We start from the raw sequence: 69,243 nt of genomic DNA on the forward strand, positions 1-69,243 counted from the left end.
AGCCGAGAAGAGGAGCTGCTTCCCGCTGCTCATGTCTACGGAGGCGGGACTTCCGGCAAAGCCATCCTTGGCGTTTCTTAAGCTCTTGACGGGCCGTTTTCTGTCGGCCTTGGGGACCCGAACACTGGGTCGGGGCCGCTTTCCAGGCGCCTTTTCGGGACCGAGCCGAGGTGGACAGCGAGGAGGGTGGGACCGGCCTCCGGGCTCCGCAATGTCCTGTTAAGAGGTGTCCTCCGTCTCCACGGCCCCAGGGGGCGGCCTTTACACGGTGAGGACTGAGGCTCCGAGTGCAACGGGCGGTGGGCTGGCCCCGGCCTGGTGGGGTGTGGGGATAGGCAGGCCCGCCCGCCCGGTTCCGATGGTGGCGGCGCTGAGCGACCTGGTGCGGGTGAGTGGACGGTGCCCGCAGCCCCCACTCACTCGGACCTATACACACACGTGGCGTGGGACCCCGATAGAGGGGAGGGGTGCCCCGGGATTCTAAGGCTCGACCCATTCACTACTGGGACCCTGAGATCACTCCAAGCCCAAGGGCTCGAGTCCTGGCCAGGGGTCGTGTGGAAAGTTTCTCATTCCTGGAATCCAGAGGGACGAGGTGTGCAAATGCTTGCAGGTGCAGCTCGGCTGGGAGTGTTCAGGAAACTGATGTCTGGAGGACAGGACCGTGGCCTGTAATCTGAGGGTGTTGGGAACCACGGAAGGTTTGGAGCAGAAGAGGCAGGTGATCTGACTCTCGTGTTCACAGGCTTCCGAGTGGAAAACAGAGGGGTGAAGGGAGATAAAAGGAGGCACACAAAGATGCTACCTTAATACATTAGTGAGTGATGGCAACTTGGCCAGAGTGCTGACTGGAGTTGGGAGATGTCATTGGAGTTTGGATCTGCCTTTTAAGCCAACCTGATTTTATGTGGAGGGTTAGAGAGGAGGAGGAGAGGATGCCCCACAGATTTTTTGGCCTCTGCGATTACAAGGTGGAGGTGCATCGACCGAAATGGGGAAGTTGGTGGGTGTAGCAGGTTTCAGCAGGATGGAGCAGGTGGATTTTGACCCTGCTGAGGCTGTGATGTCCCAGAGACTTCTGAGTGCAGGGCTAAGTTATGCTGAGGGATTCTGCTTGGAGACATCCAGTTGGCCTTAGCCAGCCTGTGGACTGAGGTGGAGCTCAGGTTCAGATTTAGGAGGGAGCATCTTCAGGTCATGGTGATGGATGCCCTACAGGGACAGCTGAAGACTGGGTGGCTGGCTTGGGTCCCTGGGCAGGGATGGTGGGTGTACAAAGTCAGATGAAGGGAGGAACAGCCACAAGGGAGGGTATGTGTAGGACAGGAGGGTCCAGAAGGTGACCAAGTTCCCTGGGGCGGAGGCTGAGGTGAATGTAGACGGTGGGTGACAGCAGGAGGGGGGCTGGTGCTTGTTCCACCCTCTCTGGCTCTCCAGCCTTTCTCCTCCTCCCTCTGGGGCCTGTGAATTTCAGTTGGGGTCAAAGTTACAGGATAGCTGAGCCATGTGAGACTCAGTCCTCCAGCACAGGTGGGACAGACATCTGTCATCAGAGCGCAATCCTTTGTAGCCTGAATGGTCAGCTATGTGTAAACCTGGTAAAATGGAGACTTTTGGCGAAGTGTCCTTGACCTGAACGTGCCCTGTGGTCTCCCCAGCAGGGCTCTGTGCAGGGTAGGCAGTCTGCTCTGTGTGTGTGTGGTGGGTGTGCGTGCAAGTGTACAGGTGTGCATATCTGTGCACATGTGGGTGTATGATCACGTTCATGTGCCAGAACATCCAAAGCACAGCCCTTGTGGCTCTAAGCATCTACGAATGGGGCTACCGACACCCCCACCCCACCGCCGATTCTACAGGAAGGCTGGCCTGTAACTGTAACACAGGAAGGGAGCGTTAACTGAGCCCCAGGTCCACTTAGTGCCTGAAGCCAGGTGCCCAGTGGACCTTTGGGTTCCATGTACCCAAACTGGCCAAGGCAATTCAACGAGGAAAATACAATTTCTTCAACCAGTAGTGCTGGAACAATTGCACAGGCATATGCAGTAACCATAAACCTCCACCCACACCTCAAGTCATCTGCAAAAGTTAACTCAAAATTGATCATAGACAATGTGTAAAACTTTTAACCATAAAACTTCTAGAAGAAAGCATAGCGACCTTGGATTTCTTAAACATACCATAAAAAGCATTACAAGAAAAAGATAAATCAGTAGCCTTCATCAAAATTTTACACTTCTTGTTTTCAACAGTCACTCTGAAGAAAATGAAAATGTTAGCCACAGACTGGGAAAGCTATGTGCATGACAAATACTGACAAATGACTTGAATGCAGACTATTTAAAGAACTCTGACAACTTAATAGGACAAACAACCTAATTTTAAAGAATGGGCAAGAGTGACTTGAACACTCACTTCACTAAAGAAGATACAGGGATGGCAAACATGCACACGGCTTCTGTGTAAGATGTTATTTATTTAAGGCTCACAGCACCCCCCAGGTGGTCTAGAGACAGTCAGGTGGTAAAGAACACAAACTCTGGAGCTACACACCACGGCCGGTAATTAGTTGTGCACCCTTGGACGAGTTACAGATGCTCTAGGATTCAGGCTCCCCTATGTGTAAGAGCTGACTGACAATGACTCCCCTATGTTTAATGATGGCAGGTATGCATACCATCACCCACATGGACACCATCGTCAAAGCGTCTCAGCTGCCTGACAGAAAGGGCACAGTCACTCCAGGCTGCCAGTCTCTCCCACTCCATTTCCTCGCACCCAGTGTTTCTTTACCACTTAATATACCCACCTGGCTCTTGCATGAATACAAGGAGGTGACCCTGCCTCACAGGATCGGGGGTCCAGAGGGCACATCTCCCAGCCTGGCAGATGAGCTTCCTGTCATCATTGCTGTGATGTGATGTGAAACATCCTTTACAACAAGAAAAGGCAACCTCTTCTCCTGGATCAGCATGAAGGTTTCAGAGCCCCTCTCACTTCCCCAGATGCACTCTTGGCATCCAAATAAAAAGATTTAGAACACAGACTCTTTCAGCCTTTCCCAGGAGAGCAGAAATGCAAAAAGGAAAGGAAGAAGAAGTGTCTTTACTTGCAGATGACGTGATCCTGTTTGTAAAAAACACCCCAAGGAATCCATTTTAAAAAGAAAATCTATTATAGTAAAGTTTAGCAAGGTGGTAGGAGAAAACCCAAAATATATTACCAACAAACAACCTGAAAATGAAATTCACGAAACCATTCCATTCACAGTAGCCTAAAAAAGAATAGGGTGAGAATACATACATTTAACAAAAGAAGTGCCAATACTTGTACTCTGAAAACTATAAAACGGTGCTAAGAGAAACGTCTAGGGGACATCCCATGTTCATGGGTTAGAAGGCTCAATGTTTTGAAATGACAGTACTCCCACACTGATACACAGATTTCATGCCATTCCTACCAAAACTACAGCTGACGTTCCGGGTAGAAACTAACAAGCTGATCCTAAATTTGTATAGATATACAAGACCTACAACAGCCAAACCAACTTTGGCAAGGAACAAAGTGAGATTTACCTTACCTAATTTCAGAAGTTTTTATAAAGCTAAGGTGATCAAGACAGTGTACTACTGGCATAAGGATAGACAGATCTGTAGATCTAGAGATCAACAGAACAGATCTGAGAGTACCAAAATTCCCTTCATTAATTTTCAACAAAGTTACATTTGGAAGTACACCTTTTCAGCAAATGATTCTGGGAAAATTAGATATCCACATGTAAAAAGATGAATTTAGACCCTTACCTCACACCATACATAAAAGTTACTATGAAAAGCATCATAAACATAAGAGCTAAAACTGAAATTTATATAAGAAAACAGGCAAAGAGTTTATAGGTATGACACCAAAAGGAAGTACATAAAAGGAAAAACTAATAAATTTTACTTCAAGTGTAAAATTTTACATCAAAATGTAAACTTTTACTCTTCAAAAGACACCACTGAGAAAAATAAAAAAAGACGACCTACATACTGAGAGACAATACTTGTGTGTGTGTGTGTGTGTGTGTGTGTGTGTGTGTATATATATATACACATATGGATTATGGATACAGAATCTCTGGAGAACTTTACAACTCAATGGTAAGAAGATAACCCTATTAGAAATCAGCAAAAGAGATGAACAGACATTTCATTATGGAAGATAAACAGATGGTTAATAAGCATGTGGAAAGATGCCTGACATCATTACTTATTAGGAAAATGCAGATTAAAACTCCACTGAGATGACTGTTTAATGGGTGCAGAGTCTTAGCTTAGGATGAGGAAGAAATTCTAGAGACATAGAGGGAAACACCTGCACAACTGTGGGGATTCATGCCATTGAACTGTATGCTTAAAATGGTTAAAATGATAAGCTTTATGTATATTTTGCCATGATTAAAAAAAATCCATTGAGATATCATTTCACACCTACTAGGATGACAACACCAAGTCATCTTGATGTTGGGAAGAAGGTGAAGAAACTGGAACAGTCCTACAGTGCTGATAAGAATATAAAGTGGCACAGACACTTTGGAAAATGGTGTGGGAGTTACTAAAGAGTTAAACACAAACCTACCATATGACCTGGCAATTCTACTCCTAGGAATTGACCTAAGAGAAATGAAAACATGTCTAAGCAAAGATTTGTCGACAAGTGTTCCTAGCAGCCTTATTTATAATTGCCAAGAATTGGAAACAATTAAAAAGTCTATCAACTGGTGATGAATAAAATCTGCTATATCTGCACAAGAGAATATTATTCAGCAATAAAATGGAATAAAATAATACTGATATGTGATATAATATGAATGAACCTCAAAAACGTTATGCAAAGTGATAGAAACCAGACACAAAAGGCTACATGCTGTATGAATCCATGAATACGAAATATCCAGAAAAGGGAACCATAGAGACAGAGAGGAGATTTGGTGGCTGCCAGGTGCTGGGGGGGTGGGAGGAGGTTCTGACTATAAAAGTGCCCAAAGGAACTGTCTGGGGCAATGGGAACGGGGTCAGGTAGTGGCTGCACAACTCTGTAATTAAGTAAAAGCATTAACTTGTACACTTATCCTGGGTGTGGTGTCGTGGGGAGCATTCCCAGCTTCTTCTGGACCAAACACTCTTCCCCAGGAGAAAGCAGGTCAGAAGTTTCAGAAAAGAGGCTTTTGTGCTTTCATTTCCCAGAGGCACGGGGTAGAAATGGAAATTGAGTCTCGGCTGGACAGAGATGCTCCAGACCTTGCTGCTGTGCCCCGAGCCAGGTGTACAGGCCCCCGATGGCTAATCTGGGAGCCCCTCTCCATTCACGCCATCCATTGGCTATGACTCCAACATCCAAGGAGAGTAACTGGAGACAGGTTCACTGTCAAGTAGGACCAGGCAGCGGGGTGGTGTGAAGGGATGAAACCATCACATCATGAGGACCTGATGGAGCACCACAAGGGCATTGCTGGTGTCAGATGCAGGCTTCACACGTCGGCGAATGGGCGTCTTCTCCAGAGGCCCCCGGAAACTGTCCCATCAGGCCCCGAGCTCGGAGCAGTAGTCCAATCCATGCCAAAGTCAATCACGAGAGGACAGCAAGGTGCCACTCCACTGGGTGCAGGGCCCCGCCCTCAGGGAACTGCAGTCAGGGAACAGGCGACTGCTTATGCTGAGCAACTGTGCAGTGATCGTCAAACAACAAGGCTTCTTCCATGAGACCCAGTGGTGCCAGTGCTCCCAGCCCTCCGCACCTCACCCAGCACAGCAGGGCAGTGTCTCCCCCCGATGGAGGCCCGTCTGCACAAGGTCTAGCCTGTGCCTGAAGGCTACTCGTAGGGCCTCTCTTGAATGTTAATTCTTTTATACTGAACGAGGTTAAAGAAGAGGCTGATTATTTTAAATAATATGTTAAAAAGGCGGGGGGGGGGGGAACAAGGAGTAGTTGAAGACGTTACTGTATTTCCTGCCCTCCAAAGGCTTTTCCCCAGAGTGAAGTGGCCGGTGCTGGGCAAGGCACAAGTGTGGCGACACCCCTCCATGCCAGCCATGCACTTGGAGCTTTATCCAGTGTGAAGCACTAGACCCAAACATGCAGAAGCTGCAGCTTTCTGCTCTCCTGCTCACAACACTCACAGCACGGTAACTTGCTGCCGCAAAACAGGATGAGATATGACAGGAGCTTTTCAACATCAGCTGTGCTCATGAGCCTTTCTCTTCAATGGGGCCTGTATAAAACAGGTTCCATGTTTTCCTGAAAGCTATCCTGGAGCTACTGCATTTGCACAACTGCTCTGGGGTGTGAATTTTTTGGTGCTAACGAGAGCAGAGCTCTGAATGGAGAGGCCCACGTTCATCAATGTGGACGTTCTGGTGCAGGGGCAGTGCAAAATCTTGCTCCAGGCTGGGCCTCACTCCCTGCCCTTATAAGGGGTTCTCTGGGGCAAACACTTTGGTACTCAAGGGAGACAGGTCTGGCTGCAGGCTTTCTCATGTCACACTCAAAGATGTGAACACACTCCAGCTTTCTCAGGAGGGAGACAAAGGTGAAGGCCTTCAAAATGCACCAGGGATTTGCTCCCCATTCTGAAGTGTGTTTGATGGTAGAAAAGGGATGCGACCCTGGAACACCTTTCCACATGCTATGCCTTGATCGGGCGTCCCCTCACTGTCACTTCTCCATGGCTTCTGCAGTATGGGGAGTTGGCAGGGCCTCAGCATCTGGTCCCAGACAGGTGCTGGGCAGTGAGGGGAGCCCAGGCCTGGGACCATCGACACTGGGCCCACCTTCCTCAGAGGGAACAAGCCATCCTCGCATTAGAGCAGGTTTTCAGGAACTGTTTAGGGAGATGTATCAGCTCAGGATGTGTTAAGGGGAGGCCAATGGGGGAGGACCTGGCCTAAGAGGGGAGAAGGAGAAAGGCTGAAAGGCAAAGGACCAAGAGGGGTTAGCCAGGAGACAGAAGTCAGGTGAAGGTCGGATAGGGGAGTGTCAGATAGACAGGAAAGAGGCATGGCTACTCACACTGGTGCCAGGGCAACAGAAGGCACAGCTCAGGAACCAAGAAAGAGGCCAGCCCGCTACCACAGGCCCCTCCACACCTTTCTTGCACTCACCAGAACTAGTCTTCCACGGGCCTCTCTGGCCATGGACTGACTGGAGCTGCCCTTCCACCAGCCAGGTCCCCTGTCGATGTTCAAGCTGGGTGACTGCTTTGGGCCGGTGGGAGCACAGCGGGTAATTCTTCAAGGCATTTGTGAGAGGTTAGCAGCCCCAGGTCCCTGTGATTCACCCTCTGACCTGGTGACCAAGGTGGCTGAGGGCCACTTATGCACCTGAGAGAACCGAACCTGGCAAACTGAACACCCAGGGAAGGCCTCACTGGAAGAGCTCCGTGGCTCCAGAATCAGTGACCCTGTGAGCGCCCATGATGCCAGTAAAGGGGTGGACAAGGGACAGATGGCGGAAAACTTTTGCTGGAGGAGGCGTGACAGAGAGATGGAAAAGTCACAGAGCCTGACTGAGTTACCTGACCAGAAAATAACGGAGCTGGGTGTGATGTGCTACTCGGGCAGTGATACTTCTGACCCTGGTTGTCAAAGTCCCAAGACCAAGGGGGTTGGGCTTGTTTACACAGTAGTCTGGGAGGAGAGGTAGCAGGACACAGGCCAGCACTGGGGCCAGCAGCACCTCTCTCAGGAAAACAGCAGCCTGGCCTGGTGAAAGACAGCACCACGCCACAGCAGAAGCCCCGCTGGACCTCACTAAGGAGACCCACTTCTTCAGAAAAAGGTCCCTGGGCCCTGCAACACCAGGCAAAGAGCACATGGATTTGATCTAAGCACTGGGCACTGGACCTGGGACCCCAGTCTCCGTCCTGCCTGCAACCTCCTCTTATGCTTCCAAATGCTGTCCCTGGACACTCTTGCTCACCCTTTCACATCTGAGAGCAGGGCCTGTTCCTGGATGTGCACTCTCCCCACATCCACTGGTGTGTGCACAGTGCTTCTCTTTTTCTGCACCCATCTCCTCCACCCAGCCACCGGTTCCTAGTCTGGACAGCGCACACTCACCTCAGGGCCCATCTGCAACCACAACCTAGGACTTTCCTTCCAAAATCGCATTCGCAGATCTTTCCCTGATCCAGGCCACCAGGGCACTGCAGCCTGGGCATCCAGAGGCCAAATGGGAAGTCCTTGTTTGTTCACGACTCATGTGTCACCGCCACTCAGGGGTCTCCAGACAACTCCGACTTTACACCTGCAAAACCCAACCGCTGGTCTTCTCCTGAACACCCTCCTCCTGTCGACCTCCAATCTCCATCTCATTCTTTATCTGAACACTTGGGATGGTCCTTTATCGTCCACTTACACTCACTTACTTACGAATGTAACAGGAAGTCCTATGACTCCACCTTGAAAAACCCATCTGCAATCTGTTGTTTCTCTCACCTCTCCTGCTTGTTCTGAACAGGACACCCGAAGAATGCAGCCACACTCTCAGGAAGCTGCCTGGTTTCAGCCCCATCACAACTCTTCACCCACGAGCACGTTCAGTGTGACTACCCAGTATCCACTGGGACAGTTTCAAAATCCTCAGATCATGGCCATCCTCCTTCCACTGAAAATTTCCTGTGGTTCTCAGCACCCTCCGCCCGTCACAGCGGTAGGACTCCTTTCCTGATGCTCTTGGTTCCCCGCAGCGGAGACATGAGAACTTTCCTGAATGCTCTCAGGTCAGTCTCACCTGCGAGTCTTTGCACATGCACAGTCCTCCGCCTGCACGCTCCACACTTCATCATAACAGATTCTGAAATGGAGACACTTACCTGTGAACGTAACACTGTCCTTAACACCCGAGGCCTGCGGCTCAATCACGGCCTTGGGGCACTGGGGCTCGGAGTCCAGCCGGGTGGAGGCCAGGAGACCCACCTCACCTGTGCCTAGACCATGGGCTCGCTTATCACGCCTGCAGTCCAGCCACACGCTGGGTCACAGCCTCGGGATGGGTGGCTTTTGAGCCTGAGTCTTCTACCCCGGAAAGCGGACACAACGCCAAGGGCGACAACTCCGCGGCGGCCACCGGCACAGACGGCCTTGACGGAGGCCCCGGCGGACACCCCCTCGCGGGGCCTGCGCCCTGACAGGCAGAGACACTGAGCTCGGGGCGGCGGAGCACTCGCTGCGGGCACGGGCGTACAGGGCACAGAAGCGGGACCTCCCGGACTCTCATGTCTACCCCATTCCAGTTTCTGCAAACCAGAAAGCCTCTTGGACGCCGGCCACAGCCCAGCAACTAGGTTCCTCTACCTTGCGCCGCCATAACGGCGGGACACGGAAGCAACAGTCCGACCCCGAAAGTCCCGCCCCCAACAGGGCGGCCCTCCCAGAAACGCCCCTCTCCTAGACTACCACTGGTCAGAGTCCCACAGACGCCCGGAAATGCCCGTCTCCTGAGCTCTCATTGGTCAACACTGGTGTGGCCACTGGACGGTCTTTTTGATTAATGTAGTTAGTGTCGCGTAAGCTGTGCGGCGTGGCGCGCGCTTCCTGATCACCTAGGCAACGTTCAGGTGGCCCCACGATTGGCGCAGGGAAAAGCGTCATAGTCAACCGCGAGCCTCGAGCCAGTGGAGGGTCAGGGTTTGGGCGTTTCCGCGTGGGCAGCTGAGGGTGGGGCGGGACTTCCGGCGTCGCCATTGACGTCTTCGTTTTGTGGCGGGTCGGGCTGTCCAGTGACGGCAGCTGGAATGAGTGGCAAGGGGGCCGGGGGCGTGCTGGGACCCTCACTGCACCTTTGCACGCAGTTTTACCCCGGTGACGGCCCCGCCTTCCTGAGCGTGGGTTTTCCGTGAGACTCCACGCACTTTTGTCCCACATTCCCTGGGGGCAGCTCCCATTTCATACCCTGGCAAGACTGAGGCCCTGAGTGCAACCCTAAAGCTGTGGTCACCCTTTCCAGTGGCTGTGGAGGGGTTCGGATGAGCCCGCGGAGCTCATCCTGGTAGCCATCTCTCACGGCCCCATCCGCCCACAGGCTCTGACCGGGCTTGCAGGGTCGGCATGGACCCGGCGCAGGTGAGTGGTGAGGATGCCGCTCGGATCCCCGCCCTCATGATCCTGGAGCTCTGGTTAGGGAATGATGGTGGCCCGGACTCTTGGCCTGCACACGAGTCTGTCGCCCTCAGGGTCAGTTTCCCCTAGCATCCTGAACCCAAGCCAGAGGTTGTACGGAGATGGGGAATCACATGCGGTAAGGTCTGGAAAGGTCCTTGGCACAGGGACCAGCGTAAGTACATTGCTTGGAGGTATCAGGTGGAAGTGTTCAGGGAAACCACAGGTGTCCATTACATCTGGTGTAAATAAAAAGCAGGAGAACTGGAGGCAGGCCTGGAGTGGCAGACTGAGGTGCTGGGCCTTTATTCTCAGTGTGGTGCGAGTCATGGGAAGTTTCGAACAGGGGCAGGGGGAATGGTGATGCGACTCAGTTCTTAACAAGGTCCTTCTGGATGCTGGGTGAAGAGACTGGGAGGTGGGTTGAGTTGAGACAGGAAGACCATCCAGGAGGTGACTGCAGTAGTCCAGGGGAGGGCTTTTGGTGGCTGGAGCAGACGTGTGCCTGTGGAGGTAGAAGTGGTTGGCTCCTGGATGTGCTCTTCCAGTAGGGTGGGCTAGATTTCCTCATGTAGGGCAGTGAGATAGCATCGTTGACCCTGGTAGGTTTTTCAGATGTGGAAGTTGCTTGGAGTAGATTTCAGAGAGAATATAAAGAATTGGGTTTTGGCTGCATTGTATTTGAGGTGTCCCAGAGACAGCCAAATTGAGGTGCCAAGTGTGCTTTTGGCCAGGTCCCGGCTGGAGACTTCCAAGGGGTGGAGGCTTGTGTTTACACACTGTGTGCAGCCGTGAGTTGGGTTCAGGATGGTGACCAAGCCTCTGAGTAGACAGTAGATCTGGAATGAACAAATGAAGCATAGAAGTAACTGAGGCGGGATGACAGTGCGGCCCAAAGCAAGCTTGTTTTACCTCTCTACAGCTCACCAAGTGTTTGTGGCCAGCCTCTTTGGGGGCTGGGGGTTTTGTTAGGCTGCTGGAGTGGGAGGGACACAAAAGGTCAATCCAAGCTAAGAGTCCCCAAGCCAAGGGTGGGGGCCAGCAGAGCTGGGATTTGTATATTAGGAAAGACAGCTGTGACTGGTGAAGGGACAGCATATTCAAGGTTAGAGGTGGGAGAGAGTAGGGGTGTTTGAGATCTACTCATGTTTCTGGGGTGTAAGGTTGAAGCAACAGGGGAAGGAAGGGAGGCATTAACTAGATGGGTGATGGTGTCCCTGTAAGCGGAGGGTTTTGGCGGTCAAGGTCAGTATTGGATCCAGCTTGCTCTGGTAGGCAAGCTAGGTGTATAGTGGTATATGGGGACACTACAGAGATGCCTGTGGTGTGGCCAGGAAGAGGGGTGATGGTATTGGGGGCCCGGGGCAGTGCAGATATGAGGATGGAATGATCCCAAGAGTGATGTGTACAAGGTAAGAGAATGTGAACTAATGGTCCCAGAACCCTGGTACCAGACAGGCTTAAGGGAGGAAAGAGAGCCCAAGTTTTCTCCTATTTCCTTATATTTGGGAGATGTACCTGGAAGGCACAAGGGAAATTGGCTAGTGGGGAAGGGGGGGTGTGTACCAACTCAGAGCTCAGACAGCATCCATCTGCCCACCTGCCATTTGTCTCACTGGTTGGGGATTGGTCTGGATATAGTGACCAGTGGGACTACAGGGAGAGAAGGACACCAGTGGTGCCAGGACCCATTATCTCCTCCTAGGTGAGGGCCTGAACAGGAGGGTGGGCTGCAGGTGGGTGAGAGGGAGATGCGCTGAGGGGTCACGGGAAGAGGAGATGCCAGTGGTAGATGTTACAGAACTCTTGAGTCACAGGTCAAGGGCTGGGATGTGCCCATCTGACTATTTTGTGTGTTTTTCAGCACACCTCTTGGCCCCCTGGCTTATCTGTCTCATCGCTGCAGAACCTGGTGACCTTCGAGGATGTGGCTGTGCGCTTCTGCAAAGAGGAGTGGGGGCTCCTTGATGCAGCCCAGAGGCATCTGTACCACAGTGTGATGCTGGAGAACCTGGAGCTTGTGACCTCACTTGGTAAGCCCATAAGGCTCTGCTTTATGCCTTCTCCCCATAGGAAGTTCTGTTCGTCCCAGAGCTGGACCCGGGACACTGCTTCCTTCTGGGATCCTGCTGCAGGCGCTGTGAGTGCTGGGGCTGGGCTGTATCACTCCTCCTGTTTCTCCCTGGGCAGCCTCCGGAGCAGTCCTAATAGCTGTTAGCTCCCACAGGGGCCTTGTGGAAGCAGAGGTTGGGGATCAGGCATTCTGGGCAGCCTAAAGGATCCCACTGAGCTCAACCAATTCCTGGCTGGGTGACCCAGTGTTTTAGTGGGGTTTGGTATGTTTTTGTTGTATAAATATAACCATACTCTAATTTTAGAGCATTTTCATTACCTAAAGAAAAACTTTGTACCCATTAGCAGTCAGTCTCCATCCTCCCTCATTCCTTTCCCGAGTCCTAGGCATCCACTGATGTACTTTCCTACTATATAGATTTGCTTATTCTAGACATTTCTTATAAATGCAGTCATACAATGTATGTTTTCCTCTGACTGGCTTTCACTTAGCATAATGTTTTTGAGCTTCGTCCGTGAGCTTTTAGCACATGTTGTAATATGTTACTCATGATTATGGCTGAATAATATCCCATTGTATAGATTATGGCTATACCAGTTTGTTTACCCATTCTTCAGTTGATGGGCATCTGGCTTGTTTCCACTTTTTGGCCGTTATGCAGATGACAGTTGTTATGAACATTCACATGCAAGTTTTCATATAGATATGTTCTCATTTCTCTTGGGTGGAATTGCTAAGTGGTTTTCCAAACTGGTAGCACCATTTTAAATTCCTACTGCAGTGTGTGAGTGTTCCAGTTTCTCTACTTGTTACTGTCTTTTTTCGTATAGTTGTCCTGGTGGTGAGAAGTGGTATCTCCTTGTGGTTTGAGTTTGCATTCCTCTAATGACGAACGATGTTGTTTTCCTGTGCTCAGTGGCCATTTGTGTATATGTATCTTTTTTTGAGAAATGTCTTTTCAAATCTTTGCCTCTGTGTCCTTGTCTCTGGCGAGACCTCCTTTACTCTCTGGTTTGGCTGGGCCCTGCCCTGCACAGTGGGCCTTTCACTCTAATTCTCGTCCTCTTGGTCTATCAACAAACCCTTGGACCAATTCCTGAGTGTGTCAGTTACACATTTCTAATGAAGTAACTCTTTCCACTAAGTAGAACATTCAGTTAACCAGAAATTTCCTGGCTTTCAGGTTGTTGGCATGGAGTGGAAGATAAGGAGGTACGTTCTAAGCAGAATGCTTCTGTAGAAGTGGTGTCACAGGCCAGGATTCCTAGTGCACATCCTTCCACCCAAAAGGCTGACAACTGTGACATGTGTGACCCATCCTTGAAAGACACTTTGCACCTAGATGGACATCAAGGAACACATCTTAAGTTGACTCCCAACACATGTGTAGCATGTGGAAGAGGGTTTTGGTTTGGAGCAAACCTTCACCAGCATCAGAAGGAGCACAGTGGAGAAAAGCTTTTCAGATGGGTCAAGGACAGGGACTTGTTTGTGAAGAGCTCAGCAAGCTCAGTAGTCTACCTGTCAGAGAAGCCCTCTGCTTGTGGGTTAGGTGGTAAGGATGTCTCTGCCAGCCATGACCCCCTCCAGCACCCAAACACTGATGGCAGTGGGACACCACATACGAGCACAAAAGGCAGGGACGTCTCAGTCTCACCAAATGGTTCCAATCTTGGGCAGCTCCCAGAAGTTAATACCTCCCAGAAGCCCTTCAGCTGCAATGACTGTGGAAAAGGCTTCCAGAAGACTTCCATCCTCCTCAACCACTTGAAAGCTCACTCTGAAGAGAGACCATTTAGATGCCCAACAGTTGGCAACTCCTTGGAGGAGAAATCAAACCTCGTTAATGACCACAAATTTCATACTGGAGAAGCATCTTATGTATGTAAGGAGTGTGGGAAGTCCTTTAGTCACCCATCTAAACTGAGGAAGCACCAGAAATTTCACACTGGAGTAAAATGTTATGAGTGCAGCAACTGTGGGAAAACCTTCAGCCACAAACTCACGTATGTTCACCACCGGAGAATTCACACAGGAGAAAGGCTTTATGAGTGCAGTGACTGTGGGAAAGCTTTCAGTAACTGGTCACACCTCACTCGGCATGAGAAAGTTCACACTGGAGAAAGGCCTTTTGAGTGCAGCAAATGTGGAAGAGCCTTCAGCCAAAGCTCCAATTTCTTTCGGCATCAGAAAGTTCACACCCAAGTAAGGCCTTATGAGTGCAATCTGTGTAATAAGGCCTTCAGCCGCAGCTCTGCTCTCATTCAGCACTGGAGAGTTCACACCGGAGAAAGGCCTTTTGAGTGCGGTGAGTGTGGGAGAGCTTTTAACAATAACTCCAACCTTGCTCAGCATCAGAAAGTTCACACTGGAGAACGGCCATTTGAATGCAGTGAATGTGGAAGAGACTTCAGCCAAAGCTCCCACCTCCTTCGACATCAGAAAATTCACACTGGAGAACGGCCTTTTGGATGCAGTGAATGTGGGAAAGCCTTCAGCAATAGCTCCACCCTCATTCAGCACCAGAAAGTTCATACCAGACAAAGGCCTTATGAGTGCAGTGAATGTAGAAAAGCCTTCAGTCGCAGCTCCAGCCTGATTCAGCACTGGAGAATTCACACTGGAGAAAGGCCATATGAGTGCAGTGAATGTGGGAAAGCCTTTGCTCACAGTTCCAGTCTCATTGAGCACTGGAGAGTTCACACAAGAGAAAGGCCTTATGAGTGCAATGAATGTGGGAAATTCTTTAGCCAAAACTCCATTCTCATTAAACATCAGAAAGTTCACACTGGAGAACGGCCTTATGAGTGCACTGAATGTGGGAAATTCTTTAGCCGAAAGTCCAGCCTTATCTATCACTGGAGAGTTCACACTGGTGAAAGGCCTTATGAGTGCAGTGAATGCGGGAGAGCATTCAGCAGTAACTCTCACCTGGTTCGTCACCAGAGAATTCACACAAACGAAAGGCCCTATGAGTGCAGCCAGTGTGGGAAAGCTTTTAGTGAAAGATCCACACTTGTTCGACACCAGATAGTTCACACCAGAGAAAGGACTTATGAGTGTGGCCTCTGTGGGAAGATCTTCAGTCGTCTCTGCAACCTTGCTCAGCATAAAAGGATCCACACCTGAGTGGAGCCATGTGGAAATGGTCTGTGAGAAAGTCTTCACCCCAGTCAAACTTCATGGAGCAGAGTACCCACAGAGAAACTACCTACGTGTGTCCCTGATGTGCAAGAGGCTTCAGGATCTGCTCTGCCCTTTCTGAGCAGCCCAGGAACCTAGGCAGTGCTGTCCCCCATCTGGAGCATAAAGCTCCTTCCAGCTGCCTGGATCCAAATATTTGCAGCAGTCACCTATATAGACATGGAGAGAAAATACCTCCCCATGCCTCCCTTCTCCTTTCCTGGAGAGAATCAGGATTTTCCAAGGCTCACTGGAATGGCTTCATTCCCATTGCCTCTGAGAGGGTTAGGGAATGAACCACCCCCACGCTGGTGGAAGGCCTTGAGGGATGTCCAGTTTGGTCCTGGGAAGATGCATGTTTCCTCATGGACATAGAAAACTCTGCATGTAATCCCAGTGATGTGTCCAAGGAGCCCATGACTCACCTCCCAACCAACCACCTACCTTGGTCTGCTCTTTACTGTGTGATAATAACTTCATTGGTCAAGTCATTAATCCTGGGGGTTGTGGTGGGTCAGGTTGGTTAAACAACTGGAGGGAGTGGGGGATGGCTGATAGGGGGCACCCAGCAGTATCTGCCTCAGGCAGCATACAGTAGGGATGCAGGGACGTGCTCTGTGTCCTCTCGTGGCTTACTTTGCATTGCTGTCTGAATGACTGGGAGAAACTGAAGGGATTGTGGAGTGAACCTACAGGCCTATGTTCCAGTTACCTGAGGGGCCAGAGCTCACCCTGAGGAAGGAAGGTGTTAGTCTGCAGCATCAGAGTGGTCTGTCAGATCAGGAGGCAGGAAGGCCCCTAGTTCTCAGAAGGAAGTCAGGGTTTCCCTTTTTTACTTTGCTATTTGTGTTCTTTGATGCACAAAAGTGTTGAATTTTGATGAAGTCCAATTTGTCTATTTCTTCTTCTGTTGCCTCTGCCTTTGGGATTATACTGAAGAAATCACTTGCAGATCCAGTGTCATAGAGCTCTTCCTCTATGTTTTCTTCTAAAAATTTCATGGCTTTAGCTAGTAAGTTTTTAAGTATTTGGTCCATTTTTAGTTAATTTTTGGGTATGATGTAAGGTAAAAGTACAACTTAATTCTTTTGCATGTGGCTATCCAGTTTACCCAGCACCATTTGTTGAAAAGACTGTCCTTTCTCCATTGATAGTCTTGGCTCCCTTATTGAAAATCATTTGGCCACATACTTGAGGGTTCATTTCTGGGCCCTGTAGTTTATTCTGTTGGTCTGTATGTCTGTCATTATGTCTGTCACTGTTTTGATTACTGTTGCTGGTTTTGTTTGTTTGTTTTGTTTTTGCTTTGTGGTAAATTTTGAAATTAGGAAGTGTGAGTCCTCTAATTTTGTTCTTCTTTTTCAATATTGCTTTGACAATTACAGGGTCTGCTGAAATTCCATATGAATTTGAGTATGGATTTTTCTATTTCTGCCAAAAAAACAAAAAACAAAAAACTTCGGGTTTTGGGGATTGCATCTGAATTTATTCTTCTTTTGTGTGATTTGCTTATTCAGTAGAAAATGGCAAAAGTAATGAGGTTCACTCCAATGGTTACATTAAGTTATAGAAGAGTCCATCTTGCTAGCAGACTCACTACTGCAGAGATTCTCATTGCTTGCTTAATGAAGTAAGTGATCATACTGGGGAAATCTACGTGACAAGGTACTAGGGGTGGCTTCTAGAAACTGCTGGCAGCCTGTAGGAGCTGAAGAAAAAAACTGAAGCTCTCACTTCTTACTGCCACAAGGAAATGAATGCTGCCAATAACCAGATGAACTTGGAAGGAGAACTCCAAACCAACACCTTGATTTCAGATTTGTAAAACCTGAATCAGAGGACCCAGGTAATCTGTGCCTGAACTCCTGACACACAGAAACCACACAGACACATGATCTGCAAGCTTGTGGTAACTGGTTACACAGCAATAGAAAACTAATACAGATTTTATTACCTGAAAGTTGAGTGTAGCTGTAACAAATACCTAAAATGTGTTTGAGGCTTTGGAATCAGATGGGTTGAAGCTAGTGGATTTTTGAGTAATGTGGTAGAAAAAGCCAAAATCACACAAATCAACTGTTGGTAGAAATCTAGACTTGGAAGAAACTGCAGGTGAGGACTCGGAGGGAAGTGAGGACCATATTAGTAGAAACTTGCTATGTAATGGCAGAAAGCTGAGCAAAATTGTCTCCTGCCATTATGTGGAAAGCAGAACATGTAATGTACATAATTATATCACCACAGATATTGCCAAACAGTGCTAAAGGTGCCAGGTTTCCTCTTGCTGCTTGTGTTAAAATGTACGGAGGAGGGGGGAGAGTATAGCTCAGTGGTAGAGCACATGCTTAGCATGCGTGAGGTCCTGGGCTCAATCCGCAGTGCCTCCATAAAAGAATGAGAAAGAAAGAAAAGAAAATGTAAGAGGAGAACTGGGGAATAAGTGCAAAACAAAGTAATGAGGATTGGTGACTGTGAAAACTCTCAGCCTCCTCAATAGTGAACACCACTAAAATTAAAGAGATGTTTTCCAAGATGTCAAGAAAATGGGCTTTAGAGAGAAAGCCAAGGAATGACTGAAAGGTTTTTTCTAGAACCTCAGAAAGATCAGAAGGTCAGAGTATTCATCCAAACAGCCTCTTTAAGAGACTGATATGCCTCACATACCCTCTTGACCAAATCACAGAGCCCTCAGATTACAAGCACTGTTCCCCAGCTGTCTCCGCACAAGGCAAAGGCAGAGAAAATATAAGTGGGTGAGACTTTTTCTGATGGAGAGATCATCATTAAAATCCATAGGAGACCCACAAGTATTTGAGAAAACTAGCAGACAAGACACCTGCAGGTTGGATCAAAAGGGAGAGGAAAAAGTACCCTGCAAATTCTACTGGCAAGAAGCAGGCTGGCTAACTACTTACCTGCAAACACATGTTGCCTTTCATAACCAAGGAATGGTGACTCAGAGAGAAAAATTAAGAGCCCAGCAAGGGGAGCTAAGTGCCCCCTTGAAACACAGTCAGGGAACTCCCAACCAGTGATGAAATTAAAGACTTGAAAGCAGCCAAAGAAAAGCTATTATGTACATGGAGCAGCCAAGATAAGGGTGACAGCAGACTTCTCAGGAAACAGTACAAGCAAGACAGTGCAACAGCATCTTTAAAGCACTGGAAGGATAAAACCCTGTAAATGGAGAATCCCACACCCAGTGAAAAGACCTTTCAAAGTTGAGGGTAAAGTGACGACTGTTTCACACATTCAAAAGCTAAGGGAATTTATTACCAGCAGACTTAGGAAATGTTACCCCCCAAAAGAAGAAAAAAAGTCCTCCAAGCAGAAGGAAAATGATATCAGATGAAAATATGTATGTACCCAAAAGAATCAAAAGCACCAGAAATAATAATTGCCTAGGTAAATATAAAATACCTTTTTTCTTTTTAATTTTTTTTACAAGATAACTGACTGTTAAATGCAACAATAATAGCAATGTATTATGGGATTACAATTTATAGAAGTAAAACTTATGAAAGAATAGCAGAAAGTCTGGGAAGGGAAAAATGATACCACACTGCTATAAGGATAAATGAAGTAGTGTAACATCACTTGAAGGTAGGCTATGATAAGTTAAAGATGTATACTATAAACCCCAGAACAGTCACTAAAATAATAATCAAAGAATATACATAGGTAATGAGCCAAAAAACAAACAAACAAACAAAAAACCCAAAACAAAAAAGGCAAAAAGGAATCATGAAAACTTCTTAATGCAAAAGAAGGCAAAAGATGGGGAAAGGAAGACAAAGAGAAGAAGCAATAAATAAAAACCAATCATAAAATACTTAAATGGCCTAAACACTTTGAATTAAAAGAGACTGTTAGAAGAGCAAAACCCACCTTAAATACAAAGTCACAAATAAAATTAAAAGGCTGGGAAGAGACATGCCATGTTAATACTAATCCAGAGAAAGCTGAAGTGGGCTATATTAGTATCAAAGTCAGTTTTAGAGTGAAGAATATTAATAATGACAAAGATTATTTCATACCGACTAAAGGTATTAATTAATCAAGACACACGACAGTCCTAAATGTTAATGTACCTAACGGTGCTTCAAGGTACATGAAGCAAATACTGATAGAATTGCAAGGAGAATCAGACAAATCCACAGTTATAGCTGGAGATGTCCACACCCATCCCAGGTAATCAGTAAGGATACAGCAGACAGACAGCACTGCCAACCTACTTGACCTAATTGGCATTTATAGAACATTCTGTACAGTAAGGGCAGAATACACGTTCTTTTCACATGTATGTAGAACATTTACCAAAATGGACCATATCCTGGGCCATAAAGCAAAGCTTGATAAATGTAACAATTAAAATAATACAGTGTGGACCCTGACTATAACAATTAAATAGGAAATCAATAACAGAATGATGTGTGGAAAATCCTCATTTGGAAACTAAGTATCCCACTTACACATGCAGTACTGGCTGAGCACCGAGGCCCAAAGCCCCTTAAGTCTGGGCGTAGCAGTTCTCTCCACATACATACATCCCAGCTAACATTTTCTTCTTGACAATAAACACCTTCTAGACGGAGGAACAGAGAGCTACAACACATACAAGTTTTGCTGAATGGATATTTTATTTACCTTTTGAAAAAATATTTTCCAGATTTTTAAAATCAAAAGGCCCCACAAACCAGAAGATCTGGATCCATATGTTGATTCAACCACTTCTTTCCCTGGAGCCCTGGGACAGTGGCAGCAAAAACAACAAAGCCTATGGTGTGCAAAGACACCAGCAGCACTGGTGGGGTCACAAAAGCCACACCCTAGACTACAGGATCTTTCTCTCAGTCCAGGGTGATGGATGGTCATGAGGCGAACATGCCCAGAAAGGTTATGAGAATCCAGAAAATCTGTAGATTATTTGCTGACAGTGATGTTGGCCACAGGTAACAGGTCTGCAATTCCTGAGAAATTCAGCATTCCTTATCCCATGAAACCATGGTTCCTGGAACACTTGTGGATGCCTCTTTAGAACCAGCTCAAACTCTTCTTTACTAGATGCCCCACTCCACATCTCTTCACTCAGTGCCTCTGTGCCCACTTACTCTTTCCAAAACGCCCCTGTATGTCTTACAGCCAGTCTAGAACTTACCTCCACATTCTTGATTTCAGAGAGCATGGCTTCTGAGCTGATTCTGGAAACACTTTTTTTCTGACCAATGCTGGAGTTGGCAGAACATTCCCTGGGAACAAGGGACCCAGGTGCCACTGTCCCTAGTCACACGGGGACCTCATACCAACTACCCCATTCTTCATGGTGAGCTCTGGATCCACGAATAAAGGCCAGAAAATTCACCCACAAAGCCCTCAGCCCTTCCCTGGAGGTCTCAGGCACCAATGCAAATTAGGCCAATCTTGACTGGAGCTGACTTCTGCCATCCTGCTGTCCCCACTGAGGCTGCCAACAGTCAGGGAACCCCACAGAAACTATTCCCTCTATTCATGAGGCCAGTTTTGTTCTCAGTCCTTCCACACCCAGGGATCAGAACCCCAAGATGAGGGTGGCTTAAACAAAAGGGTCTTTATTACCAGATATTCTGGAGCGGTGTGAGACAGTCAGTTTCAAGGCTGAATAATTGCATGACAGTTACCATAGGTAGTGTCAACAGTATCCATAAAAATGGTTACCCTTCCCTGGAAGCCCCTAGCAGACAGACACTGCTCAGCTACTCTTGACCAGAACTAGCACATGTCCATACCTAAACCAGTCAGGGAGTGAACAAGACCCATTATGGGCTCCACCACTCATGATTCTCTCCTGTATCAAGTGGGCAGCATAGAACTCAGCCTCCCCGAGCACACTAGGGCGACTGATGCACACCAAGGGGACCTGCCAGGTGATAGAGGTGCGATGGCTTCTGTCACAGAAACTGGCAGTGATTCCACAGTGCCAAAAGCCTGGGCAGGTCAGAGTGCAACACAGCTCCTGAAAGCTTCCCACTGCCTGCTACCCCCAGGCTGTGTGTTGGGGTGTGCTAGGTCCAGCTTTCAAATGCTGCTCTCCTCAGCTCCTTTGTGGAGTGAGACTTCTCACACTGAACAAGAGGCTAGCCATGGCCAAAGGCTCTCCCACATCCCCATCCCCCTATGCCCTTTCTCCAGTATGGACTTTCTTGTGCTGAAGGAGGGTAGAACTGTGTTTAAAAGCTTTCCCACATTCTGAACATTCATAGGACCTCTCTTCAGTGTGGAACTGCTGGTGCCGATTGCGGTAGGACCTGGTAGTGAAGGTTTTCCCACACAGGCTGCACTCATAGGGACGTTCTCCAGTGTGGACTTTCCAGTGCTGATACAGGCCAGAGCGGGTCACATAAGTTTTCCCACATTGCTTGCACTCATAAGGCCTCTCTCCAGTGTGAACTCTCTGGTGAAGGATGAAGCTATGGTTGTATTTGAAGAACTTCCCACATTCCCTGCACTCATAGGGCCTTTCTCCAATGTGAACTTTCCGGTGCCGAATGAGGGTAGACAGAACACTGAAGGATTTCCCACACTGGCTGCACTCATAAGGCCTTTCTCCAGTGTGAATTCTCTGGTGCAGAACAAGCGCATCTTTGCGGTTGAAGGTTTTCCCACACTCATCACACTTGAAAGGTTTTATGCCCGTGTGAACCTTCTGGTGTTTCCTCAGTTTAGAAGGGTAATTGAAGGCCTTCCCACACTCATTACACACATGGGATGTTTCTCCAGTGTGAATTTTTCGGTGATGAACCAGGGTTGAGTTCTCCTTGGGGGCATTTCCACCTGCTGGGCACCTGAAGGGTCTCTCTTTGGAGTGAGTTATGAGGTGGTCAAGGAGCGCAAAGGCCTTCAGGAAGGCTTGCCCGCAGTCTCTGCACTTGAAAGGCTTCTGTGTGGTGTGGACTCCCTGCTGTTGCTGGTGGGTGGAGCCGGGTGGGAAGGCCTCCCTGCACTCAGTGCTCCTGCCTGGCTTCCCCTCCCTGTGGGTGGCCTGATACTGGAGGAGGCCTAAGATGGCAGGGACTTCCTTCCCAGATGCCCCACACAGAAAGAGCTTCTCTGATAGGTGGACTTTGCAGTTCTCCATCTGCTTGGGAGGGGCTTCCTCATCCTGCAGTCTACACGGACAACCTGAGACAGAAGAGTCAGTCACTGAGAGCTGAATTAGAGGGAGGAGGCACCTGCATCACCAATGCCTGTTGGACACACCCAGAAAGGAGTCCACCAAATTGCCAGGAGGCTGCGGGAAAGGTCTGGAGGAAGAAGGGCTGTCCCAGTGGAACAGGGCTCTGCCAGACCCTGAATAGGGAAGACCCACCAGGGACTGAGGACACAAAGACAGGAGGAGTGCTGGGAGTAGAGTCAGGGTCCCCACATCACTCCTCTGCAAAGGGTTTCAGCAGGGCCTTAGCTGCTGATGACAGCAAGTATTGTGAAGAGGATGTGTCCAATCCAATGAAAAGATGATTGCAGCTGGTGTTCAAGTATTACTGAAGGATATGCGTGCATCTCAAGTCAATGCAGAGTAGGTCACAGTGGACGGCTCTGCACTGGCACAAAGAGGAAATGACAAGACAGAGGTCAGAGATATGAGTCATCCAGGGCCAGAGAGTCATGGTCGAAACAGCAAGACTACACAGTGTGTCCAGAGGGGATAAGAAAGGTGGGAATATGGTAAGGTCACTGGCCCCAGCAACAAAATGCCAGTGCACACAGATATCCGTCACTGCAACCAAGGCGTCCCTTGGCCTCACTCATCAAGACCAGGACTCATCCTGGCCTCTGCTCTGCTGACCACAGTCATGTCCAGCATGTTGGGCACCCAGGGCTTTTTCTTACCCTCCAACTGAGAAACTACAGGGGACCTCAAAGGTGCAAAGCCTAGGAGGGAGAAAGACAGTAAGAGGCCAGCTCAAGGCTGATCCATGCCATCAAGCACCACAGGAAGTTCGTGTCACACGGCACCAGGAAGGAAACCAAGTGTTAGAACATGAACCACCTCTGTACTTTCAAAAATTTGTTAAGAGGGTAGATCTCATGTTTTTTTTAACTACAATTTTTTATTAGAAGAAAGAACCTCCTATGAAGCAAAACTGACATAATTAAAGTAAGAAATAGACAATAATAGTTGGAGACTTTGATTTCCAACTTTCAGTAATGGATGGAAGCACTAGGCAGAAAAGGAACAAGAACATAACACTTGACTAACACTAAATATCAACTAGACCTAGCAGACAGCTACGGACATTCCACCTAACGACAGCAGAATACACATTTTCCTCCATTCTCACATGCACATGGAACATTCTCCAGAACAGACCATTTGCTAGGACATAAAACAAGTCTCAAAAGACTCTGGAGAACTGATATACAAAGAATGTTCTCTGACCACAAAGGAATTAAAATAGAAATCAACAACAGAAAGACAGTTGGGGAACTCACAGATTTATGGAATTTAAATAAACTACTCCTAAATAACCACAAGGAAAATTACAAAACATTTTGAGATGAAAGAGAAAGCACAACAAACCAAAAGTTATGGGAAAAAGCAGTGCTTAGAGGGAAATTTACAGAAACACCTCTGACACCAAATGTAGAAGGGAACGGTTGTTTCCACACCACTTCTCCAACTCTGACACCAACTGGGTGTTCAAGGATTCAGTTCAATTTTGACATCAACTACCTAAAATTAGCATCAAATCCCACAGATTATGGTCTCAGTCCCACAGAACTGCCTGAACTTCAGACATCAGCTGCAAGTCCCAGTCCTCCTGTACTTTTGATGAACTGGCTATAAATCAGGGATCCCCACAATTATTGATTCCTCCTCAGGTTCAATAATGTGCTAAAATGACTCACAGAACTCGCTATTACCAGTTTATTTTAAAGGATACAGCTCAGGTACAGCCCAACAGAAGGGATGCAAAGGGCAAGGTATGACAGGGGTTGGGATTGAGGATATAGGGGGTAAGAAGTGTCCATGCCCTTGACAGCACCATTCTCCTGGCACCTCAATGTGTCCAGTAATCCAGAAGCTCTCTGAACCAGTCATTTAGGAGTTTTTATGGATATTCTAACACATAGGTCTGACTGATTAAGTCACCAGCTGTTGATGATTGGCTCAATCTCCAGTCCCTTTCCCTCTCCCAGAGTTCAGGGTAGGGAGGTGGAGAGGAGGAGTTGAGGATAGCTGAAAATCCAACCTTCCAATTATGCCTTGGTCTTTCTGGTGACCACTCCCCATCCTGAAGCTATCTAGAGGTGCCCAGCTACCATCAACCCATTAGCATACAATTAGCATCTTATCACTCTAGAGATTCCAAGTGTTTTAGGATCTGCATGCCAAGGACCTGGGAACAAAGCCAAAATATATATTTCTTATTATGTCACAACACACATATTAAAAAAGATCTCAAACCAGTATCCTACTTTACACTCCAAGGAACAAAAAAAAGAAAGAAAGAAAAGCAAAGCAACTCAAAGCTAGAAGAAGGAAGGAAATAAAAAAGAGCTGAGATAAACGGACTCAAGAAGAAATAAAACATCTGAATAGACTTTTAAAAAATTTCCCCACAGGGGAAAAAAAAGATAGATCCAGATGTCTTCACCGATGCATATTAATAAGTGAATAAGAATTAACACCAATATTTCACAAAGTCTTCCAGAAAATAGAAAAGAAGGGAACATTTCCCAACTTATCCATTGAAGCCAAAATTACTGTCATAATCCAAACAAAGACATTACAAGAAAAGAAAACTACATCATTGACAACTCTTATGAATATAGATGCAAAATTCCTCAATAAAATACCAGCAAACCGAATCCAAAAATATACAAAGATTATAAGCCTAGGATAAAAAAATTTACCCTAGCAATGCAAAGTTAAACATGAAAATCAACTACTGTAATATACCATGTCAACAGAATAGGGAAAATCACATGATCATTTCAATAGCCATGGAAAAGCATTAGACAAAAATTAACTTTTCATAATAAATGCACTCAACAAACAAGGAAGGGAAGGGAACTTCCTCACCCGAAAAGGGCATATGCAAAAAACCTACAGTTAACATCATATTAATTAAGCTGGTTTCTTGCTAACATCATGCACCTGTAAGAAATGGGTAGCATGTCTTGGTATAAATGCAATGACAAGCTTTTAATTTCAAAAATTAATAAATTGATTAAAGTTTAAAACTTTTTAAAAAAACATCATATTAATTAGTGAAAAACTGAATGCTTTTCCCATAAGATTTGTAACCAGACTAGGATGTCTACTCTCACAACCTCTATTCGATAAAGTACTAGAGGTTTTAGCCAAGTCACTTCAGCAAAGAAGAGGTGAAAACAGCTCCACTCACAAACGGTATGACGTTAAACATACATTTCTATACACTAGCAATGGACAACCTAAAATGAAATTAAGAAAATAATTCCACTTAAAGTAGCATCAAAATGAGTAAAATACTTTTAAATAAATTTAGCCTTGGAAACTGAAAATGCTGTTAAAAAATAGAATTAAGTTAAATAATCAGAAAAACATCTCACATTCATGGATATTAAAATAGCAATGCTGCCCGGGTTGATCTATTAATGTGAATTCACGGCTCACACCTGGCTCAGGGAGGACTCTATAAAATTTCTTTTGGCGGAAGAATGCAAAACCCAGAACACAGAGGGGTCACAGCTTCAGCAGAGTCCCACTGCCAGAGAGAGGCAGAGCTGGTGGGATTTGCTGGGCAAACTGTAAAAATCTGAACCCCAAGCCCTATTCCAGGAAGCCGTGGGCAACAAGTGTTGAGGCTACTAACAGGGCTGCTCAAAGACAGGGAGGGGAAGAGCTGCGCAGCCTCTGTGGGCTTTAGGGCAGACAGAACTTCACATGGAGAAAGCGCAGAGGTGGTCAGTTTGCTGGGGGAGAGTGTGAAACTTACCCAATGAGCCAACGAGTGCGAAGTTCTCCTGCATCACATCACAGGTATAGGCTCCTCTGGGTCAAATTAAGAAGGCCCCACTCCTCCCGGGAGAAATACACAGCCACATCCTCAAAGGTCACCAGGACCCTGAAATGATGGATTCAACTGAACCTTAGGGTCAATGATGAGTAAAAAGCCAACCAAATCAAGGACAGAGAAACACACCCAGCCCCTTGACCTGTGTCTCAGGGTCCAGGCACATCTCTGACTGACATCTTTCTCTTTAAGCCACCCCCCTACCCTCCGCCAACATACCCTCATCCCGCCCTCCTCCTAAGGCCCCTATCCCAGAGGATTCCCAGGGCCCCTAGTACCATTAATGCCTCTCTCCTCATGTTACTATTAAATTCTGCATCCAGCCCACAACAGGCTGCTGACTAGGCAGATGCCATCTATGTACCTCGTCAGGCACACAGGTCCCACCCCATTTCCTGCCAATCTGTTCCCTCTCCGTCCCAGATATCACCCTTCAGAAGCAACCAAACCTATGCTCACCATTCTCTCCCAGGTCTCAGTACCTGGTCCCAGGGCCCTCCAGTTTGCCTTCTGCACGCCAGACACATAACTCTACTGCATTATGGTACACCTCCACATGCCCAGCACAACCTCACCAGTCCACCCCATTGGCAACTTCCAGATGCCACTCTGCTCATGGTGTCTCCAAAGTGCTACCATGGAGAGCAAGCACAATCTCATCCCTGTCCTCCCCACACCTCCAACGGCCCCCTGCCAAGGGCATCTTCCACCTCCCCACCTTAAACCCTTAGCCGCCGGGAACCACACACAGAGCTCCGGGACCTACGGCCCTCCTCCCTCTCTGCCTTTGCATAGACTGTCCCTTCACCTGTCTTGCCTTCCTCACCCGTCCCGGCTTCTCAGAGTTGGGACCTGCCAGCTGGGGATGCGGGTGGCAGAGCCTGGTTGACACCTCCCACTCACCTGCGCCTCCTCTGCCATGAGAACTTGTGGGCAGAGTTTCCGCGGATGCAGCTGAGATCCCTACTCGCCACCCCGCCCTGCGCGCAGAAGTCCGCTACTGCCGAAGGTTCTCAGAGGGCGACAGCGAGTCTCAGGAAGGAGGAGTGATGCCCCGGGGTCACGGCGCGAGCTAACGCGCGGCGAGGGTCCCTGCGCGTCCCCGCGCCAGGGTGGTCTCGGCGGTGCCAGCGCAGCCCTGAAAACTCTCGCACGGACCACCAGCCGCGGCAAAACGCGCACAGCCTGCAACGCCGGAAGTCCCGCCCCATCCGCGCTGTCGGGTGGTGCCTCTGCCCGCAGACCTCCATTAACTGGGCTTCCGCGTCACCTGTGACCGCGTTCGCGGCACGTACGAACTACGTTCCCCATAAGCGACGGACTGCACTGCGTCCGTACCGCCAAAGACAGCCCAGCAGAGGAGCGTTTCCAGGAGAGCTGCGCCGGCGGGGCAGGAACTTCCGGCGCCGGACCTCGCTGTTGCTTTGGAGCAGCGCGGGGCGGAGAGTCAGGGCCGCTGCGCGGGAGATGGCGTCCCGGAGGCTTCCTGGGGGCTCCCCGGGCCCTCGCAAACGAGAGCAAGACACGAGCGTCTGGCAGGTCCCCCCACACCCTGTACGCGCGGTGACCGCGGCGATTGTCCGCCTTCCGCCAAAGCCCATCCGTGCCCGCGGCCGTCAGAAAGTCGCCCTTGGGTTTGTGTTTACTTAACGGAGCAGGAGACGGAGACCCAGAAAGGCACCCCTGACCCGAGTCTAGTGAGCAGCTGGAGCACCAACAACTGGGGGAGCTCGGCAGGTGTGGGGAAGATCAGCGTTTGTTTTTTCAGATGGGTTGCGTTTTCCGTGCCCCACGGTGAAAGCGACGTACCTACCAGTCATTGGACTCACACAGGTCTGGCCTGAACTTATGCTGGGGACGGTAGGCTTATACCTACCCCATTACAGTCCATGCCCTTCTCAGATTTGGGGTCTAGTAGAGGAGGGTGAGCATGTGGTTGATGGTGTCAGAGACGCTCTGTCCACTATTTAGAAAGCATATTTTTTTCCCTGACACCAGTATTACCCTAGGTTTTTTATTTTTGGTTTTAATACTTAAGAGCAGTTCAAGGTTTATGGAAAATTGAGCAGATGGTAGTCTCCATATTCCCTATCTCTCCCTGCACAGTTGCCCCTACTGTTAACGTGTGGTATGTTTGTCACAACCCACATTTATACATTAACATCCATAGTTTACACTAGAGTTCACCTTTTGTACTGTAATTTTATGGGTTTTGACAAATGCATAATGTCACGTGTCAACCATTACAGTATTATATAGGATAGTTTTGCTGCATGAAAAACCCCCTGTTCTCCATCTGTTCATCCCTCCCTCTGTCCTCAAGTCCCTGGCAACCACTATTGTATTGTCTCTACAGTTTTACCATAGCCAGAATGTCAGAGTTGGAATTATACAGAATGTACATTTCTCAGACTGACTTTTTCACTTAGGAATACGCATTTAAGATTTCTCCCTTTTTGTGGCTTGATAGCTTAGTTCTTTTTATTGCTAAATAATTGCATTGTATGAATGTCCAGATTCTTTATCCCTTTACCTATTGAATGGCATCTGATTTTGAGTCTAGTTATAAGCAATTATGAATAAAACTGCTATAAACATTCATGTGCCGGTTTCTATATGGACATGTTTTCAACACATTTCGGTAAATACCTAGGAGTGTGATTGCTGGGTCATACGATAGAACTGTATTTAACTTTGTAAGAAACTACCCAATTGTCTTCCAAAGTGGCTGTGCCATTTTGCATTCTCAACAGCAGTGAATCAGAGTTCTGTTTCCTCCTGTTCTCAGTATTTTGGACTTCAGCCATTCTGATAGATATGTAGTGATATTGTTGTTTAAACTTGTAATTCCCTGATGGCATATGACATTGAGGTATTTTCATCTGATCTGCCAGCTGTGTATCTTCTTTCGTGAGGTGTCTCTTCAGATCTTTTGCCCTTTTGAAATTGATTTCTTATTGTTGAGTTTTAAGAGGGGTTTTTTTTTGGTGTATTTTGGATAAAAGTCCCTTATCAGATGTGTTTTGCAAATATTTTCTCCTAGTCCAGGGCTTGTCTTTTCATTCTCTTTCATGGTACCTTTCACAGAGCAGAACTTCTAATTTTAGAGATGTCCAACCGGTTTTTTTTCTTCTTGGATCATGCTCTTTGTGTTGTATCTAAAAGTCATCTAAATGCCGAACTCAAAGTCACCTAGATTTTTTTCCCTGTTATCTTTTAGAAGGTGTAGTTTTGTGCTTCACACTCAACTCTATGATCTGTTTTGAGCTCTGGGTCCAACATGTAACCCTGATACTCTGGCCACAAGATCTGGCCCACAGAGGTCTTCATTCTTTGCAAGGAGATCTTAGGCAGCAAGACAAATAAGACCAAATCTGAATTTAGACCTGCTCGCTACCATCCTGCTGTCCCCCCTCTGAAGCAGTGTCAAGACTTCCCATCAAAGGTCTTCACTCTCCTTCAGACCAGCAGTGCCCAATTTTGTTCTCAGTCCATCCTACACAATGAACAGAAACCCCAGGGTTAAATATGGTTTAAGCCATTTATCATGACACAATCCAGGGTGGTGTGAGGCAGGCAGTTCCTGGGCTGGAAGAATTGGAAGCTAGACAGCTGTCACATGGGCATCACGTGTGGGGTGAACAACATCCATCAAGAAGAGAGACCTAATTACCTACCCCCCCCAAAAAAAAAAAAACTTAAAAAAAAATAAAAGAAGAAGAGAGACCTTCTCTCTAAGCCCTGAGCAGACCCCAGCTCAGGTCCTCTTGGCCAAGGGTGGGTCACATCCATGCTTAAACCATCAGTGAGGAGGCCATGAAGTCCCCTAAAGGGCTCAGGCCACTCAGGATTCCCTCTAGGAAAGGACTGCACCAAGGTCTTCCTTCCCTGAGCATGCTGGGTGACTGATCCTCACTGTGGCAGCTGGTAGAGGTTACATGGTTTCTACCACAGGCCCTGGCCCAGGGCCAATCAGTAGCTCTGGAAAATTTTCCACATACCCAGCACTTACAGGGAATCTCCCCAGTAGGACTGTTAGAACATACAAGCATAGTAGGCAGAATTCTAAGATGGCTCTCAAGACTCTTCCAACCTAATCCATGAGATTGAATATGATGGACTTTACTCCCATGATTAGGTTGCTACGTGGCACAGATGACATTCAGAAATGTAGATTATCTAAGTGGGCCTGATCTAATCACACAGGCCCTTTAAAAGCAGTTTTCTCCAATTGTAAGCAGAAGAGGAAGTCAGAGACTCCAAGTATGGAAGAGATCTGATCAACTATTACTGGCTAGAAGATGAAAGGGCCCACATATCAGGGAAAGTAGGTGACACGTAGGAGCTGAGCGTCTTCCTCAGCTAACAACCAGCAAGGAAACAGAGATCACAGTCCTACGACAACAAGGAAGTGAATTTTGCCAACAAAAAGTGATCATGAAAGTAGATTTCCCTCCAGAACCTCCAGAAAGGACTCAGTCTAGGCAGTACCTTTATCTCAGCAGGAGCCGAGGATAGCCATGTCATGCCAGAATTCTGACCTCAGAATTGAGCTAACAAATGAGTGTGTTAGTAATTGTGGTCATTTGTTCACAGCAACAGAAAATATGGTACTAGCACAAAGCTGAACTTCCACAGATGGCTCCCTTGCAAAGTCTGCACCCTCAACCTCTGCTGCGAGGTTACACAAGGTTGACAGCCATGGCCAAAGGCTCTCCCACTTTCATCGTACTCCTGAGGCCTTTCTCCAGTGTGAACTGTCTGATGCTGGGTAACAGTGGAGGTGCAATTAATGGTTTTCCTACCTTGGCTGCACTGAAGATTTTCTATGGTGTGAAACCTTGCATATAGAACAAGTTTGGTACTTTAGCGGAAAGATCTTCCACATCCACTGCATTCATAAGTCCTTTTTGGGGTTGTGAATTTTCTGGTGCTGAATGAGGTGCAACTATATCTGAAGGCTTTCGGACAATATCTGGTGTTAAGCTGGGAGATGTAGGTAGAAGCTCTCAGACATGGGCTGCACATACGAGGCCTTTCTGTATCCAGAGCTTTCCGGTACCAATTACATGTGGATATTTCAATGAAGTTTCCCATGCTGGTGGCAATCTTACGGCTTTTCTCTCATGTGAACCTTTTAGTGCCGGCTGAGATGAGATTCTGCTGCAGGCTTTCCCACATTCAGTGCATTCATAAGGCCTTGCTACTGTGTGAGCTCACTGGTGTCCAATGAGGTTAGAGCTTTGACTAAAGAATTTCCCATGTTCAGTGCATTTATAGGGCCTTTCCCCAGTGAACTTTCTGGTGCCAAATGAGCGTAGATACGAGGATGAAGGTTTTTCCACATTTGCTGCATTCATAAGGCCTTGCATTCCTGAATTCCCTGGTGCTGAACAAATGTGGATTTGTGGCTGTATGTCTTCCCACATTCACTGCACTTGTAATATTTTCTTTCTGTGTGAACTTCTTTTCTTAATTGAAGTATATAGTCAGTTTACAATGCTGTGTCAATTCCTGGTGTACAGTGTGTAAACTGACATGTGCTCCATTTGGAGTGCAACTGAAGGCGCTCCCACCTCCTCACACATAAAGGATGTTTCTCCCGTGTGAATTTTTCTGAGTAGTGAGTTGATTTCTCCTTGAAGGCATGTCCACCCTACAGGATCTCAATCAATTCAGTGTGAGTTTCTAGGCAGCTGACGAGGGCAGAGCTCTTCAGGAAAGATTTCTGCACTTGAAGGGCTTCTGTCCCACATGACTCCTGGGTGCTACCTGAGGCAGGAGCTGTGAGGGACAGTCTCCACAGTGCTCCTCTGTAGCTCCCCCATACCGGGAGTGGCCCACTGCTGGACGAGGCCCAAGCTGGCCTGGAAAACTGCCACACTCCCCACACATAAAGGGCGTTCTGATGGGTGGGCCCTGCAGCTCTTTACCTGCTCAAGAGGTGAAGCACAGACAACCTGAACGCAGAGAAATGCCAGTTAACAGTGTTAGATTGCAGAAGGAGGCCCCGTCCTCATTAATGCATGTCAACACCCTCAGGAAGGAGTCCATGGGATTGCTGGAAGGTTCTGGGGGGAAGGGTCTGGATAGAAGGGCTGGCCCTGCAGACCCAGGCCCAGCTAGACAACAGAATGTGAGAGATCTCAACAAGGATGAGGATACAAAGATGGGGAACAGAAGAGGGAGGAAGAGTCAGGGTCTCTAAGTCACTCCTCTGCAAAGGGCTTCAGGAAGGCCTTGGCTGCCAACAGCAAGCACTGTGAAGAGGAATGTGTCTGGTCTCGTGAAAAAAGCTACTGCAACAGAGAGGCTGGTATTCTGTGTGACACCGAAGGGTAAGTGTGTGACTCATGTCATGTGTAGAGAAGGTCAGTGCTGGACCGATCTGCAAAGGCACTGTGCTGACCATATATGAAACTTTCCCTATTCAAAGCACTGTGTGGCTCCTCTCTATTTACCAGACCCAAATACATACAGAATTGGTGCTGGGAATGGTCCCAGAAGACAGCCTGTGAAGACTGAGGTTGGCTTGGCTGTGTCTTTAGGCCTGAGCACAAGGCAGAGCTGCCTGCCAACAGGAACTAGGATGCTGGTAACCCAGGGCACACCGTCTATCAATTACACAAGCTGTCACCTGTGGTTGATTGTGATGAAGTGCCAACTGAAGCACACGCCTTGGGAGCCCAAGGCTCCTGCACTTAACTTCTATGGCAATGACAGCTGCAAGGACTATGGCATGGGACCGAGCGTCCTGAGCCCACCAGAGCACGTACAGAAAGAATACAAAACATTCATGTTCTTAAGCCCTCAGCTCAAGCTGAGAAGCAGAGTTTTCATGACAGCCCTAAAACAATTTAATTTCTTGTAGCTAGGGCTGATGTTGCTGAAAATCAAACACAAAATTTGACTGTGCACATAACTGATTTATATCAGTTGAAATCATAGTCTTGCCAAGTTTATCATGTGAAAATTAGGGCACTGGTTGTTCAAGAATACGACAAGGAGACTTGGAATGAGAACATCTGATTAGACCCAGGCAAAAATAACAATCTTGAATCCCCAAGTCAGTCTGACCCTCCCTTACCAGAAGTAGCTTGCTCTCCAGTATCTGAGGACATGAGCCCTCCTCTGCTTGAAAACCTCTGATCATCTCACTGGGGGCAGATGCCCATTCTCCACAAGACCCACCAAAAATCTCCCATTGCTGTAGACACAAAACCAGGTCAAATCTCAGCCACTCCATGGGGAGAGTTACATACTGCAGTTCAGGAGGAAATGGCTCACACACCAAGAAATTTCAAGGCTTTGCTAATATGTACATATATCAGGGAAAACCTGGGCAACACATGTGGGAGCAGATTTTAAAGTCAAGGAGAGCACATTTACAAATTGGGATGAACTTCCTGGTATTGGTGCACTTACCACAATTACAAGATTTGATATTTCAGCTTGAGCAGCTAGAGGTAGTTTAACACCTTAACTGAAACCTGGACTCAACTTTGGCCTGAAGTTAATGAGACTGAGACGTCCCAGCTGCCCTGGTACAATGTGGAAGAGAGAATCCGAAGGCTGAGGGAGATAGATGTATTGGCCTGGATTTATCATATGGGACCTGCACTCCTACGGTAGGCCGAAAATGATGCCTGTGTTCTAATCCCCTGAACCTGTGAATATGTTACTTAAATGGAAAAAATGACTTTGAAGATGAAATTAAAATTTCTCATTAGCTGACCCCAAATAGGGATACTATCCTGCATTACCCAGGTGGGCCCACAACCACATGGACCCTTAAAGGCAAAAGAAGCAGAAGAGTGAGTGAAAGAGATGCAAGGCTGAAAGAATAGGCAGGAGAGATTCAAAGCATGAGAGGGACCTGACCTGCCATTACTGGCTTAGACGATGGAGGAAAGGGACCACGAGCCAAGGAATGCAGTAGCCTGTAGAAGTGGGGAATGACCCTCAGCTGAGAGCCAGCAAGGAAAAAGAGACTACAGACAACTGAATTCTAAACCTAAATGAGCAAAGAAATGGATTCTGCCCTAGAGCCTCCAGAAAGGAATGGAGCTCTACCAACACCTCGATTTTACCCATTGAGACCCGTGCTGGACTCCTGACTTACAGAAGTATGAGATACTACACTTGTGTTGGATTAGGCTGCTAAATTTGTGGCAACCTGTTATAGCAGCAATAAAAAATTGCAACACCATTCCCCAACTCTGTTCCACAAGAAGCCCCAGAAAACATTCCCTTCACTAAAGTAATTAAGAAATATGTTAAAGAGAGGAGGACCTGCAGCCTTGAAAGTCTCTGTGGCTGCTGTCTTTTGTAAGCCAGCTGTAACTGTAGGAGATCTGACCATTAAGATGGGCTCTATGATTTCCATGGGATGATCCCATGAATAGCAGAGGCCAAGTGGCAGCACTTAACTAGCAAATATGCAAGGTGGGCACATCAGCCATGACAGGCGGCTGGGACATACAGTCAATCAGAAGGCCTTGGCCTGCAGAGGTCTTTGGCAGTGGTGAATTGATGACAGTGTTCTTCAGAAAGAAGGACATATGCAGCCCACCTGAGTAGCGCATGACCTATACATGAGGAAAAGGTCTATATCTGGTGCCAACAATCTGACTCAATCTGCCACAGTGGAGAGTCAAAGCCTCTTATGCAGTTTCCAGACCTAAATCAATTTATAGCCCAGAATACCTTGAATGAAGAGGAGGCCAAGTCCCTTTGAGAAAGGACCCTGGACCACTGTCAAAAGTATGTATCATAAGTCTTTCTCCAGGCCTTATCCAAAGGGACCTGCAGCCATTTAATGGAGTGACTGCTGAGTTGGGGAAAAGGAAATGCTCAGATCTTCCAAGGATTACTAGACACTGGCTCTGAACTGACACTACCTCCTGAGATTCAAAACACTACTATGTCCTTAGTCCAAGTGGAGGCCTACAGGGGTCTTCCAATATTCATTCACCAGCTGTGAAAATAACCACACATGAGCCTGTGGACCCACTGGACTTACTGGGAGTTGGACTGGGCTAATACTCCACTCATCTGTAGGGGTAAGGGTCATTATGCTAAGAAGGGCTGAATGGCCCTGAAGCTTCCAGCCCCTGCCGAGTTAACGAAAAGCAATACCACACCCCTAGAGGAAGTGCAGAGATTAATGCCACTATCAAAGATCTGAAAAAAGCATTCCCATTTAACTCACTAGTTTGGCCAGTGCAGAAGTCAGATGGATACTGGAGAATGACTGTGGACCACCGTAAATTTAATCTGCTGGTGACTTCAACTGGAGCTGCTGTTCCAGAGGTAGTATCTTTTTTTTTTTAAATGGAGGTAATGGGGATTGAACCCAGGACCTCATATATGCTAAGCACCCACTCTACCACTGAGCTATACCCACCCTGTCCCCAGAGGTAGTATCTTTATTGCAACAGATTAACAGAACCTCTGGCACTTGGCATGCAGCTATTGGACTTTTCTTTCATTCAATTTACAAAGAACACCAGAAACCATTTGCTTTTACCTGCTTATACCAAACAAGCAGCACATGTTCACAGAGTTGCCTCAGGACTGCACCAGTTCTGCTCTCTGCCATGATGCAGTCCACAGAGATCTTGATCATCCTGACACTGTATAAACATCACACTGGTCCACTTTATTTGCTGGGAAACAAGCTGCTGGAAAACAAGCTGCTGGACAACAAGCAGCTAGAAAAGAAGCCACTCCTAAACTTCCATGAGCTTAAAATATTATATTCACACTTGCTTGCTTAAAATGCACATGCTTGCTTTGTTTTAATGTTTTGCGCAGTACATGATCTGTAGCACGTATTATGCTAAGGAAAATCTGTGGTGAGCAATCCTGACATTAATCGTAAGGGAATGGAGGGCAGATATTTCCTTAGGGTGAAACAATGGATGGTCTTGGAAAGCCAGATCATCCATTAACAGAACTTTGTTCTGGCATGAAAGCATGCTGTTGAACCTAGGGGAAGTATTTGCTATCTTGAGGTGTCCTGGAGGCGATGACAGGATAGACTCAGAAATTCTGCATACTCCCAGGAGGGTGATTGTTCCTGGAAGGGATGGGCCTGAAATTAATCAGTTAACCAGCAAGCAGAACTTAGTGCTTATCGCATGGAGTATCTAAAGCCCCACCTCTTTGATCACATTTTTTTCTGAGCTGTATACTCCTAATAAATATGATGCTGACTAGGCTTTCGGGGCTCTAGATCCACGAGATCTTGAGTCCCCTGGTCCCATCTTTGCTCTTTACTTTGTCTCTTTGTTTCTTAAGTCTTACGTTGCCCGTCCTCAGACATGATCCCGAGCTGCACAGGATGCAGCATTTATTGAAGACAATAGGCTAAGTGAATCCAATGAGCTCTCCATCATGAACTGGGGTTGTCTGACCCACAGAGCCAGCAATCTAACATTAAATGGCAATAGGATATAAGAGATAAAGCTTGGCCTAGGTCATGGTCTTATGCAGCGAAAGAGGGCAAATTTGTAGCACAAAGGGGCCATGACTCCAGCACGGTCACCAGGCTGGGAACTGGAGGAGACTGGTGGGATCAGTTAGGCACATTGTCAAAGATCTGGCCCCCAAACCCCACCCTACTAAGTCTTGAGGCAACAGCTACTGGGAATACTCACAGGGCTGATCAAAGAGATGCAGGGGAAGTTCACCCTGCCCAGTCCCAGCACCCACAACACCAACCACAGAGAACCTGGGAAGGAAGCTGCCCCTGTGGTCCAGCTTTGGAATGGAAAGAACTTCCCATGAGAAAACACAGAGAGAGAGTGGTCAGTACACTTAGGGAGGGGATAAAGGACTTACCCACTGAGCCAATAAGCTCAAAATTCCCCAACATCACATCATGGTTTAGGTGCCTCTGGGTTACATTAAGGAGCCTCCACCCATCCTGGGAAAAATACACAGCCACCTCCTCGGGCGTGTCACCAGAGCCTACAATAATGTGTTCAGTCCCTGGGATCGATGAGTGGGCACAAAAATCAACCAAAATATGAACAGATGGCCACATCCAGGCCTTTGACCTGAAAGGGTCCCACCATATCTGTGAATGCCATCCTATTTCCCGAGGCCCAAACCACCCCCCGCCCCATACACACACATCCCGATAAGACAGTCATCCCCAAAACCCTTGGGGAAACCAAGGTCCCAAGGGCCATAGGTGCCTCTCTCCTCGTGTTACGACTGGACGCTGCATCTGACCCACAGCAACAACCAGCTGGTAACCAGATAGGTGCTATCTATGCTCTGGTCCAGGCACACGAGCCTCACCCTGTCTCCTGCCAGCCAAGTCCCTCTGTGTCCCCTAGATCTCACCTTTCAGATGCAACCAAACCTCTGCTCACCGTCCTCCCATAGGGCCAAGTATCTGCTCCCAGGGCCCTTTGGTTTGCCCTCCTGCCTGCGAGGCATATAAAACTGTTCCTACTTGGCACAATCTCACAAGTTCACCCCCTGGGCAACTCCCTGGCCTCCCCACATGCCACTCTGCATGTGGTGTCCAGTGTTTGGCAGAGCAGCCAACATCCTCTCCTGACCCAGTGCTTCCCACACCTCCAACGGCCCAGAGCCACAGGCACCCCTGGCCCTGCATTGAAGAGCTTCCCACCTGGCCCTATTTCTAGTCAACACTCAGCCACCCAGAGCCACAACTGGATCTGAGACCTGGCCTTCCTTCACCTCTGCCATTGCCCAGGTTGTCCCCTCACTTGCCATGACCTTCCTCTCTCCTCCTGAGGCACATTCAGAGCCCACCCCCTAGGCTTGAGTCCCCGCCTGTCTCCAACATGACCCCATCTGTCACCAAATCTGCGACCCTGTGTGAAAAGCCCTAGGCCCCAAAGAAGGCAGATATCAAAATCTGGCAAGCCCACAGATGGGCAGATTAGCCCAACCCTAGGTCCCACTGACCCCCTATCTTTGACACAGCCATGCCACAGGCTGCACCCCAGGTCCACTTGCCCCTCTGGAACCTTGGCCCCCGTCACACCCCCTCTGCATTCTCCTCCTGACGTAGGATCAGCCTTCACAAAGGCCTTAGCAACACCTACCATCGTCTTCAAACTGCCTAAATCAGACATCTGGTCCTCTTCAGGACCCAGCCTTCCCTCCTTCCACACGTTGGGGTATTCATCATCCTTTATCCATCTCAGTTGATCCTAGTCCACTCTCCAGCCCCATCCTTTGGATGTTTTCAGCCTGGATCCTGCAGAGTTCCAGAGCTCCATGTCCAGGTGCCCACACAGTGCCTCCATTCGGGAGTACCTGGATATATCATGCTTAAAATCTCCAAACTCACACTCCAGACCCCCGGCACCTGCTCCAGCCACCGACTTCCACATCGCAGATGATGAAACTTACAACCAACAAGCCACTGAGTTCAAACACCCAGTTCAAAACATCCTTGAGAGCTCACTGTCTCTCTCTGCCTCACATCAGGACACTGGGCCAGTCCTACTGAAATAACAGACCCAGAGCCCAAGCACCTCTGCCACCTCCGCTACTACCACCCTGCTGCAACCACCTGTCACCAATGGCCTCCTCACAGGCCTTCTTCAGGCACAGTCTGTTCTCCCCTTGGCAGCCAGAGGGAGCCTGCTAACCCCTGAGTCAGATCACATCCCCTCTCTGCTCTAAATTTCCCATGGCTCCCAGCACCCTCTAAACAGAGGCCTGAATTCATTCCAGGCCTGACTCTTGCCCCCTGCTCACTTTTTCACCAAACGCAGGAGAGACCTATGGTTCCCGTTAACACTCCTAGCTCAGCCTCACTGCCAAGCATTTACACATGCGGGTTTCTGCGTCTTTTAACACTTGCCAGGTCATATCCCGTTGACTGCCAGAAATGGGAATCTTTCTGTGTAATCCTCGACTAGGATTAGGGATTCTGGGCCAGATGTGACTTCCCCAGAGCCCCAGAAACAAGGGCAGGGAGGTGACGGGGGAGGAGAAAGAGGCTCAGGATACCAACATCCCCTACATGGAGTCCGAGGAGTGAGGCAAGGAGGGTCAGGGTGCACCCTCCACAAACCTGCGCCCGACCCTGTGGGCGGAGCTAGATCCTGTGGGCGGAGCTAGACCCTGAAGGCGGCGACCCCTGCCGACGGACGGGGCTGACCGTGAAAGTAGGGGCCTTAGTCCCCAACCTCTCCTGTGTGAAATGCCCAAAAGGCTAGGGGGGCGTAGGGCGGGTGTGCAGCCCCGCCAGACACTGCGTGCGACGCAGCGTCCCCACAGTCCTGACTGCGAGTCTCAGGCACGGCTCAAGGCTCGGACTGGCGCCGTCCTCTTCCGCGGATGGATCCTTCACAGAACGCAGCGAGGCCGCGCGCGCGTTCCTGAAGCGGGATTTTCCTTACCCAGAAGACACTGCGCCAACAACCCGGCGCTGGCCAATTAGAGCCCAGGAGATAGGCGTTTCTAGGCAGGCGCTGGGCGGGACCTCCACCGCCGGCCCCCGACAGTTGTGGGGCTACTTCCGCTTCTCAGTGGTTGGCAGGAGGTCAGGGTCGTTGGACCGGGGACTGCGTCCAGGAGGCTCCCGCAGCCCGCAGGGACGGCAGGAGAGTCGGGACGGTCCCATAACACCCTATGCGCGCCGTGACCGCGGCGAATGTCCCGCCTCCTCTAACTCCGGTGTCCCCGACCGTAGTGGAGCCACATCTCGCTGGGGTGTCCCCAGGGTCAGTGCAAAAGTTGGTCGTACCCGCGGCTGCCGGAGTCCCGCTCCAGCAGGTCCAGGAGTACCCAGGGATGGACGGCGTCGGCAAAAGAGTGAGAGAGCCAGTCAAGGTTTGATCACCATGCAGGCAACTCTGCAAGGCTTTCTTTATTTGTGGTATTTATACAATTTTATCAACAGGTGATTTCACATTGTGGCCAAGTTGACTCTTACATCTTTATTGTTTACATTGTTAACCTGTTTCCATACCCAGGGTGTGGTCACGGGCCTTTTTCGACTTGGCTGAACGTCATCACCCTGATGATTTTTTAAATTACCCCTTAGCCTTATACTTAGTTAATCATTACCCCTTAACCCATTTTCAATTCTATCCCTAAGAACAGCTCCTAACCAAAGACTATTTCACAAAAACAAGCGCAAAAAGAGAAGGTCACGAGGGTCCCAACCCACTGGCACCTGGAACCCAACAGTGGGCTGATTATTGTTCCTATTACCTACAAGGAAAGCAGTCAACCTAGAGATATCTATCTTATGTTTCTTACAGAGCTAACGGCACACGTTGTCTTTAGGGCTTGAGGCATGACACACCATGGGGGCCCTGATCTTTTGATTTATTTCCAAGTACTTTCATTGAAATTCCATTGTTTGAATTGTCCTGCACAGTCATCATCATAGCCCCTATTATTTCCCCAGATTGAGAATCATCCTGTACAATTTTCAAAAAGCCCATGTACCCCAATCCAATTATAGGCACTATAAACAACAGAAGGAAATGTCGGTATTTTCCAGAGTGAGACTGCTTTGCAATCTGCATGGCCGTTTTGCCCTGACTTTGTCAAGGGGCATCAACATTGGTGAAATGGCTCCCGGCATGCAGCCGCCCCAGATTCCTACCCCTGACGTTGAGCAGCTGGGTACCGAGGGCCTGGGGACCTCGGCAGGAGGAGGTGTCGGAAAGATCAACAGTAGGATGTGGGCCTCAACAGTCCCTTTTGCAGAACCTCATGAGAATGGACGTCGAAGACTCGCCCTGTGCATGCGTGGCTTTTGGGAAGGCCTTCAAGGAGAAGCAACCTTACTTCACTAATGAGGAATTCACGATAGAATAAAACCCTCTGTGTGTAAGGAGTATGGAAAGGTCTTCAGTCCTATCTCCCACCTCTGAAGTATGCATAGTCACATCAGAGAGAAATTTTACTCAGTCAACCACCCTGGAAAGCCTTCAGTGAAAAATACCCCACACACCTTTTCTTGTTGGCGCTCATGAAGTTCTCGCCTCATGAATGCAGCCAGTATAGAAAACTATAATTTTGTATTCGTATAAATGGAATCTTACGGTTTGTCTAACTGGCTTCATCCACTATCTTCATGCTTTTAATTTTTTTTCCTCATGGTGTTGCACATGTCAGTAAATTTTTTGCTTCTGATGGGCTTAAAGGATTCAATTTTATGGATGTACCACATTGTGTTTGTCCACCCTAGTAATAGATATTGGAGTTGTTCCCACTGTTTATTTTGAATAAAGTTGCTAGAAAAATTTGCATACAAGCCTGTGAACATAGTTTTCTTTTCACATGAGTAAATATCTAGGAGTGGGAAGCAATCAGTATTTAAACATAGCTACAATTTCTTGAATCTATGTTTTTATTTTTCACTAGTGCCGCTGGTAATTATATAGAAATTCGCATTACTTAATGTTTTAAAATGTGAATTGTTTGATAAGTCCATAAATTAGTAAATTGGGCATGAAATAAGAAAAATAATGTCTTCCTCTGTGCACACAACAGCCCCATATCCCCAGGTTCAAACCCCAACCCAAGTATAATCTCAATGTGGGCAGCAGTCACCTGGGGCAGATGATTGGGCCTCTGTGAGCCCTTGTGTCCTCATCTGTCATATGGAGATGATAGCAAACACTGCACACGCTGAGTTCTGGCAGATGCTGCTCTACATCCTCCACCCACATAACCTCAAGCCTCTCAAACACCAAGGAAGCATATGCCATTATCAGTCCCATTTCTAAATTAAGAAAGATAAAGCACTAAAGGCTTACATTACTTGTCCAAAAGCACAGAACTTAGCTGGGGTGGGATGTGAACCTACAGAGTCTGGCTCTGGAATCTTTGTCCTAAGCTTCTTCACCATTTATAGGACTTACCTGTGGGGGTGTTATGAACTTTAAATCAAAAGCATGACAGGAAAACCATGGTATTTGGAATTTAGAAAACTGTCAATAAGTGTTAGTTATTACTTCCTTACCGCCGTGGTTATTAACACAGTATTATTATTACCGGGGGATGAGCGTTGGTCAAGTTTTGTACCGAACTAGAAGCCTCTCCCACATGTCCCACATATGCATGGTTCTTACCCAGGATTATTCCTTAATGCTCAACTAAGTGTAAAACCGTTTCTAAGAATGGACTACATGAAGGATAAATGCTGGAGAGAGTGTGGAGAAAAGGGAACACTCCTACACTGCTGTAGTTTGGTACAGCCATTATGGAATGTAGTTTGGTGCAGCCATTATGGAAAACAGTATGGAGATTCCTTAAAAAACTGAAAACAGACCTACCCTATGATCTAGCAATCCCACTCCTGGGCATATATCCAGAGGGAACTCTAATTTGAAAAGATACATGTGCCACAATGTTCATAGTAGCACTATTTACAATAGCCAAGACATGGAAACAACCTAAATGTCCATTGACAGATGACTGGATAAAGAAGATGTGAGATATATAGATATAGATACACACACACACACACAAACACACACACACACAGAGGAATACTACTCAGCCATAAAAAATAAAATAATGCCATTTGCTGCAACATGGATGGACCTGGAGAGTATCATACTAAGTGAAATAAGCCAGAAAGAGAATGAAAAATACCATATGATATCATTTATATGTGGAATTTTATTTTAAAAAAGGACAGAAATTAACATATTTACAAAACAGAAATAGACTCACAGACACAGAAAACAAAATTATGGTTAGTGAGGTTGTGGGGAGAAGGAGATGGGGAGGAATAAATTTGGAGCTTGGGTTTTGTAGATACTAACTAATATATAATATATAAAACAGATAAACAACAAGGGCCTACTGTAGAGCATAGGGAACTATATTCAATACCTTGTAATGGCCTTTAATGAAAAAGAATATGAAAAGGAATTATATATATAAATGCATCACTATGCTGTACAGCAGAAATTAACACAACATTGTAAATCGACTATACTTCAATAAAAAAAAAAGTGGACTACATGTGTCACAGGGGTGGTCGTCTGAGTGGGAGGACCTCCTTGAGGACTTGTGACACTCCTTCTATAGAAACACCCTGCTTGCAAGATGCTCCTGTGAAGAAAAAGCGGGGCTGGGCCTACTCGTAAATCTAAGTGTAACAAGTGTCGGATTACTGATCTGAGTTCTGTTGGGCTAATTCGTAAATCTAAGTTAATAAGTGTCAGTTTGCTGATTCCCTGCTCATGTTTTTTGCTAGCCAGCTGGATTTTCAGAGAGACATATCTGGCCTTGAAATGTTGGTTTGTTGCCTCCCTGCCTCTACTTTTGTGATAATGATGCTGCTAAAGCTGTTCCATGCCTATTGGCCAATACCCCAAGCTTGTAATTTACCCTATAAAATCTCATGCACACGTCTTGGAGGTGCTCAGAGCTTCGGAGCAGAAGCCCCTCTGAGCCCACCGGCGTAATAAATCTGAGTACTCCAACCCTCCGAGTGGTGCTTGTTTCTTGGCTGGCCCATCATTTCCATAACACTCCCTCATCCTGTACTCCACGTCAACAATGGAAATCCACGAAATGCTGGCAAAGTGCATATTGACTTGGATGGGAGTGGACAGCCCCATCACAAATGTGTGTCTGACATCCAGAATACATCTGTTGACGAGGCTCAAGTCAGGTTAAGGGGCTGCTGTGCAAGATCACAGGGTGGAGGAGTCCTCATAAGGGGCAAGGAGACAAGGATGAAGTCCAGAAGATGAAAGTGGCTCTCAAACACCCTCCTCTGTAAATGGGTTTCATCAGTGAACATTGTGTAGAATGTGTGTTCCAGCCCAGGAAAATCCAGTTCTAACTGAGGAGCTGGTGTTCAAGGACTATTTCAGGACATGTGAACCCTCAGGATACAGTACCTGAAGGCCGACTTTGGCACACAGTGCAAAGAAGCTGTGAGACGAGTAGATAAAACGCAGAGGACAGAGAGGTGGGAAACAGGCAGGGGAGGAATTGGAGCAGAAATGGCAAAAGGGTGGAATGTCCAGAAAGCAGAAGGAAAGATAAGTGTATTCATTTTTAACTGCCCTAACAAAGGACCATGAACTGGTCAGAACATGAAGTTCAGAAAGTGCCTAGACTGGCTTCCTAATTAGTACCTTCAAAGTGGGGAGGGTATAGCTCAATGGTAGAGTGTGTGCTTAGCATGCAGGAGGTCCTGGGTTCAATCCCCAATAACTCCATTAAAAATAAAAATAAATTAAAAAAAAAAAGTGAAACAAATGAATCCGCGTATCTCTAAGTGGAAAGAGCTAGGAGATCCGCTCTTTACCAGCATCCACCTGCCCACACTCCCGTCGATCTCGGCGCCTCTCCCCTAAACGCCCTCTGCTCCTCACTAAGGCTCCAATAAACCTGTCCCTGCATCAGAGCCTTTGTACCTGCCATTTTCACAGCCTTGCAGGCTGTTCCCTGGCCTCGGTTAGCCCCATTCTTCCTGTCGTTGGGCATCTATGCTCCTAATCCCTGACCCCGCCATCGAGGTAGGGCCCCCAACAGTCTTTGTCACATCATTGTGCTTTGTCTTGCACAGAACACTTAGCTCTGACATAAAGAATACTACCAATGGTCTGTCCGGCTATTGACTGTCCAGCTCTGCCCTAGTATGTGAGTTCTAAGGAAGAGAGAGCAGTAAGAATATCTGTGACCTTCTTGTTCACTGCTGCAACCTTAGCACCCAGCCCAGAGTCGGGCACATGTCACGGGTGCCCCTTGAGATAAGGAATGAACCCGTGTGGCCCCAAGCCTCTGCAGAGACTCACAGGATAGAACAAGACGCAGCTTAGAGGGACATGCCCAGCTCTGCGCTGCCAAGTTGCGCCCTGGGGGGAGCGCTCCCGACGCGAGCCTATTTCCCCCTTGGGACGGAGGATTTCAACACTTACCAGGTCGGCCAGGGGTTGGGGTTAGGGTTAAGGAGAGCACTTCAGAGTCACTGCACCGCGGCTCTTCCTTTGTAGTCTGATCTACCCGTGTTCGCAGGGCTGCAAGGCCGGGGACTGTCGTCCAGGTGCGGAGCCGCCGCACATTAGAAGCGCCATCAAGGTGAGGAGGAACCGATCACTTCCTCCTCTCGCTGCCCTACATCGGGTCTGACAAAAGCCCTCCCGCGGTCGTCACAGCAGCTCGGGCATCGGGTCCCTGATTGGTCACAGCCCTACACTCGCCCCGCCTCCCAATTCCTCTCACTAGACGGCGGCCCAAACTCGAGGTGCGCGCAGGCCTACAGCGTTGGGGGGGGCCGAAGGAGGGCAAAATTGCCATAGCAACGCTGGCCTCAGGCTCCCTATTGGCTATCAGTCCAGGCGCTCCTTCCCTGCTCCTCCCACCAGGCTCTGGGGAGGGGTAAGATGCGCGCGCAGCCCTACAGAGTTGTGGAGAGAAGGCGGGCGAAGTTGCTATGGTCCCGGAAGTCGCGCCCCCAGCCCGGAATGAGGCCTCCGATTGGGCCTCGTTGCAGACAACGTCCTAGCTTTCTCCCGGAACGCCGCTGAGGTTAAGCTAGCGGGAGATTCTGAGGCTGGAAGAGTCGGAGTATAGAGGAGAGAGATGCGGCTGCGGGGCAGGAAGGAAGGAAAACCGAGGCTGCCCCACCAGGGCGTGGCGTTGAGGGGAGGAATCTACGCCGGCCCAGCCCTAAGCCTCAGTCTCCTCTTCTGTAACCTGGACTTCGGCTCCCGGGGTCCAACGAGGGCTCCTCGTGGCCCTTGTTCCCTGGCCTGAACACAATAGGATGTCCAGATGGCCTGGGGCGGGTGTTATGTGGGCAGAGGCCTCCCTGAACCCTTGTGAGGAGCGGATGGCTAGATCCTGGTAAAGTGGGGGCACCTGGCGCCCCTCGGGGGTAAGGAGAGGAGACCTGGGGGACGGCCTGTGAAAGATTTGGGGGCCCCACCAGCGTGGAGGGGGTGGAAGTATTGTCAGACTGATAGCTCCTCTTCTCAGCCCTCTGACATCAACTGCCATACGAAGTCCCGCCTTGTTCCCAATGTGCCTGCCCCCAGCGGTACACAGCAGGCGCTCAATAAATACTTGTGGATGAACGAATTCTTCCTGCAAGTAGTTTATTGTCTCCCATTTTACAGAAGACAGAACCGAAGCCTGGCAGGTAAAGGCCTCCCAGGCACCATGTCAGGCACTGAGGCTGACCCTGACCCTGTCTTTGTCTCTGGGTGTTCAGAGACATTGAGACTTTGGAGGAGCAAACCTGAGGCAGGTGGTGGGGAGAGGGTCCAGCAGGGTTGGAGTGGGCAGAGGGAGGGCCGGAAGGGCACAGCTTCAGGTGGCCACAGAGGCTGGTAGGCAAGTGTGGGGAGGAGTTCCCCATGATCCTGGCCCCGGGGTGGCTTCAGGCAGACCCTTTGTTCATGGGCAGTGGGCAGGCAGACATGGAGATAGTAATCAGCAGACAGGGACGCTCAGACAGAACCCCTGGGCTCTGTCATCAACCTCATTTTACAGGAAGAGAGACTGAGGCCCCAGGCTCCCAGGTGGGAGGGTAGAGAAGCAACCCTTCCCCATAGTCCCGAGGAGGGAGGTGGAAGCACATTAGGACAGGCAGGACTGCCCACTGCCCTCAGCCACCACCACCCTACCTCAATGCCAGCTGTCGTTTCCCATGAGCACCCTTTAAGAGACAGCTCTGAGGTCTTCTTCCTCCAGGCAGCCTTCCTTGAACATCCTCAGGCAGAAAGCATCATCTCTTCCTCTTTTGTGCACTGTCTGCCAAGGGCCCCTTTCTGACCCCTTGGCTGGGCCCATTCCCTGCCAGTTCTACACCGCCCCCTAAAAAAAAAGCTCTCCCAGCCTGGGGTGGAGGAGGGAAGGGATGAGGAGGGAGATATCTGAGACCCTATGGTAAGTTGAATAATGGCTTCCAAAGACATCCAGATCCTAATCCTTGAAATCTGTGACCTTACATGGCAAAATGGACTTTGCAGATGTAATTAAATTCAGGATATTGAGTTGCAGAGACCAGCCTGGATTATCCAGGGGGACTCAATTTAATCTCACTTATAAGTGTCCTTATAAGTGAAAGAGGGAGTCAGGAAAGTCAGGAGATTGGAAGACGCTATACTGTTGCCTCTGAAGAGACAGTAGGAAGCCAAGGAAAGCAGCTCCAGAGGATAAAGCTAAGGAAATTCTTTCGTAGAGTCTCCAGAAGGAACTAGCCCTGAGGACACCTCAACTTTATCCTGGTGAAACTGATTTCGAGATTTCTGGCCTAAAGAACTGTAAGGTACCTAATGTGTTCCTCTAACGAACTGAGTTGGTGGTAATTTGTTGCAGCAGTCAAGGAAAACTAATACAAACCACCAATCAACCCTGCCTGCCTGACCAAGTCTCATCCCTGTGGGGCTGGGCTGTACCTGCCCAGTGACCCAGCACGCTCGTCCCGGCCCCTGTAGCTGTCATTGACCCCAGGCATGGTCCAGGCAGACACTTGCTCTGAAGCCCTGATGTTTGTCCTCCTGCTTCTCACCTGGAAGCAGAAGCTCTCAGCAAAAGGAGCCCCACTGACATGCTGAGGTCAGGGTGGCTGGGAGCCGAGTGAACCGAGGGTACCCGCAGGCATTCCCAGGTTGCCTCCCGGTTACCTGCAGTGCTGTCACTCCCCAGAAAACTATTTGGTACCCACTGTATGCCAGGTGCTGAGGACACACATGTAAACAAATCAAACAGGGGCTTTCAACCCCACAGATGTCACATTTCTCTCTAAAAAGGCCGGATGCCCACCTGCTACACACAGCATCCCAAACCCAGGTGAAGTGAGGCAGAATGGGGGCCCCAGGGCTTAGGGGGTAGGCAGAAGGCCCATGTTCAGTTTGTTCAGAAGTTGACTGCCATCTACCCAACGGTGACTAACTCAGGAAGGCTTCTGGGAGGAGGAAGGAATTCAAGAGCTGCCTTCCCTGTAGGCTGCTGTCCAGAGGAAGGGCTGAGGCATACAGCAGGGTTGCCACAAAGGCTGATGGAGCCCTGAAGGAGGTGCAGGAACTGGCCCTGAGTATTTGAGTGGAGATGGGGGTGATGCGGCCTCTCGTGGGCAGGGATAGGGGCCAGGGTCCCTTGGGAAGGCCAGGGATGTCCAGGAGCAAGCTCCCACCCAAAATCACATGACACTGACCCAGAGGACCACCTTGGCCTCTTTGAGACTCAGTGACCACAGCTGCCCCACAGCATATTAGAAGAATCCCAGAAGCCACTGCCCACGAAAGAAGTCAAGGCTCCCATTGCACTTTGATATCAGGACCCAGGTGGGAGCCAGTCTTTGAGGCTCAGGCCCTATCGGTCCCTCCCCAGCCCTGACCACACTACTCCAAGCCCAAGTCCCAGCCAGGTGTGCAAGGCAGCAACCCGGGAGCAGCACAGAAATGGCGGGATTCCACCCAGGCCCAGCCTGCAGGCAGCAGAGCAGAAAATAAACTTCACACCCTGAGGTGGGGGGTAGTTAGCCCTGCAATGGGCCGGTCAATGGGTTGGCCAGGGAGTGATCTGCCATCCAAAGACGGGAGTCCCCAGCACCTGCAGAAACCCAGAGGATAAGTAAATCAGAGCCTTCAGCCCTGGTGCGCCAGCCAAGGGTGAACGTTCTCCCGCGCCTCTGATGACTGAGGGTGCACTCAGTAGGACTCTCAGGATCTGGGATATGGGTGCCCCGCTTAGGGCCCCTGCAGGGATTTGGCCAGGGCCTCCGCTGCTGGACTCCCACAGGAAAGGATGATCAAAGGTACTCCCAACTGTACCTTCCTGGAGACGAGGTTTATGGGTGCCTTCCAAAAGGGCCTTTGCGAACATGGAAGGCAGGGCAGCCCCAGCTGGACGCCCACAGGGACTGGAGTCAGGGGTGCTCCTGAGAGGGTCCCTCCCACTTATGCTGCCAGAGCTCTCTGTAGCAATGGGTGCTTGCCCTGCGTCCTCTCCAGCCTCCATGGGCATCATGGCGGAGTTGTCATGGAGAGCATCAGGATGGGACCGAGGTCCCCAGGCCTGGAGGCAGGGCCTGCAGCGCAGATGCATTTACTGTGGCCCCCACAGCCTCCTCCCGCCCCGTGCCCGCGGGGCCCAGTGAGGATCAGCCTCCGCCCCCCCACTTGAGGTCCGAGGGCCTGTCCGGTGTCTCATCAGGAAGCCCCTCGGGCGCCAGCGCATCCTCTGCAGCCACTGGCGGGGCGGTGTCTAGGTCTTGGTCCATGGGGCGCGGTGTCCAGGCAGGGGTCCTGAGCGCCCCCGGTGTGGGCCGAGGCGACAGCCAGGGGAAGCCTTGAGCGGGGGCGAGCGCCACAAGCTGGGGCCGCGCTGGGCCGGAGGTGGAGGCGCGCGGGATGAGGAAGAAGATGTAGATGCCCGAGACCACAAGGCCCGCGGCCACCAGCACGGCCAGGGCCACGGCCGCGTGGAAGACCCAGGCCGAGCTGGCCAGCGTCAGGCGGCGGGACAGTGGGCGGCCGAGGCGCAGCGGCGGCGGCGGCGGTGGCGGGCGGGCCTTGCGCGGCCCGGGCGCGGGGGGCGGGGGCCGCAGGTAGAGCAGGCCACGCCGGCGGTCGAAGCGCACGGAGCCCTGGCGTGGCAGCGGGGTACGCGCGGTGCGGGGCAGGAGGCCATGCTGCGTGGGCAGGGAGGGCAGCCCGCGGCGCGGGGCCAGGCGCGTGGGCGCGCGGCACACTGGGCAGGCCACCGCATCGCCGCCGCCCGCTGTGGCCAGAGACAGGCGAGCCAGGCACTCGAGGCAGAAGACATGGCCGCAGTCCAGGCACTTGGGCAGCTTGAATACGCTATCAAAGGGTGACACGCAGATGAGGCACTCCACTGGGGACGCCGGCGGCAAGATGAGGCCCGAGCCTGGGCTGCAGTCCCCTTCCTCCTCCTCGCCCTGATCTTCGTCCTCCCCTCTGCTGGGGGAGCGGGGTGCGGTCAGGGAGCCCGGGGTGCTGGGGCCTGAGCCCTGGGGGGCCCGGGGGCGGTGGAGCCAGGGTGGCCGGGGGCAGGGCATCCGGACCTGACCTGCAGGGAGAGGTCAAGCAGAGAGGAGAGGGGGCCTGGGGAGGGTTAGGGGCTGGACTCTGAAGGGATCACTCAACAGAGCAGGGGCTTCCGGAGAAGGGGTAGCAGAGACAGGTGGGACAGGAGACTGGGAGGATGAACAGAGGAGTGGGGTGTGCAGGACTGGAGGTGGGCAGGTTGACAGAACACAGAGGAGCCCTTAAGAGGATTGGAGACAGGGACAGACCCGCAGATTCTGAGGTAGACCTAGGGGACACTACAGGAGGGAGCTGACTGGACCCAAGTGACTCCAGGAAGAACCTGACAGGGAGGAGCATCTAGGGACCCTCAGGAGAGCTGGGCAGACAGACCCTGAGGAGACCACGGAAGACTCAAGGGCAGGGCAAGTGAGGGACAGGGCACCCAAGCTTTCGGATGGGTGGCCACTAGCCTGGCCAGAAACCCAGGATCAGTGGCTCCCCACCCATGAGACCCCAGCTGGCCAGCGGCCCTTCGTTACCTGTTGCACCTCCTCCCTCTGGCTGGAACTCCACACCAGTTTTGACCCCAACCACAGGCCTACCAGCAGCTGGATATGTAGTGCCCCTCCCTGTGGGAGGGTGCCTGTCTTGGGGCCACTCCCTCCAGATCCCAGGCTCCTGCCAGACCTGTCTGACTGCCCACCCCACCTCCAGATTGGTCCAGCTAGGATGATAAACACTAACCCCGACCTTGCGCATGTCGGGGGTGTTGGAAAGGTGGAGCCCCAGGTTGACCCATCAGTGAGTCTGGGCGCCTCGGGATTGAGCCCTACCCCTACTCCCAGTCTCCCAACACCTCCTCACAAATCTCAGCCATGGGTGGGAATCTGCAGCTCTGTGGGTGCAAGGGGCTGGTGAGGCAGTGTCCAGGGAGAGGAGGGTGGGACTTCTTGAACCCTGGGGTGCTGAACGCAGGCAGGCCCCACAATGGACTGGTTCAGCTGCAGACAAGGGGCAAGAAATTGTTCTAGCCCAGAGGGGCCTTGGCTTCCCCTCCAGTGGCTGCTGCCTGCCTGGTAAAGTGCTTCTTAGGGTGGCGGGCTGCACTCACCAAGCCCCTCCCCAGACCAGTGACACCTCTGCCAAGACAACCCCACCCCTCCAACTTCCAACACCTGCTGGAACAGTCCAGGCAGCCAGGCCTGCACCCCGGGGTGCCACGGTTCTGAGTCAGTGGTGCTTCCCTGGTAAATCCAGGTCCCTGCAGGAGAGTAGACATGCCAGGAATGTGGGCAGTTCAAGTCATCCTGCCCCTGGCCCCGCACTTCGACACCCCTCCCTCATCCGTCAAGGACAGACAGTGGCACAAGGGGGTGATGCCACCCCAAAGGGCAAAGAGGTTTATTGGGGCTACAGCTTGGCGATCAACGGTTAGACTTGGCCACGCGTTCCAGCTCATCCTTCTTCTTGATAGCATAGGAGTTGGAGGAGCCCTGCAATAAAGGGTAGTTAGCGCCAATGTTGGAGGACCCTCTCCTGAGACCCCCACCCCCTGCCCCGAATCCTCACCCACCTTCGCCGCGTTGATGAGCTCATCTGCCAGGCACTCGGCGATGGTCTTGATGTTCCGGAAGGCAGCCTCACGGGCACCTGTGCACAGCAGCCAGATGGCCTGGGGAGCACAGGGGTCAGCTAAACAGGAGGTGCCCTTAGTACCCAGGGCCCCAACCAATACTGGCTACCATGCTGCCATCGCTGGGCCACCAAAGCAAGGCACTGCGGGAGCCCACAGCACTGCCCAAGTGGCATGCTGCTAGACCCAGGATCAGACTGAAGGCCACAAAGTGGGTCCCTGATAACAGGGGACTCGAGACTGGCTATGACAGGGAAATGCAATGTGTGCTCCTGGCCTAGAACCCTTTAAGAAAAACAAACAGCTATGGACAATTTATGCTGAGGGCAGCTCCATAACTGGAACAGTGAGAACTAGTAAAATATTCAACTGCTGTTAAAATGCCTTGGGGGATGACACTGGGGATAGAACGTCCTTGTTCCTAGGAGACACCCACTGAAGTGTTAATGGGGAAATGGAAAAAAATCCTGCAGAGGGATTCTCAAATGGCCTAAGGAAAAAAAACCCCAAAACAACAGAGTACAAACATATACCCAAATGAAACTGGCCCCTCAGCCAAATGCTGCCCAGGAGAGGGCCCAGAGGTAGTACCTGCCCTGCACAGAGTGGGAATCTAGGAAGGCTTCCTGGAGGAAATGACACTCAGGTAAAACACTCAGACAGAGATGAGTATTACCACTTGCCAGTCTGCCCCAGGCAGGATTCTGCCAGTGCCTGGAGGCTGTTCCTGGCCAGCCAGCTGCGCTGAAAGCCATAAGCCCACCTGATTCACACGGCGCAGTGGTGACACGTCCACGGCCTGCCGCCTCACTGTTCCAGCTCGCCCGATGCGGGTGGAGTCCTCCCGGGGGCCGCTGTTGATGATGGCGTTCACCAGGACCTGCAGGGGGTTCTAGGGGTGGGGGGGGCCTATGAGCTGACACCTGGCCCATACCTCTCCGCAGCTCCTACCCCTGCCACTTGGAACCGCCCAGCCTCAAGGACCTACCTCGCCCGTGAGCAGGTGGATGATCTCGAAGGCATGCTTGACGATGCGCACGGTCATGAGCTTCTTGCCATTGTTGCGGCCGTGCATCATCATGGAGTTGGTGAGGCGCTCCACGATGGGGCACTGCGCTTTGCGGAAGCGCTTGGCCGCATAGCGCCCTGCGCTGTGGGGCAGGTACTTGGCATACTTCTCCTTCACAGCAATGTAGTCCTGGCGCAGCAGGAAGAGGGGCAGAGGGACCGCAGTCAGGAGCAGGATGGACCCAATCCTCCTTAGGTAGCCCCACCCACCTGCGGGGGCCTGGGTTTGAGCCCCCAGCGGCCACAAGGAGTAAGACTTGGCCACAACGAATGAGACTAGCACAAGAGACTCACAAAGTCAGTAAAAAGAGCACTTCATCTATAATCAGAGGAAGAAAAGTGAAGAACTAAGATTACAGCCCATGATCCCACCTCAAAATGCACTACGGACGTTTTGCATTAGGTTCTGGAAGGCTGTCATGTGCATTGTGGATACTAAGCAGCACCCACGGTGCCCGGAGCACTCCTCAGTACTGAGGCCCAAAAAAATGCATCCAGACAGTCCCCCGAGGGGGAAAAATATCACCTCAGGAAGCCACTGTTTGAAAAGAATCATTCAACAATCTTGTCTATGTATACATATGTTTCCCAAGATAAAGTCTGGAAAATCATAAAATCCCAGGTCAGAGGAACCACGTGTAAGTTAAGAAGACTTTCAACATTTCCACCATAAAACGTACTCAGTCATTCTATAAGGTGCACATGGGAACATATACAATGAGTTTCCACAAATACAAGGATTAACAAGAAAAGAACACAGGATTTTCTGAGACCGGCACCAGTCAGGTGTCTAACCCAGAGAGAACCACCTGCACAAACAGGGAACTCCTTCAGGTGCTCATGCAAGGCTTCATGCTGTGCAAGAAAAAGTGCAAACACCAAACGCCTCAGCAAGGGTTTGGTTAGGCCGTCTGGCCCCACAGTGTGGAGCCCTGCACAGCTTTCACAAGTGAGATCTGGTACCATGCTGACTTCCCCGCCCCTAGGAGAACACCAAGGGAAAAGGGAAAAATAGCTTTTACATCATTAAGAAAACAAACAAACAAACAAAAAACCCAAAAAAACACACAAGGAAACACACATGTGACAGAGACCACAGGGGACCCACAAAGAAGAAAACATTTACTATCTGGTCCTTTTATGTTTGCTAACCCCTCCATCAACAAACCCATGAAGGAGAACAGCTCTTCAAGACATTCAGAGTGAAAAACAGGTTTGAATTCTCCTTTAGACTTAGTGCCTACATTCCATGATACAGTTAGAGGCAACAAAAAGTTTTAATTCCTTTTAAAACGAGAAAGGGAAAATGTACATGATCCATCCTGAACTTATTATACCAATACAGTCACAATCTCTTCTTATGAAAAGCCCACAAAGTCCTAAAGAGACCAAGAGTAAAATAGTGTGGGGGCAACATAAAGTGGGAGAACTCCCATTTCCCAATTTCAAACCCTATTACAAAGTGACAATAATCAAGGCGACGTGGCACTGTCAGAAGGACAGACACAGAGACCAATGAAATAAAGAGAATCCAGAAATAAACCCTTACATCTATGCTTAAGTGATTTTAACCAAAGATGCTGAGATCCTTCAGTGGGAGAAATACTCTTTTCAACAAACGTGCCAAAATACATACATACAATGTATAAGGGAGACTTCAAGGTACATTTTATGGCCTAAATTTGTTAAATTTAAGATACATAAAACTCCAAAAAGACAAAAACAAAAGGCGCTGAGATAACTAGGTTTCCACATGCAAAATAACGTTGGGTACTTACACTTTAAAAGGGTTACAATGGTGGATTTTATGTTACCTGTATTTGACTACAGGAAAACAAAAACCTGGGGAATGTGATACTACTCCCCAAGGAAGAAACTGTATCCTGACAAAAACTAGGAACCTCTAACAGGACAGAAGGAAAAAATGGACATAGTGGGCGCAGTGGGCCAGGGATCCCTCCTTTACCCGTCCCACTTTCAACTGTTGACTTAGTGGGACAGTTTCAAGTGACCTCCCCCTCCAGGGGAGCACAATCACTACATCCCCTCACCTGCAAGGAAATGTCGTTGATCTGCACATCATCGGTGCTCCACTTCCCAAAAAGCTTTATGTCCGGGGTCTCTGCTACTGCAGGTGCAGCTGTCTCCCACTCCGTCATCCTAGAAACAGAAACTGGCAAGGTCTAAGCACACCGACCACTGACTCTGAGGCTAGCCTATATCCTGAGAACTGAGAAGTTAGCAGGAATCAAGGAAGACTGTGAACGTCTGGGTCCACCTTGATGAGCCTTAGAAAAACCACTCGTCAACAAGAAGCATCTATCTCTCACCCAAGAACCCTGGGGCCAATAGCAGGCAGGCATCTGGTCGACAGTTGCCGAGCAACCCAGAGATGGGTAGGTTATGTCCGATGCCCTGACGTTGCATCTGTTCGAATTCAAATCCCAACCGTATTCCTCACGAGCTCTGAGACCCTAGGTAAGCCTAAAAACCGCTTTGGACTCAATTTCCTCATTCAGCAAAATGAAAAGAGGATCACGGCAAGAATTCTGCGCTTTATCGTCGCAAACATTGAGACTGTTGTCCGACCCCGAGGAGGCACTTGGGCCTGCTATTCAGGAGAAAACATTTCCAGATCAAAGCGTGCATTGTGCATCTAAAGGTAACGGAAACTTCTTATATAAACAAAACACAAATGCAGAGACTAAGCCAATATTTCCGTGTCCGCTGCAAGGCAAGGCTATGGCGGCGGCGGGGCACCAGCAACGAGGCAAGAGTTAACTTCCCCACGCCTCCACCTGCGTCCTCCGCAAAAGGGAAGCCTCCGGCCTCCGGGACAGCCCACGGCTCCCGAGAGATCTCGGAAGATCCCGGACTGGCCGTCGGACCTCTGACTCGGCGACAGCCTCACCTGAAGGAGTAGGCGAGGACTCCCAGTCGCTCGGCGCAGACCACGCGCGGCTCCGGCACACACAGGAAAAGGCCGCGCGCAACGGGCCGACGCTTTTAAGGAAGGCGATAACTTCCGGGTCAGCGGAGGAGACGCGTGCGCAGAAGGGCACAGCGTATTCACGGACCAACCCAAAGCGAGAATGTAAAGGCGCCCTCTGGGCCGGAAAGAACGAGTAAAGTTTCGGCGCATGCGTACTTTTAGGAGCGAGCCCAAATGCATACCTGGCGGATGTCCGGCTTCCAGTGCTTGCCCGTTGGGAAGGCTCCCCAGCACAGGCGCAGAGGTCTCTATGAGGCCACCGCCGCCATGTCTAATGAGGGCAGAAGTCTGGCTCGCGCTCCCTCCCGCACGGGCATGAACGCGCTGCAGGCCCGGGCAGCTGAGCAGTGTCCCGGTCTCACCACGGCTCTTCACTGTTCCGGGCCCCGCGCGTGTGTGGGCGGGCACCACTCATGGGTCCCCCTACCCCACAGTCGCGCGCTTGGGCTGCTCGGGCCGGACCCTACGAGAGGGAACCCCCCCTCCCGCCCCAAACAGCGTCTCTCTGTGACCCCGCGTTTCCTGTCCAGTTATCTCTTGCGGGCGGGGGTCGGAGAAGTGCCCTGAAAGAGGAGCCTGGGGGACAATCTCCGCCCTTTTTAATCTAACTGGGGCCTTAGCTCCCGAGGTCACTGGAGGAGTGCACTGGTCGGCACGGTGGTGGGTGCCCTGCCCACTCTGTAGCCACACTGAGTGACCCTGGCGGTCAGCATGAAGAGCATGTGCCAGCTTTTCACACCCCTAGCCTAGACCCTGGAGCCAAGCTGGGATATGGTCGCTTCCCGGGCAGGCTTCGCAGAGGCAGCGACCACTGTCGCTGAGGCTGCACACTCATGCTGACTGCAGGATGGCAGGGAATGTCATCTGGCAGAGCTGTCTTCAAGGCGGCAAAGCGCTCCTCACCTCCCGATGCGCATCTGAACTTACATGGGCGAAGGCTCCCCTCTCAGACCCGAAGGGGCCCAGCCACGTGACCCAGGCCGTCTTCCATTTGTCCCCAGCAACCCCACTTGCCCACCCTCAGGGCATACTCATTGCAAATGTTAGGCAGTTGCGATATTTGTTGACTGACTGATTATAAAGGTTACTGACCAACTATAAAGGCTTGCCCCTACAACCATCCCAATTCCAGGAGTTTCAGACCCCAAATGGTGGGCCCCCTTAGACTGTTATCAATCACAGTTTATTCTACTGCTCAGAGGAGTATAGGCCCTGAAGCTGGTCTGGGCTGGGGGTTACACTTCAGGCTCTAGTGGGGGCACAGGAGCTGCATGCGGAGGCCAAGGCCCCCAACCCCTGCAGCCTGTGCCTCCCACTGGGGTCTGTGGCCATGGGGAGGGGCTGTGTCGGCTCCTTCCTAGTCCTGGAGAGACCCTCTCTGATCCTTGGGGGCCCTCCCTGGTCCTGGGGGAGGCCACTGGGGAGGTGCTGACTGGGGGGAAACAGGGAGGCTGGTAGTACACCAAGTACCCTCACACTCAGCAGGATCCAGAGGGGGCCCCCTAACCCTGCCTCTTTCCCGTCAAAAGCTGATAGGGCCCCTCCGCCCCAAACCTCAGTTTCTCCCTTCAGTGTGGAAAAGAGAACTAAATCAGACAAGGCCACTTTGGAGCCCGTGGCCTTGGTAATGGACATCTTCACAGACCTCACAGGAGTGACCCACTGTGCACTGGAGGGTTGGGGGAGGTCCTGCAGTAAAGCCTCTCAGGTGGTGGAAAGGCTGGGGGGGGGGGGGCTACCTTGCATAGCTAACAGTCACACACCACTTGCCAACCCTGAAGAGTCCAGCCTCCCCAGGTCCCTAGGACACAGGGACAAATTCCAGAGACTGACCCATTAAGTCTAGGGATGTTGGTGCTGTGTTCTTCGGACGGGGGAAAGTCTGTCGAGAGTCCCCTCAATACCTGGTGCATCATATCTGCCCTGGGTGGACCAGCCCTGGCCATCTCCTCTGCCCTGATTTTTAACTGCTCCATGAGGGCAGAGTCTGTCTGGTTTGTTCCCTCCTGTGTCCCCACCTGTACATACTGAGTCTGGCACACAGGATCTGCTCACAAGTACCTGTTGAATAAAGGATGGATGGAAGGATGGATGGGCCAGTTCTCCCTAGTTCCTCACAAACTTCCTGCTCCCACTCTGGGCTTCAGGCAGACACTGAGCAGCTGGGACCAGAAAACAAACATTGAGTCCTGCTGTCTCCTGTTCAGACCTCCTTACCTGGGTCTACCCCTCTTCCTGGCCACCTCTTAATTGAAGTCAGCCTAGGGAAACCCCTTCCTAACCCCAGGGAAGCATTAGGAGTCTAGGAATCAGATCACTGCTCTTCAGAACAATTTGATGAAGTAGTTATGGAGGCCCAGAGAGGTGCAGTCACTTGCCCAGGGTCACACAGCAGAAGAGGGCAGAGCTGAGACTCTAAGGTGGTTATTTCCAGAGCCTGACTTCTCCTGCCTTGGTTGGCCTCCCCTCCCTCTCTGCATCATGTCTCCACCAGTTCCAGGGATTCCTGCACATATCAAGTGCCCAATAAATATTTGCCAAATGAACAAATGAGTTCAGTCAACTCTAGGTCTTTCCACTGGCTCTGGTATGGTCCAGAGAGGGGTCTCCCTGCCCCTTCGGCTCCTTCATTTTTAAAGAAAGGGCTGCTGAGCTAACCTTAACCATGTAATTACCAAGGAGGGTGGGATCCTGGGTTCCAAGACTGCTTGAATAAAGGAACAAGTGAATGTGGACCAAGAGCAATATTTACTGTTCCTGTAAGTACTGCATGACATTTTTTCTCCCCTGCCTACAGCTCCTAGGCAGACATCAAGGTTATCTTTCCCACTGTCCTTGGCCGGTCACTGCCCTGGCCACCGACTGTCAGCCTAAAGCTGGGTTCACAGGGCAGGTGGCCTGGCTTGTTGCTTGTTACACGAGAGGGAGTTCAAGACCTCAAAACAAGAGAGGTGCCTGGGCCAGCTCACCTACTGGTGAGCTAGCCTGAACCCCTTCCAATTTGCTTAGCTGTAAATCAGAACCACGTGTTCAGGGTGGCTCTCTGGAATTGGGGGCAGGCGGGGCTGGGGCAACAGGGCAACAGGGCAGACCGTGCAGGGCTGGGGTGGCAATGCTGGATCCGATGCAGACTTGCAGCACTTGGGGTAAAGAATAGAGGGGAGGTCGAGATGACCAGGATTTGGGAACCTTAGCGCAGGGTCTTAACAGGGGGCCTCAGAGGCTTGGGTTAAGGATAAATCCAGAAACACATTTTGGCCATCCAAATATTCGGAATGAGTGGTTACAGGATCTCAAATTTTGGGACCAGATATATGAATTCCGAAGTCTCACATATATGGATTCGTGGTGGCTGCGATTTGGAGGTGCGAGGCACAAATTGGGAGAGAAATGGGGACCTGGACTCGAGGAGTGGGACTCCAAGGCCTTAACTGGAGGAGAAACAGGAAACTGGATTTGGGTGGACCCAGAGGCAGGAACTGGGGAAGGCCCAGGCAACTGGATCGGGCGGAACTAGAGACAGGAACTTAGAAAGCTCAGGACACGGAGTAGGAGAACCCGGCCATTGGGGTTTGGAGGGTGGTCTAAGCACACGGCGCTCCGGCATACCTCAGTCGTGCGCGTGGAACAGGCTGACCGCGCGGACCCGGACCAGAAATCCCGCCCTCCCCCGGGAAGGGCCAATCACCAGCACTCAAGTGATTGGCAGGTAGGGCGTCTCCAAAGCGATGGCGAATCACAGGAAGGCTGCAGCATCACCCGGAAGCTGGAACCCCCACCCACACCCCGTGGGGGCCGGTGGAGGCTTGGTGGTCGTCATGGTAACCATGAAGCCAAGTCAAGCCCCGACAAGATCGCCCGTTGCTCTCCCGCCCGGTTCTCCGCCGATAAACGACTGGACGAGCCGAGTCCGGGGCGGGTCGTCATTTTCTCCAGCCTCTCCATCCCGGCCTCCTCTGGTCACTTCTGGGGAAAGGGACCCTGACACCGCGCCGGCCTGGAGAACTGAAGAGATGGCCGTCCTCGGGGCGCCAGAGCAACCCACTCCGGGAATCCCCGAGGGACGAGTGCCGGACTCTCGGAACTTTAGGTCCGGGCAGGGCCGCGGCCTGGATGGGTGACTGGCCTGGGAGTCCGGCCACGTCGGAGCTTCGGGTCCGAGGCCGCTCGGAGGGCTGTATGTGCTCCCAAAGGGCCACTCATTTTCCCGGAGGGAAGCGCGAGCGCCTGGGCGCCCCCTAGGGTGGAGGGCCTCCCTTCTGGGGAGGGAGCGGGGGGTCCCTGTGCTCCCGCGGCCGCAGGGCTGAGGTGAAGGGTTGGATCGGTGGGGTCCTGGACCTAGTCGTGTCTGCGAGTCCGGCTGCACAGGTTCACTCGGGATGCATGGCTTTCCTGTTGGGCCTCAGTTTCCTCATCTGGAAAGTGGGGACAACACAGGCAACCACCTCATGCAGGGGTGTGAACGCCCATCCTTTACCATGTGGCCCCAGAGCTGTGAGCTGCGTTTAAAGGCCTGCAGTGACTCTGGGCACTAAAGTTGGGAGATTCCTGGAGACCTGACAGCTAAAAATTTGGTCTACGCCTGGCTTCCTCTCTCTGAGCCCCCATTTCCCTATCTGTAAAAAGGTGGGGGTGGTGCCACTGCCACCTTTCTAGACTTGACATGAGGACTAAGTTAATCAGTCTGTGTAACACTCTTAGCACAGGGCCAGATGGTGGCTAGCTGGCACTCTGAAAATTGTTGCTGCTTTCAGCTAATTTAGAAAATGGACTACCAAGCCAGCAGATATTTATGGAGATCTGCTGTGTGCTGGCTCCAGATGCTGCCCCAGCAATCTCTAGCCATTGGAGCTACTTTCTCTCAGGCTCTGGTTAGTAGGGAGCTTTGCCCAAATCCTGATCTCCACACACCGCATAATAAAATGATATACTTCCCCGACACACACACTGCCTCCCCCTGCCCCTGCCCTTGGAAAATGTAGCATTTTTATGAAACCTTTCCTAGGCCAAAATGGTGTGTACAGCAGAGAAGCAATTACCTTAGGACACATCTTGCTAACAGATGCACAAAAAACAGAAATAAAGCACAGAGGCTCACAGACACGGTTCAGAGCTATGGCAGCTTGATGCTGAGATGGTGAGCGTAGTTCAGCCTGGGGGGCCACTCCAGCTGATCCAAGTGCCATCTTCCTCTATAAGGCTCAGCTTGCTACAAAACAAAGACTGTATTTTAGTTTTCTACCCTTTTCATAAAAGTGAAAATCTTCTTCAGACTTTTCAGTTAGTGAAAACAGGTACTAACGTAGGCCTTTCATAAGAACACAGTGGCATCAAGTCAACTTTTGAAAAGCAGAGGACCTCTGTATTGAGTGATCTGTTACTCAACAATAGATTACTCAGCCCAGGGATGAGGAACGGGGTCACTGAAATGTTTTAATGGCAAAACTGTGATGCCTTTCAATTTTATATCTTTTCTTTTTCACAAAGGTAATGTCTACTTGCTGGAGAAAATACAGGAGAGGTTCGATCACAGAGGTATAGAGGTGGCCCACCCCGAGGCAGCCACAGTGAGCTGAAGGCCAGAAATATCTTCCTGTGCATCCTTTGTTTCCACTTGGCAACTTCAGTGTGGAGTCTAGAACACTCGGGTCTACACGGAGGCTGAATGGGGCGAGAAAGGCCAGAGGCCCTGGCATGAGTGTTATTAGGATTAGGACGAGGGACAGACAGCAGACCTTGCCAAGTGACTAGCCCCCAACCCAGTTTGGGTGGCTCAGGGGTCACAGCCTCTTCCCGGGTTTCCAGGGAAGCAGGGGAAAGGGGCTCTGACCTGGGGCAGGGGTCAAGCCCTGTGAGGCTCCCTGTGTCTGGAAGTCAGGCAGAGGCCTGGGTCTGCAGACACTCCTCAACCCTGCAGAAATTTAAATTCTGGGCAGGCCCCACAGAGGAAAACAGCTATCCCCATGTGGCAACCAGAGGGAGCCTGTGCAAACTCAAGTCAGCTTTCCTTCCTCCCCTGCTCACAACCCTCCCTGTGTCAGTCACCAGAAGACTGTCTGCATGGTGGCCTGCTAGGCCCCTGTCACCCTGCACTCTCTTCTACCCTTGGCTCTACCCTGGCCACACATGCCTCCTCAGGGCCTTTGCATCTGCTGTTCCCTCACTGGACATGCTCTTCCCCAGAGAGCCTCATGACTCACTCCCCTCCCCTCCCAGGTCTTGCCTTGAATCCCACCTTCTCCGTGAGGCCTTCACTGACCACTCTAGTTACTGTAATTTTTTTATTGAGACATTAGTCATATACCATAAAACTATTTCAAAGTGTACAATTCGGTGTTTTAGTATAGTCACAAGGTCATGCAACCGTTACCACTGTCTTAATTCCAGAACATGTTCATCACCCCAGAAAGGAACCCTGTCCCCAACAGCAGCCACTCCTGTCCCCCTCTGCCCCCTCTGTCCCCTGGCCACCACCAGCCTACTTTCTATGTGGATCTGCCTGTTATAGGCATTTTATAAAAACAGAATCATAGAATATGTGGCCTTTTCACGTCTGGACTTTTTCACATCTGGACTTTTTCACTTAGCTCCAAGCCCAGTTCCACTTTGCCCAGACGACGCTTTCATCTCACGAGTACCTGTGCGTCACAGCTTTCTGTATACCAGGGTTTCTCACCTCAGCACCACTGATATTTTGTCCCAGGGCTATGTGTGGGGGGAGATGTCCTGTGCCTTGGAGGATGTCCAGCGGCATCCCCGGCCTCCACCTGCTGGACGTCACAGCATCCTCACCCCACAGTTGTAAGGTATCCTCCAGGGGGGCAAAACTCTCCATGCTTGAGACCTGCTGATTTACATCAACTCACTTGTTTTTGCTCAGATCCATTTACTCATAAGGAAACTTGACTGCAGCAACCAAAACGTAAAACCAGCCAGAAAAAGAAGGAAACTCTAGGCGTAAACGCCTGGGAGGACTACTTTGGTTACATTGTGCTTGAAGAGGTTGAAGGCAGAGGCTCCGGGCTTGAGGCCTGCCCTCACTCGGACAGAAGGGAGAGGGGCTGGAGGTGAAACGTCAAAGTCCTCTCAGCACCTCACAGAGACTGTTGCTTCCCTGCTCCCTGCTGTAGCAAATTACCACAGACTCAGTACACTTTTACTACCTCATGGTTCCAGATATCAGAAGTCCGAAATGAGTCTTAGGGGCTAAAATCAAAGTGTCTTCGACAGGGCTGTGTTCCTCCTGGAGGCTCCAGGGGAGAATGTTCCTTCCCTTTTCCAGCTTCCAGATGCTGCTGGAATTCCTCATTCCTGTGGCCACATTCCTGACCGGACACTGTCATCGCGTCTCCTCCCTAACTGGCTCTCCAGCCTCCCCCTTATAAGGACCATCGTGATCATATTTAGGGCCAACTTGGGTATTCCAGGGTACTCTCCCTGTCGCATAATTTTAATCACATCTGCAGAGTCCCTTTTGGCATATAAGGTGGCACATTTACAGGCCCTGGGGATTAGGACATGGACCTCCTTGGGGTCTACCATACACATACACTGTGCTTTAAACTCTGCTCAGTAGCAGTTTCCATCACGGGGCTGGCAGCCACCAAATGGCCAAAAGTGGGCGTGGCCTGTCAGGCACTCATTACAGGAAGTAGGTGCAGGGTGGCTGGTGAAGGTTATGGGTGAGGGGGAGGCAGAGGGAGGCAGGGGAAGGTAGGAGCCAGGAGTCAGACAGCTGAGAGAGGTCAGGGAAGGGGAGGCAAGGGGAGGAACCCAGCCTGGAGAGACAGAGGGTTATCTCTGACCACCTCACCCACTGAGCTGGTGGCTTTCAGCTACCGATGAAATTCTTTTCTCTGTGTCTACACCCCTTTAATAGCTTTCAAGCTATAAAATTTGGCTAAGCCATCCCAGATGCCTGAGCCTCCGCAGTTTGCTTTCATGGCTCCTGGCACCTTTTCCCCTCTTGCTTGGTAAGGGCCAGCCTCTCCATTTCTCAGCTCTTCCAGATTCTGCAAACAGGACTTTGAGTTGGAGGCTGGCCCGGGACAGAGGCTCCGGCCCAGTACACTGAGCAGGCTGATTCCCAATGAGCTGCAGTGGGACCTCACAGAGGACAGAGCTGGGAGACCCTCCCTCCCCCAGGAGGGGGACATGCGTGGAGGGGTGGCAGGTGGCAGGATGACTTCCCCCAGAGCACAGGTCTCCCGAGCTGTGGCCTTGGCATGAGCCCCAGTCCAGAGACCTGATATTTCAAGGGAGTTGGGTTCCTCAAGTGGGAACCCCACTTCCTCCAAAGCCCCCGCGCATGACCATGAATGCAGTCAGGTGCCTTTTGGTGCTGTTCCCAGCATAAGGCCTTTGGCAGGCCGGACCTGCGGCAGCACCAGATAATTCACTCCAGGGACTGTGTCCCTTGCAAGAGCAGGGGCTCCTTCTGCAAGACCTGAAGCTCCTCTGGCAGCAGTGCACCCATAGGCATGAGAGGTCTGTTTTGGTAAGCCCTGAGCGCCCGGTGACCCAGCACTGAGAAGCCCCAGGTAGTGCAGCATGGCCTTCAGCCAGTGGTGGGGCCTGCCCACGCGCCGGCGCACCCACACAGGTTGCACTCCTTCCTCTGTGGAAACTGTGGCAAGGCCTTTGTGTACCACAAGGGTAGGCAAGCCGGCAAGCGGCCCTCGGAGTGCCCTTCAGCCACCGCTCCAACCTAAGTGTAGTAAGCCCCACCAACGGTTCCAAATCCAGCCACGACGCTGTCTATGGGCGGGGAGGCAGACCGCACAGAGGCAGGGAGTTAAACGTCTAGACACCCATAGATGGAGAAGGGGACACGCAGTGGGAGGAGGCCGTTGGGGGCGTCACATGCCGGCTGCTGTGTGCCATACGGGGGCCACATCGGGTAAACACTGGATGTGTCTGTGTGGCTGAGGTGCGGCAGCCACGCGAGAGGTGGGCACCAGTGAGGGTGCCGTGGTGGGTGGGAGGCCTGGCCAACTCACCCCCACCCAAGAGAGCAAGAAGGCTTTGGGGTGGGCGCGGGGCGCGGTTCTCGAGGGCGGCTGCACATACTAGAATCCGCCGTGGACCTGGCGCGCGGCCGGCTCACCAGGACGTTTCAGAGCTGCCCGGGTGTTCCCCACCTCGACCATTCCACCTATTTACCAGTCCGGATCTCGCAGTCACTGCCCCGCCTGGACGCCATCTCCTTGACGACGACGCAGGTTTGCGCCGCTCCCGCCTCGGTTGCCATGAGAACCGGAGTCCCTGGCGGGCGGAACTACACTTCCCAGCAGCCTCCGCGGCGGCTCCAGCCCGCCCTTGTAGCGGCACTTACTTCTCAGTGCGGCGGCCCTGAAGAGTAGGGGGGAAGGCTCCGCGCAGCCTGCGGGGCGGGGACCTTCAGGCCCTCGGTGCGGTCGCCACCCCCTGCTCCTTTCCCACTCGGGTTCGCGGGATCCCCGGTGGAGGCCCGATCGTGCACTTCCGGTCCGCACGTTCCGGGTCCGGGCTGGCCGCCGCACGTCGGTCCTTCAGTTCCGGGCGGGCCTGTCTGGTCTAGTTCTGCATCCCGCGTCCCCCATCTGGGCCTGGAGGCTGAGGCCCAGGAGGGAACGCACCACCGGAAGGAGAGACGTGGAAGGGAGTTTAGCCCGCACTCAGAGGGCACTCCTTGTGCCCTGCTGTATGTCATGCGCTGCCTCTCCTTTGGGTGTACGGTGCAGAACAGGAGAGAGGGGCTAGGGGCTGCGTCCTCTAGCGCTGTCACTGGGAGTGAGATTGGCTCGTGGTTCAGGTTGGTGGAGCCACCCCTGTCTTGGCGCAGAATCTGTGCCACTCACACCTCAAGGCTGCCTCTATTGACTTCCCTGAACACCCTCTTATTAGCCTCAGTGGGCCACGTCCAAGTTCTGAGGACATTCAGCCTCACTAACCTCTTTCCCATGTGCTGTTGCCATGCGGTTCTGCAGAATTCCGCCGTGGTCACATTAACCTCTCAGCCCACCCCACTCCCCCTTCCCCAAGGTGTCCTATTCCTATTCACCATCAGCCCCAGGGGTAGTTAGGACCTTTTCCCAGATAAGGTCCCTGTGAGCTGGTGTTGAGATGAGTTAAGGCTGTGGGAACCAAGGCCACGATCGGAGCATTGAGATGAGTTATAGCCGTGGGACCCAAGGCCACGATCAGAGTATGTTTGTAGTATGCAGTAAATAATTGCTGCACGCATGCATCAATTATATAAGATTTAGAACAAAGAAAATAGAAGTACGCATGTGCTAGAGATATTCTGTAAGCCTAATGAACAAAGAAACTCAGACCGCGCATGTGCTGACAGAAAACAGATAAAAGCAGGACAGGTGCATCATAGGGTGCACCTCCCTGTGACAATAAAGTGTTGTTAACCCCATGGTGTCTCCGGCTGAAGTCTGTCCAGCAATATGGCAACTCCTCGTGCATTTTTTCGTTTGGGCCGCTCACCTCCTTAAACCCCACATCAGCCTCCCTCGGCTGACAGTCCCATTCACAGGTTCCAGGGGTTAGGGTGTGGACGTATCTTCTGGGGGTGGGGGTGCCATTCAATCCACTACAGCTTCCTTCAATGGAACCTGCCCAGTCCTAGGTGGCCTCACGTCCTATAGCCGGTCCGCTGATTCCATGGTGATTAGCCGTCCTGGGTTGGCCAGGCTGCCCGTGGCATCTTCTCCCACCCTGGTGGATGCCTGGAGGTCCCAAAGATCACACCGAGGGCTGGCTTGAGGCCCTGCGCTGATTGCCAGCTGTTATGCAAACCGGGATGCAGCCATGACCACGTGGGGGTGGCAATCACTGGAAGCCTTGGGGCAGGAGTGTGGCAGGTGCCCAGGTCCCAGTGTCCTTCACACTAAGACCTGGTCTTGTGTCACAGGGACCTGGATCCCAGCTGTGGGGCTTCTGGGATGCACATTGCAGAAGCCTTGGTCCGTCCCCTGGGCTGATGCACAGAAACCAGGTACCTGCCTTCCTGCTGCTCAGCGCTCATGTTGGGATCCCCTCCTCTGTGGGAGGGGCCAGAGTCCACCCTGGGGTTATAGTTATTCAAGGAGGAAGGGGTGACAGGGTCCCCACATCAGGCTGCATGGCTGAGGAGCCCCCTTCTGTGTGTGGGGGGACCTCAGATTTGTCCCTGGACTGATCTCTGTTAGCAGAGAGTCCTGGGGGCCACCCCAGCCGCTCTGCAGTTGGTCCCCGTGCAAGGTCAGCCTGGCTTCTTGGAGGCAGACCAAGGAAATCTGCAAAACCCACAGCGCCCAGAGGCCGAGGCTCTGGGCTGCAGAGAAAGCTGGGGAGCGGGGGCGGGCAGGCAGACAATGGGGGAGGGCGGAGCCCACAGCTGTGAGAGCATCTGTGGTGGGTGGCAGAGGGAGGGAGCCAGTGGGCCCTGGGTGTGGAGACAGGTCTCCACCATCAGACAGACTGGGCAGGCGTAAGGGCTTGTGCCCTAGGACCTGCCTGAGTCTCGCCCCTGCCAAGTCACAGCTTCCTTGTAAACTGGTGACAGCAGTTCCCCGGGCCTTGGGACACCATGAGGCATTGCCCTGGGCCTCGGCTTGCTCCCACTGTTCCCGGCAGGTGTGTCCAGCCTCCCACAAAGCACTTCTTCTTGATACGAGTGGACTGAAAGATGCCTGGTTGAAGGAAAGTCTGTGCCCCGGGGGGAATGCTGCCAACCCAACATCAAGCTTTGATTCGAAAACTGCTTGGCATGCAGTCGGCTTGGCCACTCGAAAGAAGTTGCTATTTTATCTTTAACTGGGAATTCCAAAGACCTTGTTTTTCTGATTACAAAAGTATTGTTTGAACACATGCCCCGGGGAGGATATAGCTCAAGTGGTAAAGTGCACCATGCACGAGGCTCTGGGTTCAATCCCCAGTACCTCCTCAGAAAATAAATCTAATCACTCCCCACAAAAATTTCTTTAAAAAATAAAAATAAAAAATAAACACATGCCCACACACACCCTTTCAGTACAATGTTGTCCCTGTGGCTGGGCCCAGGTGACATCCTGCGTGTTGCCAAGTGGCCTGGCCCAGCTGCCAAAGGTAGACACCCCTTATGGCAAGAGTGCATTCTGCCCACCCCCTTTTTAGATACAATTCACATAACATAACTGAACCATTTTAAAGTGCACAATTCAGGTTGGTTTTTTTTAATTTTTTTCAGGTTGGTTTTTATTATATTTTTTAGGTAATCTATTTTCTGAGTTGTTCACTCATTATCCCTGTCTAATTCTAGAACACTTCCAGCACCGCAAAATGACACTCTGTACTCATGAAGCAGTTACTCCCGTTCACTGATCTCTTTGTCTCTGGATGTGCCTGTTTCAGGTAAATGGAACTATACAACACGTGGTCTTCTGGTGTCTGGCTTCTTTCACTGACCATATTTCCTGAGGTCCAACTAGGTATTGGAACTTCATTCATTTTTACTACTGATGTAACATTCCCTTGTACGGACAGACCACAATTTGTTTATCCCTTCATCAGTGGATGGACATTTGGGTTGATTCCACCCTCTGGCTGTCAGGAGAAATGCTGCAGTGAACGTCAGTGTGCAAGTTTTTGCTTGAAGGCCTGTACTCATTTCTCTTGGGCGGGGCCCCTAGGAGTGGAGCTGCTCTGTTGACTGCGGGGGAACTTCCAGGCTGTTTTCCCCAGGGGCTGCTGTGCCCTGGCTGTGAGGGAGTGCATTCTCACTGGCCATTCCCTGCCAAGTCTTCCTGTCCAGCTGTCCTTGTCACGGCAGCCCCTGGGCCAGTCTACCTGCCATGGGTGCAGCACCACATGGCCTCCAGCCAGAAGCCTGGCCAGTCCTGGTGTACGAGTAACGCTTCTTGGAGCCTGGGCCCTCCGGCCTGTCTACTTGATTTGCACAGCAAGCTCCACATTGTAAAGAATGCACCTTGCCTTGACACCCCCCCCCCATAGGTCAACAAGAACCGCTCCACGTGGAAATGGTGTCTGCTGCAGGTTACTTTGTACCCGTTTATTCGTGGGATGGTCTTGCTTCCAGGATGGCCACATCATCCCCACCTGGGAAGGGAATCCTTGGACTGAAGCCACAGGTGTCCGGGAAAGAGATGCTTCCCTTCACATCCTCCC

General features: G+C 50.6%; 4 protein-coding genes and 2 long non-coding RNA genes across 17 annotated transcripts; 2 read left to right on the plus strand and 4 right to left on the minus strand.

The window, feature by feature from the left end:
• Window positions 1–487: 487 nt before the first annotated feature.
• LOC116665972 lies at window positions 488–4,813 on the plus strand. Its single transcript, XR_004322819.1, has 2 exons — window positions 488–721; window positions 4,477–4,813. It is a non-coding gene; the product is annotated as an uncharacterized LOC116665972 (long non-coding RNA).
• ZNF584 (zinc finger protein 584) lies at window positions 2,454–45,552 on the minus strand. Of its 10 annotated transcripts, none has more exons than XR_004322802.1 (6): window positions 45,335–45,552; window positions 26,355–26,483; window positions 8,852–10,975; window positions 8,097–8,283; window positions 6,159–6,250; window positions 2,454–5,664 (listed from the first exon to the last, which is right to left on the minus strand). XR_004322802.1 is itself a non-coding variant. In XM_014564696.2 (3 exons), exons 2-3 carry the CDS (start codon window positions 26,386–26,388, stop codon window positions 21,545–21,547), a joined length of 1,041 nt encoding a protein of 346 aa, XP_014420182.1. In that variant the 5' UTR covers window positions 26,389–26,483; window positions 45,335–45,548; the 3' UTR covers window positions 20,015–21,544. The 10 variants fall into 10 exon arrangements, 2 of the variants coding, with proteins under 2 accessions (XP_014420182.1, XP_014420136.2); XR_004322800.1 differs by adding an exon at window positions 7,140–7,266 and having other exon boundaries at window positions 2,454–6,250; XR_004322797.1 differs by having other exon boundaries at window positions 7,140–8,283.
• Window positions 9,964–17,726, plus strand: ZNF132 (zinc finger protein 132). Its single transcript, XM_006172600.3, has 3 exons — window positions 9,964–10,100; window positions 12,001–12,169; window positions 13,394–17,726. Exons 1-3 carry the CDS (start codon window positions 10,086–10,088, stop codon window positions 15,337–15,339), a joined length of 2,130 nt encoding a protein of 709 aa, XP_006172662.3. The 5' UTR covers window positions 9,964–10,085; the 3' UTR covers window positions 15,340–17,726.
• A 944-nt stretch (window positions 45,553–46,496) lies between the features above and the next one.
• RNF225 (ring finger protein 225) lies at window positions 46,497–51,471 on the minus strand. The gene is made up of 2 exons (XM_032487478.1): window positions 50,953–51,471; window positions 46,497–50,453 (listed from the first exon to the last, which is right to left on the minus strand). The coding sequence occupies exons 1-2, from the start codon at window positions 51,170–51,172 to the stop codon at window positions 49,525–49,527; spliced, it is 1,149 nt and encodes a 382-aa protein (XP_032343369.1). The 5' UTR covers window positions 51,173–51,471; the 3' UTR covers window positions 46,497–49,524.
• A 315-nt stretch (window positions 51,472–51,786) lies between these two features.
• On the minus strand, window positions 51,787–56,152 carry RPS5 (ribosomal protein S5). Of its 2 annotated transcripts, none has more exons than XM_014564923.2 (6): window positions 56,026–56,152; window positions 55,166–55,274; window positions 53,035–53,244; window positions 52,810–52,938; window positions 51,987–52,085; window positions 51,787–51,906 (listed from the first exon to the last, which is right to left on the minus strand). In XM_014564923.2, exons 2-6 carry the CDS (start codon window positions 55,271–55,273, stop codon window positions 51,838–51,840), a joined length of 615 nt encoding a protein of 204 aa, XP_014420409.1. In that variant the 5' UTR covers window position 55,274; window positions 56,026–56,152; the 3' UTR covers window positions 51,787–51,837. The 2 variants fall into 2 exon arrangements, with proteins under 2 accessions (XP_014420409.1, XP_014420383.1); XM_014564897.2 differs by having other exon boundaries at window positions 55,166–55,287; window positions 56,026–56,145.
• A 2,683-nt stretch (window positions 56,153–58,835) lies between these two features.
• On the minus strand, window positions 58,836–65,586 carry LOC106730514. 2 transcript variants are annotated; one of them, XR_004322818.1, is made up of 3 exons: window positions 65,441–65,586; window positions 61,146–61,315; window positions 58,836–60,521 (listed from the first exon to the last, which is right to left on the minus strand). It is a non-coding gene; the product is annotated as an uncharacterized LOC106730514 (long non-coding RNA). The 2 variants fall into 2 exon arrangements; XR_001366979.2 differs by having other exon boundaries at window positions 65,269–65,586.
• Between the last annotated feature and the right edge of the window lie 3,657 nt (window positions 65,587–69,243).

The sequence above is a fragment of the Camelus ferus genome, chromosome 9, assembly GCF_009834535.1.
Source record: "Camelus ferus isolate YT-003-E chromosome 9, BCGSAC_Cfer_1.0, whole genome shotgun sequence".
NCBI classification, from domain to species: Eukaryota; Metazoa; Chordata; class Mammalia; order Artiodactyla; family Camelidae; genus Camelus; species Camelus ferus.

What these genes read in the sequence shown, in the direction of transcription:
- ZNF132 (XM_006172600.3), top strand. An exon ending in GGAGCTTGTGACCTCACTTG is followed by an intron (nt 12,170 to 13,393) that starts GTAAGCCCATAA and finishes CCTGGCTTTCAG; the next exon opens with GTTGTTGGCATGGAGTGGAA.
- ZNF584 (XM_014564696.2), bottom strand. Translation starts at nt 26,388, where the DNA reads ATGCAGGAGAACTTCGCACTCGTTGGCTCATTGG. An exon ending in CGCACTCGTTGGCTCATTGG is followed by an intron (nt 22,552 to 26,354) that starts GTAAGTTTCACA and finishes CTTCTGTCTCAG; the next exon opens with GTTGTCCGTGTAGACTGCAG.
- RNF225 (XM_032487478.1), bottom strand. Translation starts at nt 51,172, where the DNA reads ATGCGCAAGGTCGGGGTTAGTGTTTATCATCCTAGCTGGACCAATCTG. An exon ending in AGAGGGAGGAGGTGCAACAG is followed by an intron (nt 50,454 to 50,952) that starts GTAACGAAGGGC and finishes CTCTCCCTGCAG; the next exon opens with GTCAGGTCCGGATGCCCTGC.
- RPS5 (XM_014564923.2), bottom strand. Translation starts at nt 55,273, where the DNA reads ATGACGGAGTGGGAGACAGCTGCACCTGCAGTAGCAGAGACCCCGGAC. An exon ending in TCAACGACATTTCCTTGCAG is followed by an intron (nt 53,245 to 55,165) that starts GTGAGGGGATGT and finishes CTGCTGCGCCAG; the next exon opens with GACTACATTGCTGTGAAGGA. An exon ending in AGCTCATCAACGCGGCGAAG is followed by an intron (nt 51,907 to 51,986) that starts GTGGGTGAGGAT and finishes CCTTTATTGCAG; the next exon opens with GGCTCCTCCAACTCCTATGC.